The 65,451-nt window shown below is 37.5% G+C and overlaps 4 protein-coding genes across 4 annotated transcripts in view; 2 read left to right on the top strand and 2 right to left on the bottom strand.

The window, feature by feature from the left end:
• Positions 1-3,770: 3,770 nt before the first annotated feature.
• Smp_156100 (hypothetical protein) lies at positions 3,771-11,037 on the bottom strand (the record flags this gene model as incomplete). Its single annotated transcript, XM_018790696.1, has 4 exons — positions 3,771-4,038; positions 6,351-6,523; positions 8,803-9,065; positions 10,638-11,037. 4 exons carry the CDS (start codon positions 11,035-11,037, stop codon positions 3,771-3,773), a joined length of 1,104 nt encoding a protein of 367 aa, XP_018646091.1.
• Positions 11,038-23,132: 12,095 nt separating this feature from the next.
• Positions 23,133-31,374, top strand: Smp_169470 (rab-18, putative). The gene is made up of 7 exons (XM_018790695.1): positions 23,133-23,225; positions 26,407-26,485; positions 26,541-26,658; positions 26,709-26,784; positions 26,827-26,942; positions 26,985-27,110; positions 30,915-31,374. Exons 2-7 carry the CDS (start codon positions 26,418-26,420, stop codon positions 31,023-31,025), a joined length of 615 nt encoding a protein of 204 aa, XP_018646090.1. The 5' UTR covers positions 23,133-23,225; positions 26,407-26,417; the 3' UTR covers positions 31,026-31,374.
• Positions 31,375-37,894: 6,520 nt separating this feature from the next.
• Positions 37,895-45,721, bottom strand: Smp_169460 (rab, putative; the record flags this gene model as incomplete). The annotated part of the gene is made up of 6 exons (XM_018790694.1): positions 37,895-37,993; positions 44,530-44,655; positions 44,691-44,806; positions 45,287-45,362; positions 45,450-45,544; positions 45,643-45,721. 6 exons carry the CDS (start codon positions 45,719-45,721, stop codon positions 37,895-37,897), a joined length of 591 nt encoding a protein of 196 aa, XP_018646089.1.
• Positions 45,722-61,158: 15,437 nt separating this feature from the next.
• Positions 61,159-65,451, top strand: part of Smp_087010 (DNA polymerase delta catalytic subunit,putative) — a gene marked incomplete at both ends in the record, with an annotated part of 38,173 nt that continues 33,880 nt past the window's right edge. The window contains 2 exons of the mRNA XM_018790693.1: positions 61,159-61,310; positions 62,553-62,772. Of these exons, the coding sequence (XP_018646088.1) occupies positions 61,159-61,310; positions 62,553-62,772 (372 nt within the window). The remainder of the gene's footprint in view (positions 61,311-62,552; positions 62,773-65,451) is intronic.

Here is a 65,451-nt window from a genome sequence, read left to right as displayed (position 1 = left end):
CCAGTGCTTCCAGGTTTTCCCTGGTGGTCTATCATCGGTTGACTCACGCTTTCAACTATGAAAATGTAATTTAGTTCAAATCATCACACCGAATCCACACAAACAGATAAAACGAACAAGATGAATAGTAAAAAGGTCAAAATAAAGTAGTAACATCAGTGACAATGGAAAAGATTAAATATTGCAGAAAATAGTTCAGTATGAAGGAATACTGAAACCTATTATCTATGGGAAGACAAAAAATAAGTCCATCTATGCCAGTGTGATCGATTCTGAGCCATATCATTTAACATCACCAATCCACTAGTCACAATTATGAACTGGACTCCAACTAAGTAGTCTGCATTTACCAAGATGATTTGGTTTAACAATGAATTGATAGACTGATGCTTTGTCTTCAATTTGTCACCTACAGGTTCCTGCAAACTTAAACGTTTATACTCTAGCCAGCACCAAATATCGAAGTAGGTAGTGGTTTATGCATATGTAGTGTACTATTCACATAAATATTTTAGAAAGTTTCGTAATATAACTGCACATGCATACCACTGTCATCATCATCGAAGTGGTAAAACAGGAGTAGAAAATAAGAAAAAGTAGATTAATTTCAACACTTACAATTCTTTGAATACAATCAGAATGTTATATAGTTGAGATCATGAGTCAATTGAAGCTAGACCACCATAGAAAACCTGGAAGCACTGGACAGCCGTTTTGTGGTGTAGCTTCAATTGACTCATGATCTCAACTATATAAAATTATTAAAAATCTCCACAAAACCCCCTTCTGATAACAATTAGAATGGTCGACATTTATACCATTAGCGATGTAACGTTAAAATATTGACAGAAAAAAATAGTGAGAAAACGTGGGATTGATTAACAGATAGTAAGCTTGAACTAATAAGCCTTGATGAACTAAAGAACAATGATATACGGAAGGGAACAATACACATATCACATAGTAAGATGATGATATGGAAGTGTAAGGGAGTCATCTTAAATAAGTGTATAATTACTTAATCAGGAATACCATTTATGCCCTTGTCCTGGTCAGTTCAATCATCTTTATAAAGGAACAAGTATTATTTGTAGGTATTCAGTAGTCTATATCTTCTCTGTTTGCATAAAATGGTTTCTTTCAAATGAACCTTTAGGAGAATGTATGCTGAGTAGATAAATCAGACCGTAGAATTATAACACAAAAGTAATCACCTTTTTTTCACACTTTCAATAGTACGGAAGTATGGAATTTACAACAATGTTCGGTGTGAAATAGATACTACCATTGGTGCTGGATAATAGTCTGATAATGTCGTGAATTCGTGTAGGTGGATAATATGAACCGGTAGGTGTTAATTTAGTGGCTAACAGATAACCTAGTAGCTGCGAGGACTGAAGCTAACATCTTCCACCCTTTGAGAGGACCATGGGATGAACACTGCTGATCAATCACAAACTTAGAATAAGACAGCAGTTCATTAAGGATGAAAAATATATTTGTAAAATCCCAGTGACTGAATTTCAAGTAAATCCAAATTTAAACGAAAGTTCTTATAAGGACAGTTATCCGTTTACTCATCCTATTTCTCAATCGTTATCACATCAAAACCAGTTCTTGATGTAAATCATCTTTAAAACAAGAGACAAATCTCGTGCAAGATGAAAGAACAAGTCACCAAAACAACTGATAACGATGTCAACCAGTACCTATCTATCGAATAACCATACGAAACTCGGGAGTCAAGAAACGATAACCTCCAAAAAGGAAAATCTCGCGAAAATCATTCTTACCTGACTAAAGATAAAGAATGCAACAGTAAGTCCAGCGCATATTATTGTATAAGTTAAAAGTACCATAAAACGATATATAATACCACTATAATATCGACGTTGTTCCATTGGAAGATTGTTTAACAAACGACGTTTGCCCAATATTTGTATAAATGCTTTAACAACTAATATAGTTAAATAGATCATATAAGCAAATGCACACAAAGCACCGATGACAATACTTGTTAAGCCCATTTTTGCAGCAATTGGATGAGACCATATACTGGCAAACGATAAAATAAGATGGAAACACATCAACGGAGTTAATCATAATATCTTGACAGATAATGACAAGGGTGTGTATAAATTTTCAGTCAAATAAATTAAACAGTTACAGATACATTGTAAGCAAAGATGGATAGTGGCTAGCAGCGGAATCCAGGACGCGCGTTTCGTCCTGACTGACGAGTCCCAAATGGGACGAAACGCGCGTCCTGGATTCCACTGTTAGCCACTATCCATCTTTGTTTACAATGCTTGTGAATTTGGGCTGTATCGAGGCAATACGCACAGTACGCACATATGCCAATTAGAGACTGACCAGTTGCAGTTCTAACACATCGATAGGAAGATTCAAACAAACAATACTAAATGAATTTAATTACAGATACATCTTTAGACTACACACTTTCTACATGATTTCATAATTGATGAATAATTCGTTGTATGCAATAATGGTATTTTCTTTTCATTTTAAAGAGGCACTGGTTTAAAAAAACTCTCATCTTTCAAGTTCATCTTCTGCAACGCACATAAATTCCTAAATCAATTTACTGTCGCTTGTGTGCCGCAGTATACTACTTATTAATAATCAGTAGTTTGAACAATGTTCGGCAACTTTTGTAGTCTATGTGTTGTACCGAATAACATCTTTTTTACAACTATCAATAATATTTTGATAATTTCGGTTTATTCTAATACGTGTAACACGATTTTGTCTTTATATCTGTGCAATTTTCTTGTGTGGATGCGTTACTTATATTCTAAACGTAAGTCTAAGTTGAGTAGAATTTACACATATAGTCTAATTTATTTATGTCAATTCCTGACACTATCGCTTACCATAGTCGTTTGAAAATGTTAGGTGGTTGAAGGTAATCTGCAGGAGATCCGTCACGGACCGGATAACTCAGTGGTAACGTCTTATATTGTAAAGCTGGGTGATGCGAGTTTGAATTGAATAAGAGACACGCGTCCCCTCAATATGACGGGTATATCCCGCTGACGAGTGTCCATTAGCACAGAAACTAGATTAGTCAGCGTTGCCTCCTGATTACCTCTAAAAACATAACATCTCAACATATGACTAACAGAACCACAACGCACAAAAACAACTTTATCTTTAAACGTCAAACAATACTTTTATTTTCACATCACTCTAGCCGACCTGCTTGACATGGTAGAACAATTATTTAAACCAATATAAGTCAATTAAGTCACCAAAGTAAGCAATCCCGAACACCGCATTAAGATGGCAGATACGACAGAACTTTGACTACAATTTTACCAAATTAGTTTGTTATTTGTTGATCCCTACCTTTTAATGTTTGATCTTTATCATACATTGACACTGTGGACATCTTTAATAAACATTGAAATAGCTACGGAATACTTGTAATTGAAATCGCAAAACGATCTAAGTTAGACAACCACTGGAAACCTGAAAGCAATGGACAACTGTCGTCAGAGACGCGCATCCACGACTCCACCAGAAGACACTGGACCCGGGATCCATAGTTTCGCTAGCGAACAGTTAAACAACTTGGCCGTAATCCAGTGGTATGCACGTCTAACTTTAATTGATTTGAGGTATTACACTCTAGATCATGGACTGAGTGAAGTAGTCCAGTGCTCTCAATTTTTTAGTCGTTTTCTAGCTTAGATTAGTACATAGTCTCGATAACATTAGATTATCTGCACAACCCCTCATATTAACAATTACCTGTAAAATGGATTACGTATTTGTACTCCACGTTCAGCTAATTCAAAAATAAATAAAGCAGCACAACAACTGGCCACAAGTAAAATTCTTGGCCAATACAATCCATTTAAACCATAACAATTATTATTAGACTTTGATCGATTCCCTGATGATGATTCTTGCATCATGTGCTCACCAGTGAAAACAAGCCAAAAGCAAACAAGTGTAGCATAAAATAAACCTTGACGTATATCACTTAAGACAAGCCAAAATGAAAAGTTATATCTGAATAGGAAAAAGAAAAAGATTGCATTTGAACATTTAAACAAAATTGTAAGGTTTGTGTTAACAGTAAGACACAATTATTACAGTCTCATAAATATAAGATACTAATACTCAACATTAATAGATTCACAATGCCAGCTGTTTGGTGTAGAAACAGGAGTTTCAACAAAATCTAAAAGTAAACATACCATAACATGGTTATTCATTGAACGATTATCGGTCCGAACATATAGGTAGGTGAATAGACTATCCGGTTAGAGTTCACAACTCAATTGTGACTAATAGTTGAAGATTTTTACGAATTTCAGAGTCTATCAAAACTTCGCAATATTTTAACTAATGAAAAAATCATAATGATAATGTTAGCGGGACATAGATTGGATTAAAGCATGTTCCGTGCAGGATTATGTTGGGGCACGTTGATTGGTTATTTTTTAACCAATCAGCGCTAGTGAATACTTGGAGAAGACTCCAGAATCTTCTCGTATGAAAACCATAAGTATACTAACGTTTTTTCAATTGTGATTCCTATTTCCATCTACCCTTGTCATCTGGAATATAATTTCGTCCCTGTTTAGCCGTGTTCTGACTTGAGGACTTGTCGAGTGAAGTAGTGTCCACGAATACTAAGTAATAGGAGTAGCTGGGTCGTAATAAGAGGAACTATAACAGACAGATCGATACATCTTTAATCTTTAACGTTATTAGGTGAAATAATTTTCTGGTATTCATAAGTTAGTTTATAGAAACGTGAAATGTAGTTTGCGTTCAACTGACAAATAAATAACTCGTCAATATATACAGAGAGGATTATAATCACGCCATTTGTTCCCTTCAAGATACTGTAGTCCATGTGCATAAGTGGTTTGGAATCAGGGTTTTCCAACTCTCCTAGGTGGATCCTCTATATCCATCAACCCGGTTAAGGCTTCGGACATTCGCTTTTTGTCTTCTCAATTTCGTAAACAACACCCCCGCCACGAGAAGGCAATGAGTAGGACTTCCCTAGCAGAGGCTATAAACGCGTGTCCGTGTGAGAACATTTCGAGAGGGAGAGGGGACTCTCCCACTCTCGGCCGTACCAGAGCATTTAGGGGCAGTGTAATTACCAATTGTTAAAGTGTAATTTTAACAATTGGTATTTCCGAATCAATCAGTCTGTGAAAGTGAGGAGTTAGTTGATGGTAGTATTGCAATTAAAATTGTTTGGTTTCAAGAATGATAAATATTCAATCAACAAATTTCTGTTTGCTTACAATACGTAAACAATTCGGCATAATAGAGGTCTGAGAATACAACACACGGGTTGGGCATGCGGATTTAAAATTTGCTTTGTAATTACGAATGACCTACGCGGGTAAGATGGAATACTTTGATTTAAAGTCAATTGTATGTGAGCCGATTCTGATCTCTGACTACCCATAAGACCATATTTCCATAACGTCCCTTCGTTAAATCAGGTATATGCCTTTAGATACTCTGGGAAAAATTACCTACTTCATTTAGAAAACTCAGGTATTATTATAAACCACGCACGAATAATTGGAATTAACGACAGAAATAATGAACGACTTAATAAACTGATGCGATTTTCCAGTAAACATGATCTACGTGACAGACCAAAAATACCCAAACATTCAATATTAGGAATAATGCACATAATACATTCTTTTGTCGAAACTCATGAGTACATTTCCTTATTTTATTTAAACACAAATGTTGGTACAAGGAGGCACAAAATATATATGCACCACAATTCATCATTCCATTTGCATGAAGACTAGAATAATGTCCGGACGCCCAAACCGAAGCAGGTGGTTTTCTTAGGGAGCCACTCCCCGAGCCTTTGACCTACAGGTCTAATCCACAGTTCCATAGTAGTCAGTGACCAACAATTGGTTCAGGATACTGGAGTCCATGTGCACCATTGGTTTGGAATCAGAGTTTTCCACCTCTCCTAGGTGGATCCTCTATATCCATCAACCCGGTTGAGGCTCCGGACATTCGCCTTTTTGTTTTCTCAATTTCGTAAACAACACCCCAACTGTGAGAAGACAGTGAGTAGGACTTCCCTGACATAGGCCGTATACGCGTGTCCATGTGAGAGCATTTCGAGAGGGAGAGCTGACTCTCCCCACCCTCAGCCATGCCATGGCATTTGAAACCATCATGTACAGACGGCGATGTATTTTAGTTCAGATTTGAAGACACAAATCAAATTGCATTTTTCATTATCAATCCCCATTCCAAGTTTGTGATAACCAATTATATATATATACTAGTAAATCTAAGAAACAAATAAATAGACTTACATAAGCGATAACCATTCAACTGGACAGTTCAATATAGATAAACAAATTCCCAAGATGAATATAGTTTTTTCTAGTATGTTTGGTGGACGTTCTAACTCTTTGACACGATGACCAAAAAATATCAAAGCCAGTAATACAATTGGGAATGAAAATGTTTTCAATGAAAACCATACCTATAATTGAAAATATACAAGAAAAAATTTTCATATAGCTACAAACTACACTGAGTTTGTTAACCACATATCAGATGAGGGTAGATTGGGACAGAAAATTTATTACCGTACAGATTAACGGTCATCTAATGCACCCATACACAATATCAGATAGCAAAATTATTTTACAGGTTTTAGGGAACATCTGGGGAACCACTCGTTAAGGAAATTATTAGGACTGAAATCATCTTCCCTTCTTAAGGCGATTTTAATGTTAAATGCTCTTACGCGAGGCTGCGTTCACTGGTTCGAAGCATTAGACAAATGTTCATTTGAATTTCCTGATACCAGACTAGCTCGATTCCCTCCAACCATCCAACCAATTGTTCAGGTCAAGTATGTAATTAAGTTAGACACTCCGTTAACTCCAAAGATTATTTTCCTGGACCACTTAAACAATTTTTCAGTTCCTAAAGCTGAGCTGGATTCCTACTGAGCCTCGAGATACAACATTACTGTTTCCGTAAACTGGTCACGATTTAAATAAGAGTCAATCGTATAAACTAAATAACTGACAACAAATTTGAGTTATATCCTGTACCTTTGAAAAACAAAGTAATGGACAATTAGGTGTATCGGTATATCCCTACTCAACTGACCTTATGTATACTGAACTAAGATTTAATGAAAATAAACTTATTATCTGATGATTATAAAGGTATATTTTAAGTTCCAAAGATTGGAGATATTGGATTGAATGGCTCAGATGCACTCACTCTTTGTCTTCCCTTATATCCCGAAATTGTCTCATGCTTTCTGCTTCTCTTTCTATTACTAAACGTTTGTATCACTATTGATACATTTACTACGTTTAATAAACTGGGACCCGAACTATTAAGTTCATCTTGGTGTTATAATGTAATGTGAAAACTTGAACCGACGCACATGTGTTCCAGGTACTACGTTGGATATGACTAACTGACACTATTAGTTGTTCATTAAAAGACTTAAATCTTTTTTATTTGTGATAATTATCTTTTTATCAAACTATTCGTTCAAATATTGACAAATATTTGTATAAATTTAATCTTTACAATGTTTGAAGTGAAACAAACAAACCACGCAGTGTAAAATTACTGTTGGAGAAAGATATGTAAGAAAAACAATCTGGAAATGCTTTGGATGTTTCTTGCATTATTTTACTCTAAAACCTATCTATTCTCTAGTCATGGGAGGCTAGAAATTTGATCTCTTCCTTATCAGGATTACTACTTTCATATTTTGAACAAACAATTCTAAGTTCACATGCTATAATTTTAAATGAAGTATTTAGATTATTAATTTCAATACGCAACCATAAAACCTGAGAATTTATTGGAAAGTATTCTTCGTTTATACATCAGTTTTCACTGCAATGTAACAAAATTTTATGAGTTCGAACTTTTATCTGAATATACATCAGGTTAATAGGTTTAACTACAGGACACAAGTATCAAGTTTAGGATCCGCAAACATAGCATTTTGAAAACAGCATTAATAATGTGCTGACTATACATCACAAAAGAATCATAAGATGACGAATGATACGAAGGAGTAGAGAAACTTATAGGTAGAGTAACAAGAATTAAAAGATAGTGTTCAGGAAAACACTCCGATTTTCTAGGTTTCAATAAACTCAGCAACCTTGAGAGTGTTCGAACAATTGCCGTGAATAACGCCTACTATGTAGAAGATAAATCATTAGTTAAAGCAAAATAGGGGTGGGTTTTCAAGTTGTGTTTAAACTATATGTACAGTATGTGAATAGGGAATTTGGGTGATATGGTCTAGAATCGTTTATAATGGGGAAGGTGGATTCCCTACCCTCCTCCTGACCTTACGTTTCAGTATTCCTCCATTTATACCTTTCCATGGTCATTTTAAACCACATTCTAAGTATAATTTCTATCACACTACAAGCATCTCTTTTGTTATTTATCTCGTCGTGCTAATGAGGTATGACGAACTGGGTCAACACACATTTGTGCCGGGCTCTATATTGATGATGACATAAATACAAAGTCAGATTATCATATAGTAGCCATATCTTTAAATTTTGTGCTAATCTAGCCAAAGTTAACTGTCTGTTAAGGATTTAAAAAAAGCCAAATCAGATTCACGAAGTTTAATCAGCTCACTTTAAGATGAGACCAAAAGCGAAGATGTCAGTCCATCAGTCGTACGCAATGTAAAGACGTGAGATTATAAACGGTCAAAGTGGCAAACAATAGCCACAAGAAAATAACTAACAATTTATTCACCTTAGTAAATCCTCCATTTTGATGAATTTCAACCATCCACACATCCTGAATACTTCCGACACCAACATTGATTTTTCGCTTCTCATCAACAGGAATTCTCAGGTTTAACAAATATTCTTCATGATGACAACTAGCTAAGGTGAACAGAGGTAAAACTTCACAATCGTAGTAAAATCCTTCATCAAGTGCATGAGCATGTCCTTGATGTCGTTTGGCTTCACGGTCAAGAGTACATTTAAGCGGTCGAACTTCAACTGAACGAGCTAATTCGTGCCAAACATGTTTAGGATCATCATGATTACGATAACCCAGTCGTAAATCAAATGTTATCTCAGTATTTTCCAACTAAAACACATTAAAAAGCGTGAAAAAAAACAAGTATTTAGAATTATAGGATGGATAATAGTAACTGATATGTGAACTGAGTGAATTTGCCATTTTGAAGACATTTTGCTAGCCACCTAAAAGGAACCCACTAAAATAGGAAAACAACAACCCTGTTGTAAACGGAAGAACTAATACTAGAAGCAAGATACACAAACTTGCATTGTCAAAAAGTCAACTCTACAGTTTGTACTATACTTCGATAGATGCATTTCTTAGTGATCTTTTTCTTTTATAGTAAACAAAGCTCATAGAATGAAGTCAGATAATTTCCATCACATTGAACACGTGTTCTTCGAATCCTACTGTTTAGTTATGAAGCATTCACTACCCTTTTAGACGATGTCGTTACCTAAGATACGAATATTTTTTCCCTAAATCAGGATTTCTATGATCAAAACCGTACAAGTCAGGAAGATAAATGAACTTACCATGAGAGTTAAACTCTAAAGAGACAGCCAATGTACACAAAAATCCTGATCCTTATTTCACAGATACAATTATTAGTAAGCCCAGATACGGCCGAGGGTGGGGAGAGTCAGCTCTCCTTCTCGAAATGCTTACATGACCACGTACATATAGCCACTGACAGAGAAGTCCTACTCACTGTCTCCTCACGGTTGGGGTGTTGTTTACGAAATTGAGAGGACAAAAAGCGAATGTCCGGAGCCTTAACCGGGTTGATGGATATAGAGGATCCACCTAGGAGAGGTGGAAAACTCTGATTCCAAACCAATGGTGCACATGAGCTCCAGGATCCTGAAAGAAAAAATGGCGTATAAACCTATTGTTGGTCACCGACTACCATGGGACTGCATTTCCTAACGTTGTTTCACTGACTTGCGCATTAGACCTGTAGGTCAAAGGCTCGGGTAGTGGTTCCCTAAGAAAACCACCTGCTTCGGTTTGGGCGCTCGGACATTATTCTAGTTTTCATGCAAATCGAATTACGAATTGTGGTGCATATATATTTTGTGCTTCCTTGCAACAATATTGGCATTTAAATATATAAATAGTACGGGATAAATTGAGCTCCGTTAGTATTTGGAGGTGGTCAAGTTGAAACACCATGGATTATGGTACAAGTGATCTGAGTTATGTGCATAGTTTTGTACAACGTATACAAAACAACACAGACCAAGTACCAAATATGATTTACTAAAATTTACAACGGGATGTCGATGTTCCACAACTAATTTGCTGGTTACAAATTTTTCGATATACTACCGACTGAAGAAACAGGTGAATAAAAGATATGTTCTTCAAGAATATATAACCGTTTCAACTCCAGACAACGCTACGTCATGTACATCAACTACATACCGGACAGCTACCGCACGGCTTATATTAATGATATGAAAATGAAACCAGTCCATACTTGATCACATATTCTTAACTACTAGTATTACTTTTGCTGGAAATTTCATGTTTAAATAATTGCGAATTTTAACCTACTTCCTTGGAATATTTTTGCTTGATATCTAACATCAACACACCAATAACTTGTTGGAACCATCTGGTCATATGCAGATCCATCCCGTCTCTTGGGTGTGGAAACTGAGCAATGAACACAATCGAGTTTGCATCAACGTCAGACGGAACAACTTCCTCAATATCACCGTCTGGTAAGATTTCTTGGCAGCTCTCATTAGAAATAGGTCTGGCGAAATGCCACTTCAATACATCACCGGAACGATCAATACACTTGGACATTAATATCTGGTCTGTTGTGTTAGGAGCTGGGGCTATAAGTCCACCAATAAGGAAAAAACAAATTTGAACAGCTAGCATAAGACATCCGAAAGAAGCAAGCTTCCGAACGTTTAAAGTCTCCAGAACAACACCCGCCATCTCTGGTTTGAACAGAGCTCAGAAGTCTGACCTTGTGATTACCTCAATTCTCAATTTCAGTTTGGAAAGGACAGGAGGCTAGTTGATCTGTGTTAGTCTAGGCAGTGGTGGTCACTCATTTCACTCAACATTCTCTTGAAAGCGCCAACAGATGGAACTTCACATGTGTGTTGAGGTAGTGATTTTCACTCGTTGATGATTCGGTTGGAAAGTTGATAGTCAACTGACGAGTGATTTGTCCTGGGCTTGTGAACATTTTTGGAGTGTCCTCGTAAATGATATGGTTTGGAACACAAGAAAGGTGGGGGCGTATCATGTGCAATTGTGTCACCAAATAATTTAAAGACTGATCTATTCGCCTCTGGTTCTTCGATATGATAATGGAAATAAGTTTAGTTTAGCTGGTCGAGCATCATACGGGAGCTTCGCCATTCCGAGAATCAGCCTAGTTACTGTTCTTCGAACCTTCTCCAAAAGCTCAATGTCTCTTCTTAGGCAGTAGCTAGCCGCTTGTATGCAGTACTCAAGTTTAGGGTGCACAAATACTGTATACAAAGTCAAAAACGTTTTAGCGTCGACATGACTAAAAGCTCTACGTATTGACCATAGGGTTCTAAAACCTTTGGCGATTATTGCACGGCAGTGTACAGTAGCTTTGAAGTTTTGGCTATCGATGAAGTCTAAGTTATTGTGTCTGAATAACAGGTAGATCAGTGTTGTTCATCGCGTATGTATCTATACCTTGATGACTAATATGCATCACAATGCACTCGGAAGTATTTGTCGGCAACTGTCAAGTTGAGGACCATTCAGATATTTTTTCCAGGTGATGTTGAAGCTCTGAGCTATCGCCTTTACTTTTACCGCTCTCTATACCTTGACATCGTCAGCACATAACAAAACCGATGACGACAGGAGACGAGGGAATTCACTTACACACAAAAGGAACAATACTAGCCCCCAAATTAAACCCTGAGACACTCCGCTAAGCACAGTTTCCCAGTTAGGTAACTCAGAGTTCTCCATACTCTTTGTTGGCGTCAAACTAGGAAGTCTTTTATACACATTATTAAATTGCCTCCAACCCTGACATTTAACTTATATAACAGACGGTTGTGAGGATCTTTGTCGAAAGCTTTGCTGAAGTTAATGTAGAATACGTCTGTAGTGACCGGCCAGTCTCGATAAGAACACGATTGGAATAACAGAAACAATTATTATTATTGTAACCAATTGTACCAGAGATTGTTTTACTATATTTGTTAAACTGTATCAGTTTCACTTCTTGCTTCGCTCTCCGCCTTGTTTGGTTCGAGCTTGCTCACGCACTGCTTATTCGCTTGTACTTTTTGGCACGTCTCGGTATTATTTCGATACCACGAGATCGCCAATAAATATACTTGATCTGGACTAGTAAAGCCTTCTGATTTACGGGCTATCAAGGGAACCAAGTCATTTCTGGGCGCGTAATCGAATTGTAGTGGTGATCATGGTCCGTCCTCGACTCGACATCCACTACAACTGGTGAGCCGTATTTGGAACACGCAATACAGCTAGTAACCCAATCCATCGAGCACAAGTCAAACTTGGCCAATTCTCCAAACCAGATCAATCCGGTGAGTCTATTTATCTATCCACATCTGTTGCATATATTCGTATTGATATTTTTCAATATATAATATTTTGGCAACTTAATATGGTAGATAACGAAAAAAATAACATAAATATGATAGACTCCGAGATACAGGTTATCAGTTTTCGACCGGTTCCTTTCATCCCTCATGATCCAGAAGTCTGGTTCGCGGCACTGGAATCTCAATTTGAGATCCGCCGCATAACCAATCAAAGGCAGAAGTACGCCTACGCTTTGGAATCATTGCCCGGGGATCACCTAACCGCTGTCCGTGAGGTTGTCCTCAATCCGAACGTTCCAAACGTTTATGACCGTCTTAAAGATGCCATCCTTCGACATTTCCTCCCATCAAGAGAGGAACGATTGAGGACACTATTAGCACGTCACCCTATGGGTGATGCTAAGCCGAGCCACCACCTCACGCGCCTGCAATCCCTTGCAGGAAACATGACAGCTGACTCTGAGATAGTCAAAGAGTTGTGGCTCGAAGCCTTACCAGTCAGTATCCAGCCAACCCTTACGGCTCTGCTCGAGGACACCCCGCTCAACAAGGTGGCCCTCATAGCAGATAAGATTCTAGCACGAGTTAACACCAAAGACGACTATTTGGTTGCTAGTACTTCCCGTTCTAACGTTGATCTCGATGCTAGACGACCTCCGGCTCATGGGGATAGGGACAGATGTATCCATACTCGTCTCAGTTTCCGAGACCGCGCAAATGTGCCAGCCCCCTACGCCCCCCGACCCAGGTCACAATCTCGTAAGGCCGTAACGACTCGCCCCAAGCGGGCATCTTCCAAGCCACGCCAGAAGGCGGTTTCGGAAGCGAGTCCAGGTTGGTGCTGGTTTCACCGTGCTTTCGGAGCCGGTGCCCGTCATTGTCGAGCTCCCTGCTCATACAAGGCGGGAAACTCCTCAGCCGGCGAGTAAATGCGGCCGTACTCGCCGGCACTTCACCTCAAGTTGGCCGTTTATTTTACGTGCACGATTATCTCACCAACGCTAGGTACCTTGTGGATACGGCTGCCTAAGTTTCTGTCGTACCTATCGGTAACAGTAAGTCTCAAGCCACTATGCTTCGACTACGCGCTGCGAATGGCTCAGTCATTCCCACCTATGGTACACGACAACTTACGGTCAACCCGAGCAACCGACGACAGTATCTGTGGACGTTCATCATTGCCGATGTTCCCACAGCTATACTCGGTATCGATTTCCTACAGCACTATGAATTGCTAGTCGATTCACGTAGGCTGCAGCTAATTGATACTTCGTCGAACAGCAACTTTATGGGCTTAAAGCCCACACAAACGCGTACCGAATCACAGGTGTATTTCATTCGCGTGACGATTTATTCCACGCTTTATTTCAGAAATTCCCCAAATTAACTAAGCCTCTCGAGGAAACTCCATCGGTGACCAATCGTGTGGTACACCACATAGTCACCCGCGGACCACCAGTCAGGGCAAGACCTCGCCGACTGGCACCGGACAAATTAGCTTTCGCTAAACGTGAGTTTGACAATTTACTAGCTACTGGTATTATTCGTCCTTCTCACAGTCCTTGGGCCTCACCTCTCCACATGGTTCGAAAAAAGGATGGGGTTAGTTGGAGACCATGCGGAGACTACCGAGCGTTAAACACAGCTAAACGTTTCGATAGCTATCCCATCCCCCACATACATGACATCACGGCATCACTCAAGGGCACGACAATTTTTTCCAAGATCGATCTGGTACGAGCATATCACCAGATCCCAGTCGCTCTTGAGGATATAAAGAAAACTGCTATCACGACTCCTTTCGGTTTATTTGAGTTCCTACGAATGCCATTTGGATTACGGAATGCTGCTCAAACTTTCCAAAGGTTTATCGATAGCATTGTACGAGACCTAGATTTTGTTCACGTCTATATTGATGACCTGCTAATCGCATCATCAAACGTAGATGAACATTATCAACACCTGACGCTACTATTCCAGCGCCTTTCGGATAATGGAATAATAGTCAACCCCGACAAGTGTGAACTCGGGAAGAAGGAAATAAAATTCTTAGGTCATGTTATTAAGCATGAGGGTATTCTACCTTGTGAGGATAAAGTACGTACTATAATGGAGTACACTGTACCGTCCACACTCAAGGAACTGAAGGCGTTTTTCGGTTTGGTCAACTTCTACCGACGCTTCATTTCGCACGCGGCAGAACAGTTACGACCGTTAACCGATTTGCTTCGCGGTAATCCACGCAAACTGGAATGGAACGACGCCGCACGTACTGCATTTTCAGATATCAAAACGGCCCTAGCTCAAGCCACACTTCTCGTGCATCCTGACCCATCAGCCACGCTTAGTATAGCGGTTGATGCATCGGATTTCGCCATAGGAGCCGTTATGCAACAGAATATCTCCGGTAGTTGGCAGCCCCTCGAATTTTTCTCACGACGCCTCACTCCCACGGAGACGAGATATAGCGCTTTTGGTCGCGAACTGCTAGCAGCCTACTGCGCCATCAAACATTTCCGGCACGCTGTAGAAGGTCGTAAGTTCATCTTATTCACCGACCATAAGCCCTTAACGTATGCTCTGCATACCAAGTCTGACCGCTACTCACCACGAGAGTGCAGACATTTGGACTATATCTCCCAGTTCACGACAGACCTTCGTCACGTCAAAGGCGAGTCGAACTGTGTTGCTGATGCTTTATCACGTATCCAACTGAATGCAGTTACTTTGCCAGTGCTCGATCTACCTGCTATGGCCGCCGCCCAAGCAAACGATACTTCATGCACGGAAGCACAACAGTCTACGTCCCTTCAATGCCGGGAAGTACCCCTAGCTACTAGCTCTGGTACTATCCTATGCGATACTTCCACGGGCCTCCCTCGACCCATCGTACCCTCCGCTTATCGCCGTCTCGTCTTTGATGCCCTTCATGGTCTATCTCATCCTGGTATCGCAGCCACCCTACGCCTCATAGCTGCACGATACGTCTGGCCGTCAATGAATAAAGATGTCCGTATGTGGGTAAAACAATGTTTACAATGTCAACGATCAAAAGTGCACAGGCACGTAGCTGCCCCTATTGGCACTTTCGCTACGCCTGATGCTCGCTTCGATCACGTTCACATAGACATTGTAGGACCATTACCACCATCGCACGGGTATGATCACATACTCACATGCATTGATCGTTTCACAAGATGGCCCGAAGCTATTCCCATCACGTCTATTACGGCGGAGACAGTCGCTCACCGCTTCGTAGAACGATGGATAGCTATGTACGGTTGTCCCTCGACTGTCACGACTGACCGAGGACAACAATTTGAGTCCGCATTATTCTCCTCACTAACACGGCTGCTTGGTACGGAACGCATACGCACTACCGCCTACCATCCAGCATCAAACGGTTTAGTTGAACGGTTTCATCGCCAACTTAAAAGTGCTCTTCGAGCACACGAAAACAACAATTGGTACGAAACCCTTCCGCTCGTCCTCCTGGGAATCAGAACGAGTCTAAAGGCAGATATTCAATGTTCCGCCGCTGAACTTGTTTACGGCACGACATTGCGTCTGCCTGGGGAATTTTTCACACCACGGAGCAGCACTAAGTTCGGCGAATCAGACTACGTCCAACGACTGTCTGCATTCATGCGAACACTGACTCCGGTGTCAACTCGTATACAACATCGACAGGTCGCTCTCCCTCGAGAGTTATCTACCTGTTCACATGTTTTCATACGAGTAGATTCGGTACGCGAACCTCTACAACAGCCTTACGAAGGACCTTTTCACGTGATTTCCCGTCACGAAAAGACCTTCAAGGTTGATCGACGTGGCCGCATCGATACAGTCAGCATTGATCGTCTCAAGCCAGCACACGTCGATGACAGTGCTATACCTGATAAGCCGAGACCCAATGTTAGACCCATCAGAGCTTCTAGCGGGATCTCTACATCTACTCCGGATCCCACGCTAGATGCACCTGAGACCTCATTCTCACGTCCCAGTCAACAGCACGTGTCATCTGCCCCGTCTACGGACGAGACTTCCGTCTCACGTCCAGACCTGCAGACCACACCGCTCTTGACTGCGGATGAGATTGCAGGCTCACGAGGTTCGAACGAGACTACCGTCTCACGTTCTGGTCGCCGAGTACGCTTACCCGTACGCTTTCTCGACTAACCTCATAACCAACTACGGATACAGTATAGGAATCTACCCCTATACTACACGAAAGCTACACTTTTCTCTTTTTCTTTCATTTTTTTGTTTACCCCGAGCCTACGCCTCTGACCATCGCTGTTCTGGTATCGTCGACTTTAGTCAATCTTGGCGAAAGCTGGCCTGATCACCCACGCTATAGTCAACGCACTCAGTCGATCTCTCTGACTCCAAATACGTATGATATACATTTGGTCCCGAACATGGTTATCCTGGTCACATCTGGTTCCTTGGCTCAATCTGGTTTCGTCCTACGTCTGCAGCGTTTCTGGTCCGGACCTCTACGAACGCAACCTTCAGATTCTGGATACAAACCACCCTGGTGTAGCATGCTAATCCAAGCAATCAATACAGTACGTTCCTTCTGGTACCGTTCTACGTCAAAGACTTTTGGTGGCAACTCGAGGATCAACGATCACTCCCTGTTCTGCCAACGCCTTCGTCCTACAATGGCACGTTTCGCGATCAGTCCCACGAACGAAACCGCTACGTATCGAAAGAGTAAACCCTTTCTAGCGGGGGGCTCCTGTAGTGACCGGCCAGTCTCGATAAGAACACGATTGGAATAACAGAAACAATTATTATTATTGTAACCAATTGTACCAGAGATTGTTTTACTATATTTGTTTAACTGTATCAGTTTCACTTCTTGTTTCGCTCTCCGCCTTGTTTGGTTCGAGCTTGCTCACGCACTGCTTATTCGCTTGTACTTTTTGGCACGTCTCGGTATTATTTCGATACCACGAGATCGCCAATAAATATACTTGATCTGGACTAGTAAAGCCTTCTGATTTACGGGCTATCAAGGGAACCAAGTCATTTCTGGGCGCGTAATCGAATTGTAGTGGTGATCATGGTCCGTCCTCGACTCGACATCTACTACACGTCTATAGGTAATTTTCGGTTTTTAAGAGCTTATCGACTTTCATGAGCCACTAATAAGTAAGTGAAACGGGAATGACGATTTCTAAAACTATGGTGCTTTTTAGAAGGGATCCGGTTTTCATCGCGATACGAAAACAACTTCTTCCGCATAATCTTTCCTGAAATTTCAACAACCACTCTAGTTAGGCTTAGGGGTCGTTAGTGTAGGATTTATTTTGTCCTACAGATATACTATTAAAACTGTAAACGCGATACTGGCGATCCCAGAGTCTATGTGAAAGCTATAGTCAGAACAAGGACAACTTGGCTCTAAACTTTATCTGTTTCTAAACATAAAAACAATTAGATTAGTACAATAATTAAAGAATTACAGTCATTAAGTAAAACGCACAAACATACCGACCAGTATTGCGTGTCTTATTAAAATGAATAAATTTTATGAGTCACACTATTATAATAGGATAATAATGTCTTTCAATTGGTAAGTCACATGCAACAGGGATAGTTTACAGACACATCAGACCAGATTGACGTGGTGGGAGCTTAAGCAACGATTTGATTGGTTAGTTATGGACATAACTAACTGTTAGTACTCAGGTTAACCTTTCGTAGCTGTTTTTAAGACAGGACTTACTATGACGTTCTCCTTGTCTTTTGGTAATCTAGCTTGGGTTACAGATATATTAAAGCATATAATTTAGGGGTTCACAGTGAAGTTAGCTAGTTCCTTTAGTAATACGACACAGTTCATCAGGCCCCTTGGATTTGCCTATATCAAACTTATTTAGGAGACCAAAGACATCGAGTTCTTTAGTGGTCAAATTGTCCAGTGTGTAGGGATTTGTATGAACTGACGAGAAAGTTGTCTCTACGTTATATACATTGCTAAAGTGGTTTGAGAATAATTGAGCTTTACCATAGTCGCCCTCCAACAATGGTGAAGCATTACTGCCTGCTCATAGTTCTGGAATATTTCCTCTTCTTTTAGTCCTTTGGTTTGTGTACGAGCATAAGCGTTTAGAGTACTCTATTGACTCTTGGACTAATGTTTCTTCGTGCAATCTTCTACACTTATGGAAGGTCGAGGTACAAATTGTTTGAGCTTCCCTACATCGAGATTTTGTCTCCCTTGTACCCAGTAATCTAAATCTTTCCCACATTCTTCTCAGTGCGAATCTCCCTCAGGTGGAAGCTGGTTCGTTTTCTGTCAAAGTGCTATGTAGGTGTATATATAAAGGAAAATTGAACTTTCGGAACCATCCGGTCAAAAGTTATAGCTTATATTTCTACTACATCATTAAATAACTGACCCATCATTCTCGTGTTCCTCGAATTTTAAACCTCTGTTTAACACAAAATTAACTGCTACTAGAGCCAACAACTGGCTAACTATTAACGTGCTAAATGTAACATAACAGCAGAGAGTGACACTTGATGGCTCAATAAAAAGTCTGTTCATTTTCATAGACACATCACAGGGTAGATTATTGCTGTTAGTCTCTGGCTAACAGATATGCATATGCGTCTTGAGTGGGCAGTTGTTAACGAATGCCTATACCTTTTTGATGGTGGTTTTGTTGATCCTACAAGTTTCAGCACATTACGACAGAATTGTCCTGACGTTTGCATTGGACATCATGACTTGATGTAGGCTGACAGCTGTGTTTGTGTTCTATATGTTCTTCAGCTATACGAATGCTTCCCACGCCCTACCAATTCTTGCCTTTAAATCTGTATCATATCCTCCTTATGTATCAATTATGCCACCTAGGCACGTGAAAGTTTCCTCCTCTTCCGGGGTTTCCCGATCAAGTGTGGCTGTGTTGGGGGGGCCCTGTGTCGGATTTATGGGTCTTGCTCTTTCTTTAGTGTGTGTTGAAACCGTCCGCTCCAGAAGTTGCTGATAAAATTGGATATGATCTCTTGCATTTGTTGGTGTGTAAGGAAAGGAAGAGCCGAGTCATCTAAAAAGTCTAAGTCGTCTAGTTTCATCAAAGATGTCCATGGAATTCGCGCTTTCCCACAGATGTGGTGGCCTTCGTAATTCAGTCAATCACTAGAAGAACGAGGAGGAGTGAGGGTGGGCAACCTTGTCTGACACTGGTACTACTTTGGAATACATTCATGTGCTACTATCTTTGCAGTCCAGTCGCTTGCTTGAGTTTTGTAAAACAGTGACAAATTACCCTGGGATTCCATAGTTTCTAGAGGGGTTCTGCGAGGTTCCCGTGTCCAAGCGATCGAACACTTTGTCACAACCAAGGAGGTTGGTGTAAAATGACAGGTTTTATTCGACTGATTATTTGACAACGATCTGATGTGTCGCTATTTGGTCAGACCATGATTGGTTCTTACAAAAAGCAGACTGTTGGCCCCGAAGTTTGGTGTCTGCGAAACTTTTCATTTGATTTAACAATTTTGAAAACTTTTCTTGATACTGGTAGTAGTGTGATGCCTTTGTACTGATCACACTTGCTAAGATCTTTCATTGTTACCTTGATGAGGTATCCTTCTCTTCAGTATCTTGGTACTTGTTCTTTCTTCTGAATCTTTTTGAAGGGAAAGTTTGATGTCTTTGCGATTACCTTTATGTATGACTTTGGTGTACGGTATGTCCTCTGATCCTGCTGCAGCTTCTCTACCCTCGCTGCGTTCCTCCACGGTGTAAAAATCTCGCAATCCCTTTTGGATTCGCTAGGACTAATCCAGTAGATTGGCTGTACTACTTCCTTGGAATCAGATAGGTATTCTTTAGGTTGGATCCAAAGATCAAGTTGTCAATGAAACATTTCTCTCTCTCCAAGGCGAGGCGAACATGTAGAGCACGGCGATTTTCCGACATCGTAAAGTGCACGAAACAAGAGGTGTGGCAATATACATCAACGGCAACTTCAAATCCGTGATATTACATAGTACTGAATTAACCAAGGTGATAGAATCGTCCTGGGGTTGCATCAATGTACACGGCACCAAGTACTTGATTGTAAGAGTATAGTGGCCCCTTGTAGGTATAAACGCCCACAAATCTAAGGTAATCTACGTGTTATTATAACTACCACGCCTGGGGTTCGATCGAATACTACTACCTGGTGATCTCAAAACTTCCACCATTATCCTTAGAAAGTAGGACACAACCCTCACATGGTGGTTTCAAGAGCGACTTTTCACACCCATTGGAAGCTTGGGGCTGACTGAACATGTGTATGAAGCCACCAAGAGGGACAAGTGCGGAAAACTCTCAACATCAAACTGTTTCTTAACGAATGATCTCCTTCTAGCCAATGTCCACATGCAAGCACCAGTAATGAATAGTGATCACGAGACTGTGATATTTAACGCAGTAACAAAAAAGATGCGTCTGAAGAACGAGAGCCCTATCTCATTTTGTTGAACTAAGGCAGGTTGCACAACATTGAGGGGGCATCTTCAAAAAGTCCAATGACTACGAGAGTGATGGATTCTAACAGTGAATGACGGTCGAGAGATACTGAAATATATTATTCATAAGGACACTCTGCACAACGTACCTCTATCAAAAAAAATTGCCTGCGAAGAGAAGATCCGTGGTTGAGCGAGGCATGGGACGCTTGTTACAGGCGGAAAGGAGAGATTGTCACGAATGGATACATCTTTCAAAATATTCTGACCGTGGCTCCTACCTAGCATAAGAAAATAGACGAAACGCCAAAGCTAGTAACGATGCAAGTTATTTCTAGACAAGGCTAGCAGTCAAAGTACAATTAGGACACACTATCTCTAAAGGTCTATAGAATAGAGGACTGGGTCAGTAATGGTGCATTTATCCCTGCAACTAGAGTAGTAAACATAATCTCGAATTGTGAACGTACGGTTTCCTCGTAGCATCCAACAGCCGGAGGATCTGCTTGGACACGAAGATCCCGGTTCATTTAATATTCTTCGATGATTACAAAACTGCTAAACCCTAATGCACTCGCTCTTTATATAGGTTTCCCACATCCACTTCTGTTTTGGCTCCTAAACTACTCTGAGAACAGGATGTTTCGTACAAACGTAAGTATGGCTCAGGCAAGCTGCAGGGTCCTAACATATGAAATTTCACAAGAAGCAATCTTAGGTCGACTCTGGTCCCCAATCTTTATTAATGAACTGTTAGAGAAGATCAACACGGCACCGCTAATCTTCGTAAAGGACGAGATCTGGAAGTCTACAAAAGCGAAAGGACCAACCTGAGCTTCAAATGGTATTTGGAACAGTTAAGGAGAGGCGAAAGACGATGGGTTGAAACTTCAATTGTCAGAATATCATGTCGTGTGCATTCAGTTCTATGGAACACAACCACGTAAAATACTTTATGAAAATCCACACGATATCCCCCTCGGAGAGCTATTTCATGCTAAGAACCGCAGAGAGCTTGAGCACCAACTCAAATCATATTGGGGTTACAATCATAGGAAATGCAACTATTCAGCCTATCTGAGAACAACGTGGCACAATCACCCTATAACCATCTCTAATTTTACTAGGATGCACGCATGGCCTCTTTTCACAGTTGAGGATGTTCTTCGTCCACTCTCTTCGAAAGAGATGAGAATATCTTAGACGAATCGACAAACGCATGCTCATTCATGGATAACCGTCTACCTCTTGAAATGGTTGTGCCCATTGCATGTCACGTAACCTACCTACTGATATCACCATTGTGTATCATCAACTTATTCTGATGATCGTCTCCACCTTCGTTCATCAGTGCTCTAGTAGTGGTAAGTAAATCCCAAAAATAAATAATTCTGCGGGTAGACAGCATTGATGCTGACTGCACTAGTTTTACTGGTCACAAATCCGCACCACATCACGAGAGGGTACGCCGTGCTACATATCTCTTGCCAGCCTAGACCAAACGCTTCTCGGTATATCGATAGCTTTGCAGATATATCTTCCAGACGCTTCATCTCTGACTCCTGTTTTGACACATTCCAATTCTTAAGGTTTTACTGGTTAAGGCGTTGTCAAACTCAAAATGTTTGTGATATATTTATTCTCAAACTGCCTACACCGATTATTTAACTTATCTATCTATTTAGTCCTTGAGATAATCCTTCTCTCTCAGCATTCGAATTTCGTATTTATTTTCTCCTGTTGCAACCAGCTTACCCTCTGCCTCGTAATGTGATAGCTACTGGTATACACAGAACTTACTATTCTGAGAAAAAGTATTATAATTGCATGGTATACAAATCCATAAAAGACTACCAAACTGACTAGCATTAGTGCAGTCTAATAGCTAAAGACCTAAAACCGTACAGAAATAACAAGAAGCAAGCTCAAAGAAATTAATCCGTCTATACAAGCTGGCGCTGAAGATACAGGTTGGTGAATATTAGAGACCAGGCATTTCAAGGTTATTCCTAGGCCCCGTTTTTTGAATCGCCTTCCAGGCAGTTATTATCAAATAATGCTTGATAGAGCTTGGTAAAAGTTTTGTTTCTAATGACCTTTTTTCGCTTTTTATTATTTCAACCGTTTATTATCGCCAAAGAGTTTTAGAAGACTTGACAAAATTGCAGTCACTTAGGACCAAATGTTTGCTTCTTATTTTCTGCGCTCATTAAAAAATACTGTGTTTCTTGTTATGAACAGAATAAAGATTGTTATAGCTGGCTGTAAAAATAATAGTAATCTATAAATATACCCACCATCCAGCCACATAAAAATATGACGTGGTGCCTTATAAGGCTTTATAAGCTATAGCCAGCTCTGCGATTGGCCAGTTCTTACATCAGTAGACTGTGGGTCAGTAACATTCATATTTGAAACCCTGTGCAAAAGTATTTAGTAAATCAAAAGTTTGACTGAAGCTCAGTTGTGTTATACATGGATGCACACTCTCTTTCTCATGGGGCATACAGTGCCCACAAGCTGACTAAAAATTATGTATTTGGAACTTACCCCTTGATATCATGTGAGAACATACTTTGAAATTTCAGGCATTGGCTGCCTGGATCAATATGCTTTTGGTTTCCAAAATCCATGTCTGAATGCTCACCAACTTCCAGTAAGTTGATTGAACAGATCTGTATGCTAAATAGTATAGTGGACACTAAACCTGATAATCACACCTTGATTTCGTGGTTCCGTAACATACAAAACCAATAAACAAGAACTTTCGTCTAAATTGGAGCGAATAGTTTCACCGTATTTGGGCGCCGAGTTGATGTAAGACATTAAATAGGAATAATATATTTGTAGAATCTCAGCGAATGAATTTGAGATTTTACAAATATATTATTTATATATAATGTCATACAAAACCAATGTCTAAAAATCACTTCTGTTTTAAATAAACTTCGACCATACCTATTTTATATAAAAGTGTTTAAGTTTTACTGCATTAAAACGACCAATTTTTGTTGACGATTTATTTCTTCTTTAGATATACGTTCGTTCTGTGCTTTCTGCGTCACTAATCCAGACGTATAAGTAATTACCATAATACCCTTAATTGCCCTGGTACGGCCGAGGGTGGGGAGAGTCAGCTCTCCTTCTCGAAATGCTCTCACATGGACACGTGTATACGGCCTATGCCAGGGAAGTCCTACTCACTGTCTCCTCACGGTTGGGGTGTTGTTTACGAAATTGAGAGGACAAAAAGCGAATGTCCGGAGCCTTAACCGGGTTGATGGATATAGAGGATCCACCTGGGAGAGGTGGAAAACTCTGATTCCAAACCAATGGTGCACATGAGCTCCAGGATCCTGAAAGAAAAAAATGGCGTATAAACCTATTGTTGGTCACCGACTACCATGGGACTGCATTTCCTAACGTTGTTTCACTGACTTGCGCATTAGACCTGTAGGTCAAAGGCTCGGGTAGTGGTTCCCTAAGAAAACCACCTGCTTCGGTTTGGGCGCTCGGACATTATTCTAGTTTTCATGCAAATCGAATTACGAATTGTGGTGCATATATATTTTGTGCCTCCTTGTACCAATGTTTATGTGTTTTAATAGATGATAATAATACCATCTAAATTCACGCGATCAGTAGATAAAATCATGCAATTTTGATTCCGTATAACAAGTAACAAGAAGGTTGGAATGAAGTTATCATAAAATCTTTTAAATAAATTTAGGGTATTCTTTTGAAAAAAGCATTACTCTAAGATCAAAACTAGTGAGAATCAAAGACTGAATACACAAGGAGAAACAACAAAATTGTGTTCATGAAATCAAATGTAGTGACTATAATGCTAAATATGTAGTGAAACAACGAGAGAACTGAATGTAAGGGTGAAGGAACACAAACTCTGCTCAAAGCACATTCCTAAATCTAAATCCTCAGATGATGTAAGGAAACTCGAAAACAAATTAGCGATGGCATGACACTCAATAGAATCGGGTCACACAATTGATTTTAACGGCACAAGATTCCTTCAAAAAGTTTTTAATCCTTACAAAGAAAGACTAACAGCTGTAGCCCTAAACATATAGGCTAATCCAAATAGTATTAATAGGGGAGATGGAATACAATTAGCTGTCCCATGGCAACTAATAATTAATAAATGGACCTGAACTCCTTATTCCATTTTATCTATCTCTTATTATCTGAACAATAACAATTACATTCAACGATTCTAATCAGTTGTCTTATCTGAATATGTTAAAAAATTAACTAGAATAATAAAAATGATACAAACATTCATTCCTTTATTTTGTTTATCTTCATTTTATGCATGCTGTGAGATATTTGGTTCATATTATGTGTAAAAAATTGTATTTTTCTTAAAAATCCACTAATCAGAGACAAATAACGAATGAGATTTCTTCTCACACCACTTACGTATACACACAATCTATTATCTTAACACTTCATTTCACACCACATATCTCTTACACACTAGAGCAAATACCTACTTTAAGCATTGTTGACATTGATTAGATGACCTATTTAGTATACAATTAATCAGAGAGAAACGTACCCATTTTTATATTTGATAGTTTTGATGCTTGATTATAATTGCTTGAAAAAGGATGGACTAGATTACCAGGCGAAACGTTGGATTTACTTCAAATTCATTCGCTGAGATTTTACAAATACATTCTTCCCCATTAATGTCTCACACCAACTCGGCGCCCGAATACTGTGAAACTATTCGATCAAATTTAGACGAAAGTTCTTATAAATTCAGGGATAAGTTGTTAATGTTTTTCAGCTATGCTAAGTACCAAAGTTACCTGTGAACTGTTGCGTCAGTAGTTATTAGGACACTAGAGGGTAAAGTTATTCAATCGGTTTATGAATAAACTAATCTACCTCGGTGCATTTATAAGTGGTAAGATCTTCACACTAACACAAGAGCCTAGTTTCACTTCTTCAACTTGTCATTCTCAATAGAACCCGGATGTCTGCCAGCATATCAAAATAAAAACTACACTGCATAAAATTCAGCTGTGTGTTACTTTGCAAAAACAAAACTTTCATGTGTAAAGGGAACACATAAGCTGTAATTATTTGGGTTTTTTGATCACTGGAATGAACTAATGTTCTTTGAAAGTTAATGAAAGTCCTTTGTAGCCAACGTGTTACATTTTACATAGACGAATTCTATTATGGTTAACATTCCAAATACTATCATTTAATATTACCACTCCTTTAGATATTTAAAATATGGCCGGTGAAGAATCGATAAAAATTAAATTAATCCTGTTGGGAGATTCAGGTGTTGGGAAGACAAGGTATGTTCTTCCATATATGGCATTTAGCTTCTGATGACTACTTTCTTTTACATAGTTTAATTCGTCGATTTGTTGATGACCGATTCATACACAATGAAGCGGCGACAATCGGTTTTGATTTCAAACCATATCAAATGGTTGTAGATGGAAGAACAATTCAGTTTAATATATGGGTAAACGTCATGCCATAAACATTGTAGAATATTTATTTTCATGTTATTAGGACACAGCTGGTGTTGAACGATACAGCAGTTACTTGACTCCTTCTCTTTACCGCCACGCTCATGGTGCTCTTTTTGGTAAAAGCAAGCCTATAGGTTTATTCTCCTTGTCATTTTTAGTATACGATGTTACTTCCGTACAAAGTCTTTCCGGAGTGAAATACTGGGTAGAACAAACTAGACAATTTTGTGGTAGTCGACTTTTAAAAATGCTTGTTGGTAATAAAATTGACTTGGTTAGTTTGTTGAAATTCACTTTAGAGATATTCTATTCATAGGATAATCGCATGGTTTCAAAAAAAGAAGGTTCCGATTTCGCACGAAGTATAGGGTCAATTTTTGTTGAAACCAGTGCAAAAACAAGTGAAAATGTTCGTGATGCTTTTGTAGAACTTGTTCGTAAAGTAAGTTTTATTTTTATGCTCACTAGTATGTATATAGATAATGATTAATTGAAGCGAGTGAGATTGGTCAGTTTATTTAACAATTATTGTATTAAATTTTCGGTTGGTTTGTGACTTATCTCATCAGAATGTCAAGTGGTTAAGACTAACTATTTGTTGTAAAATTAATATCTTTATGCTTTGAGACATTTGTGCAGTCAAACACCTATACCTGTAAATATTCCGAATATGCTTATAATCACTGTTTAAATTGTTCAGTGAAGACAAATTCGTCTCTGATTATAAGGAAGCTGGAAAGTATACTCATTCAGTCTCTTTCTTTCTGGGAATAAACACCTTTATCATTAACTAGTATGGATGTTTTCAGTGACGGTAAATCACAGTTACAACAACTAACGTCTATTGTACTATAGGGTAATGTGACTAAAAAGGTGGATTTTTGTTTCTTTTTCTATTTAAGAACTTGAAGAAATGTATCACAATTGACTAAACTCTTTAAAAAGATTCGTTAATAAATATTTGAGCAAGTTGTAATCACTGAAATCAAATGTGGCATAAGTCTATCAAGTTGTTGAATTCCTACCCTATCCACGTATTGTAATATATATGTTTTGACTAGAGTCCATAAGACAGCTGTAATCAACAGTTATAGACTAGTTAGTTTATCTCAGATTCATCTTTTGTTTATCTTAGTAATAGCAATACGGAGGATCCACCTAAGGGAGTTGAAAAACCCTGATTCCAAACCAATGGTGCACATGGGCTCCAGGATCCTAAAGGAATAAATGGTGTATGAACCCATTGTTGGTCACCGACTACCATGGGACTGTATCTCCTAAGGTTGCTCCACTGCCTTGTGAATCAGACCTTCAGGTTGAGGGCTCGGGGAGTGGCCCCCTAATTAAACCACCTGTTTCGGCCTGGGCACCCGAGTAGCATCACAGCCCACACACAAATCAGGTGACTTGTTTGGCACATATGTATTTGGTACCCCTTCATACCAATATTTGTGTTTAAATAAATATATAAAATAGCAATACTCATTTCCTTACATATCCCTGTTTCACTTGATTCTGTCTCACTGGATTCATTATGAATAAATTTTGATTGTTAAGATGAAAAATGGAATATTGATCGATCGGTAATTCAAAATAATTCATCATAGTCAACTGACATGTGTACACGAAGTTAAATCCTTATTGACCCATTCTCATTTGAAGTGTTATATAAGGTAATACAATGGGCTAATAGAGTAGGTTTTTTATAATAGAAATGATAACCTCGTTATTAGAAGTTACATTACATAAATTATTATAGGTCATTCACATCAATAAAACTGACACCTGACTGGCAAGCTCAATTCTTACCTGACAGATCACTTTCTCACTAATTTACTTTCATTGTTGTGGGTTTCCAACGTTTTTGGTGTAAAGTATGACGTGTTTGTTTCTGTCTGTTATTGAGAATTTATTGAGCTACTTAGGCAGGCAACCTAAGTAACCCTGAAATACCCTGGTACGGCCGAGAGTGGGGAGGATCCGCTCTCCCTCCCGAAATGCTCTCACGTGGCCACGCGTATATAGTCTCTGCCAGGGAAGTCCTACTCACTGCCTTCTCATAGTGGCAGGGGTGTTGTTTACGAAATTGAGAGGACGAAAACCGAATGTCCGGCGCTTTAACCGGGTCGGTGGACACGGAAAGTCCGCCTAGGGGAGTTGGAAAACCCTGATTTGAAACCAATGGTGCACATGGGCTCCAGTATCTCGAGGGAATAAATGGCGTATGAATCAATCGTTGGTCACCGGCTACCATGGGACTGCATCTCCTCACGATGCTCCACTGCCTTGTGGATTAGACCTTTAGGTCGAAGGCTCCGGGTGTGGCCCCTAAGAAACTACCTGCTTCAGTTTGGGCACCTGGGCAGTATCGCAGCCCTCACACAAATCAAATAAGATTTGTGTGGCGCATATATATCTGGTGCCCCTTTGTGCCAATATTTATGTGTTTAAATAAATAAATAAATAGGTAGGCAACCCATAGATGAGTTTTTGCCGTGGTTTATGTAAGTACCATTTACATCATATGATTATTTATTGCTGTAAAAGAATGCAAAACCATGTATGATTGGAGCTCACTGAAAAACCTATGGATGTAAAAGACCTATTCTCATATTTGCGAGGTTAATGGGCAGAATACTCACAAACTAACTAGCAGATAGACGTCGGTACTCCAACTGGACTTGTAATTTAAAATAAGCCACAACAGAACAATAACGGATTAATTTCAGAGGCGTTTAACAATAGTGGTTCAGTACTGTCAGGTTGAATACTATGTCTAGGAGCTCAAATCGCTTCCATCTAGTTGGTTTAGATATCTAGTCATTTTGGTTTATATGAAATGACGGGAACCTTATAATAATTACAGAGATCTGTTTATTAATACTTCATGAAGTATCAACTTTCAAAATCATCCACTAAATTAATATAGGTCGGTGAAAGCAAGCTCAATAAAAAAAATCCTTTTTCAGACCTGGGCTCGGATATGCAGAATATATACTCACCCTTCAACAGATTTTTAGACATGCTTATTGATGTCTGACTACAATAATCTTTCTTGATTTGACAAGTGCATCCGACTATGTTTTTTCACAGGTTTGATGCCAGTGTTTGTTATCAAAAAGTGTATCAGAAAGCACATTAGTCTCTTGAAAATTCAAATAGACTTTCACTGTCTTGGATTACACAGACGACGTAGTTCATTAGATGAAAACTTAAAAATAATCCTTAGCATTTAAAACACGTTTAGCAGTAAAGCGAAAGTTGTTAGAACCCTTAGTCTGACTCGGAAAAGAAAGTGGAATGGTCCAGTGTGTTGATCGCTCCACTTACCTTAAAAGTTTCATTAGCGTTTGTGGGCTGTCGGCAACTAGAATAAGAAGTACTCTCTTCACTTTTAACAACTTGAGACACTTGTAGCAAAACATCTATGAAATATGGCCTATTAGATTAGAAGAGATGTCTCCGTGTATACTTGAACCACTAAATGACCACTCATAAAGTTAAACAAAACATTTCAGATAAACCTGGTTTCACACATGTCTGGGCGTGCAATACAGTCTGGCATAGTAGTATATCAAAACTCAAGTTGACCAAATTAAAAACATGATATCAGGCCATGATTTTGTTGCTTTCTGGTCTATGATGTATTCACAGCTATAAGCTTGCTGATTATGATTTATGGTTTGAAACGTTGGGTAACACAATCACACATGAGCATTCATCTTCTATTTTCATGTACATCTTGAGCTTGATGTGTTGTGTCATAGCTTTTTTTCTTCTATAGATAATTACAGTCTTGAAATGTTTATATCCTTATTAGAGATACACCCCGATTTCAATTGATTGCTAGACATTTCTTCATTAACCTCAGTCATCACAAATATTATTATATAGTTGAAATCATGAGTCAATTGAAGCTAGACCACCATGAAAAACCTGGAAGCACTGGACGGCTATTTCGTCCCATTATGGGACTCTTCAGCAATACGCATCCACGATCCCGCTTCATGAGATTCGAACCCAGGACCTGTCAGTCTCGTGCGCGAGTACTTAACCGATAGACCACTGAGCCTGCCGGCATCCAACGGTGTTAATGTCTAACCTCAATATCATTACTTCACTTGTGTATGATATATGACTAAACAGTTTCTGAAAGTTATGAAATAAATGTGCATTTAAAATAAATTTTTGTTTGTTTTTTAATTTCTATACATTTATATCACATCCGAATAACCAAAAATCCTAGATACTTCAAGATCCTGAATTCCTGTCATCAACAACAACAACATCACAACCACCTCAAGGAGTATCCCTTAAATCCACTCAACCCAGCGGATCACTAACATGTCCTTGTTAACATTCAAGGGAAATTCACATGAACGCTATGAAATACACTCAGATAATCTGGGATCAAATACAGTCAACAATCAACAAATCAATCATGCTTTAAAATGCACAGAAATCAACCGTAAATGTTTTTTTTTCTAAAAAAAAACCTGTGATTTTACTTATTCGTACATTTATTCTTCCACTATTTTGTGTATACACATGCTTAATCATAACCTAAATGTATTGCGCAAATGTTTATTCGTATGAGAACTCCGTGTTATGATGTAAGATTACTGAGTTATATCTCCCTTTCTTGTAATTAAATTGATCATATATTTTTGTCAGTATCTTGAAAATTATACCATGCTTTTCTATCTATCTACTACACCCTTTTCAATATTATCATCCTGTGGTACTCATCCATGAAGTTATTGGTTGTTGGTCTGAGCCATGTTGGTTAGGTAGGTGTAGATTATCTGGTTAAGGTTCGAAGGATTATCGTAACAATAGTTACAGATTAGTATTGTTTGTGTGTGTGTGTGAACATCAACTCTGAGATGCAGGTACATCCAGCTGACGAGTCCCAAATAGGACAAAACGCGCGTCAAACTGGATTCCACTGCTAGCCACTATCCATCTCTGCTTAATAGTTACAGATGTTAAATGACGTGGTTCAGAATCGGTATTCATAGCGAAAATTCACCCACTCGTTATCTTCCCGTAGATCCTGAGTTTCAGAGATATGTCACACTTCTTATTTTGTCGGGATATCTTGTTATATTTGGCGATTATGCGATTCTGATGCTTATACGTATGTTTCTTTTATATGAACCCAACCTGTTACTCGAACAAGAATACAAAGAATGAGTACCAAACTATGTCGGCTAACGTTATTCAAAGTGTACAGAAGCTCACCAAATAATCAGACCCTATCACCTCTCCATGTTGACATATTGATCATCCTCTTGAGGTTCATCTGTAAGAGTTGCACTGGGAGTACATTAAATTCTTTAATTTCAAACTATTTTTTCTATGTATCACTGTTTACTGTCACAGATATTACTATCACTTCTACTTTAGCATTTGTCCTCATTATCTCATCTGCGATGTAGTGTGGCAACTTAAACCGGTGGACATATGTCTAAGGCTGTCTACTTTGCTTATAATTGACTCATTCATGTCGTTGGCTTTCATATAAATATAGTCGTAGAATAGTCCATGTATTCTACTCAGGCTTTAATGTTTACCATGTAAGAGTTTAGCTCTGCTGAAGTGAGTCAGGAAAATCTGCTTTTCGATTGATGTTTCTGTCCAACAATCATTAAGGCTTTTTCATAACCTACCGGATGACTTTATTATCAATTCAGACAACATTAAAATAGATGGTGATTTGCCATATGTAACAAATAACAAATTATAAGTAGATTGACTAAAGTTGGACATACCATTGGATACCGGCTTAGTGGTCTAAATGTCAAGCGTTCGCGCGCGAGAAAAAAGGTCTTAGGCTCAATTCTCGGTTACGAGGTCGTTGATACTCACTATTGATGATTCCAAACCTGAGACGAAACGACCATCCAGTACTTCCAGGTTTCCGATAACAGTTTAACTTAGATTTGTTCAGGGTTTCAATCAAATTGCGAACACTAAAATTATTGCGTCTTCATTATTCACTTTTTCTCAGTTTGGGATTTCTACAAATTACAGTTGATTTAGAAGCTATTTGCAGTTAGATCTGCTTTTCATAACTGTGTGCTTTGTATCCTCATTATGTGGAGATCTAGTTGGAGTCATTCATAGTTTGGGTTGCCTATGACAGAAGTTCTCTGAGTAACTCAAACTTAATCATACAGATTTGAAGGGCAAAAATGAATGGGTGACGCTTGTCAATCAATTAGCTTACATAATCTATCATCTGATTTGCAATAAACCCCCAGTATTTTGTATTTTTACATACGATTAAGCTCATGGTTTCGCAAATTTAATGGACAGAAACTGTCTACACATACTATAAAAGTACGGAAATGTAGAGTATCACACAAAGATACGACCGTTGTTATATCTGCCAAATTTATTGGTAAAGGGTACGAAGGGTTTCAGTGCCGATAAATATGTCCAGGCTAGTAGGAATTCTCGCCGTCCATACTTCCAAACTGTCGAAATCCCCCTCTCTCGCTATATATATATATTCATGGTCGGGGTATATTTTTATATGTTTACACACCTCATCGAATGACAATTACAAGTTGTCAGCTAAAATAAGAAATCACAATACTATCAGGTATTCTGATGAACAAAGAATGAAAATATCATATATGAGGGTAATTTCAAAGTCATACAGTTTATCTTACAAATCTTGGAACTTATCATTCAAATGAATCATGAGGGAAACAATGTCCTAAGTGACGTTTCATTTTCAGAGCAGGTTATTCGTTCTGGATAACGACATCAACAGGGACTATTTCAAGTGGAGGTTGGATTATTAAAATAACTTTTCTGGCCCTTAATCATTCTGTCCAAATCACTTTGTTTGAGAATGGTTGTCTTCTTAGTCTCTCACCTGGACATTTACTTATCCTTTTTGCATTCTTATTGACTATTCTGTCATGTTGACATCCTGGTGTGTGATTGATTGGTTTTGTCCGTGTAGATTGATAAACTGGACCTTTACTGATGTGTCTGTCGATTGCAGATTGACCTAGTTGCAATGTTCCCAAGAGTTGGGTGTCGTGTTTTACTGCTATCATAACTCACTAAAGAGATTTCAATCAATTTTCTCTAGATTCTTGTTACGTGAGTCATTCTCTTCTCAGATTATAGAGAAAACAATCTAGATCCTTCTATTGAGAACTGTGTTCACCAACACATTCTGTCATCTATCCATTTTATAATCTATGTAGAAATACCGTTCGCTAACCGATCGTATTCATAACGAATACGATCGGTTGGTGCACGTGGGCTCCAGTATCCTGATGGAACGAATGACTCGTATTCATAACGAAGTTTAAGCTACATACTGAAAACTACTTGTAAGTAGTAGAAAAATGAAAAGCTAATACGACAAGAACTTGGCTTACAAGTTGTGTTTAAGTAAATGAATTCTAACTAACTTATGTTAAAGACAGTATCTTAATTAAATAAAATGAACTTTACATATAGTTTCCCCTTCATACCATGGTAATCCTAGTAAGGCGTTGCCCAATAGACTTTTTATTGTCAATATTTAGGGATTTAATTATTCTTTGTAGGCTTTTGTTTTGCCAAGCACTTCATAATTTGAATCCCAGTTCCAATGACTTTCTGAATTCCGCACAAAAACCCTGGTAGACTTTATCTTCATCATCTTTAGCTCTTCCCTATATTGTTGTTTCACCTGATGCATAGATGAGATGATTCTTTATCTTCGTAGTTAATATTATGAACTAATCTCGGTGAAATAGCCATTAGAACCAGGAAGCTTTCGGCAGCTGTTTTGTCTTGGTATGAAACTCCCCAGAATTGCGCACCACGACTGTACCACCAAGGACCGGATTCAGGATCTTCTTTTGTGCATGCAGACGTTTTTCCTCTAGATGACTTATCCTAAAACCAAGGATTTGCATGATAACTTCAATCACTTCACGATATCGCGCTACTATGTTTTTATGTTCTGATCAGGGTAGCTGTATCATATTTGATACGGTAGGAATTCACTGATCAAAGTCTCATTAGAACTCCAACACATGGTTCTTAATAACTAATAGGTTTGCGAAGATTGGATTTTATAGTTAACATAATTGATTGACCTTAGTAAAATAGCCACTGAAAATTAGTATACACTTTAATTCAATTTGCAGTGGTTTTAGGATTGATCTGTTGCTGATATTTCTGATCAAACTTTAATCAGTCTCAGTTGGTATATGTTCACTCTATGTAGATTGTCTCAAAACAGACAATATAAAAAGTTTATGTATAATAGATGGAAAGTTGCTAGCAGTGTAATTCCGGACACACTTATTTTGTCCCATCTAAAACTGGTACACATCAATTCTGAGTACGTACATCCAGCTTACTTACGCCTGTTATCCCTCATGGAGGGACAAAGGATACTTATCAGGATTCTTCATATAAATCTGTCTTTAAAAATGCTTTCCAGTTGCTATTCATTCTTTTGATGTCTGCTTGCTATTCCCGACGCAGATTGTTCCTTGGTCCTTCATACACAAATTTGTAGTGTAGTCCGTCGTATGAATTCCGTACGATGTTGAAAATCTTTGGTACACCATACTGTCGCAGGAGGTACTCCTAACGGACAAATTGCGAAGATATCTATTTTGTAAAATCATCAACATTGATCTGTCCCGTTCTTCATCTATACTATCCTCATAACAAACATTAAATTGTGTAACTAAGACATTTAACCACAGAATAGTGGAGTATAAAAGATTTGCGAATAAATGTTTCGCTTCAACTCTGGATTGAGCGTTTGTTCTCCATAGTAGGAATTTTAGTGTGAACTTGAAACCGATCAAATTCAATCATGAAAGCAGTGAAATAAATATTGCCATTCTCAATGGATGATGTTCGTCTTATTTAGTGAATTGACTCACTTCAGAGATGAGATCCTAACTCACCAATTCTAACCACTTTTGATCGATTATTGATGTGAAACGTCTCTGTTCTATGGTAACATTAAGAGAGAGAGGTTGATACTACTGAGGATTCCAACACAGAAAGCAGATTCATTGAAATAACACTTGGAAAACACTGTCATTCAAATGAACAACAATTACAAATCTCCTATACTTAAACTCTAATGTGGGGATGAGTCAATGAGGATTAGGTGAGCTACTTCCTCCTTTTGCCACACAATTCAAAACTGAATAAATTTCTCTTACATTATGTGAAAAGGACAATGCACATACACTTGTTTACTTTGTATAGACGTTCTGAGCTATTGTAAACAAGAAATCCCTCATTCTTTAATTATCGAAAATGAATAGATGTATACGTCCAGTAAATAATGTTTTGTTTTGTCTCTTTTCAATTAACATCAGCTGAAAGAGAGCTAACAACAACCATGAAGTAATAAGTAGTTGTATGGTCATCATCTAGGAATCTATACCAGTTCACTTTCATTTATCATTCAAATTATATAAAATCTCAGATTGAATCATTTCCATGGTGGTCTAGCTTCAATTGACTCATGATTTCAACTCCTCAAAACCCCTTCTGATTATAATCATATGTTCACTAGTGACTGACTTCTAGAGATATTTCCTGGAGTTCTAGTGAGAAGTAGTGACCAGTGGAGTTCAACCACGTCTGTTGGGAGATAACAACTCACTGAAGACAATTGGTGAACGGTTGCTGAACTTCGTGGATTAGTTGAAGTTAGACAATAACACCATCGGATTCTGGCTCATTGGTCTATTGGTTAAGTGCTCTAGCGCGAAACTGGTAGGTCCTGGGTTGGAATCTCGCTAGGCGGGATCGTGGATGAGCACTGCTGAGGTTCAACAATAGGACGAAACGGCTGTCCAGTGCTTCTAGGTTTTCCATGGTGGTCTAGCTTCAATCGACTCATGATTTCAACTATGAATCACTTTTGTTTATCATAAAAATAAGAGTGGATTTCTCTAAATTCTAACAGGTAGATGTAACATATATTCTATATTAATACTACCAATTAAGAATTCTAGGTTTGTTCACCAATTTATCCAACTATCAAGCATTATCAATCCGTTATATATAGTGTCTCATTCACTTCATAATATTATTTCTTGTAAGCAAAGATGAATATTGGTTAGCAATGGAATCAACGATGCACGTTAAGTCTTGTTTACGACTCGTCAGATGAATGTACATGCATTCAACAGTTGATGTTCACCTCCGGACCCGAACTCACCACATTTCACTTCAAACACCACGTTATACCACTTAACTACTGACTGCCCCCAAATGCCCTGGTACGTCCGAGAGTGAGGAGAGTCTGCTCTTCCTCTCCAAATGCTCTCATATGGCCACGCGAATATATAGCCTCTGTCAGGGAAGTCCTACTCACTGCCTTCTCACAGTGGTGGGGGTGTTGTTCACAAAAGTGAGAGGACGAAAACCGAATGTCCGGCGCTTTAACCGGGTTGGTGGATGTGGAGGATCCACCTAGGGGAGTTGGAAAACCCTGATTTCAAACCAATGGTGCACATGAGCTCCAGTATCCTGAAGGAACGAATGGCGTATGAACCAACTGTTGGTCACCGACTACCATGGGACTGCACATCTTCACGATGCTCCACCGCCTTGTGGATCAGACCTTTATGTCAAAGGCTCCGGTTGCGGTCCCCTAAGAAAACCACCTGCTTCAGTCTGGGCACCTGAGCAGTATCACAGCCCTCACACAAATCGAAAGAGATTTGTGAGGCGCATATTTATCTGTTGCTTCCTTGTACCAATATTTATGTGTTCAAATAAATAAATAAACAACTACTGACTCCTGATAGCCACTTGCTTGTGCAATGGAGTGAAGTTTGAATCCACTTAATATTGTTTGTTTGTAACTTCCCATTATTGATCAGTATCTTATTGATATATGTTTATACTGTGCGGATTGCTTCGATATTGTCTCAAGTCACAAGCATTATAAGCAAAGATGGATAGTGGCTAGCGCGTTTCATCCTATTTGGGACTCGTCAGCTAGACGTACCTGCATCTGAGAGTTGATGTTCACTCTGGAACTCGAACCCTTCTAATCAAACATATAATCAAAGCAATACAAAGTGAATTATTATTATTATTATTATTACCATATACATATATAATGTGTTAAATGTTCAATAGTTTCAATATCATTCATAGTTTATAGATTAACATGGTATAACATTTACATTAAGAGTATGTATCATTGTTTCAATAATCAATTTAACGATGACAACATTGTACTTGTTTTTTAGATTTTTCACGTAAAACAACGTTATTCTCTTTAATCGTATTTAACTGTTGAGCATTTTTTTCGATAATCTAAAAGAAAAGAAAAGAATGATTGATTAAATGAGATTTACAAGTCAATGAAATGAAAAGAAATGAGGGTGAAGCAAATTGTCAGAATAAAGATGAATTACAATGAAAAGCATGAGTTAATTGAAGGTAGACCATCATGGAATACCTGGAAGCACTGGACAACTGTTTTGTCCTATTGTGGAACTCCTGAGTAGTGCGCATCGACGATCCCGCCTTGCGAGAATCGAACTCAGGACATATCTTTCTCGCGCGCGAGCGCCTAACGACTAGACCACTGAACCGGCCGGCATCCAAAGGTGTTAATGTCTAACTTTAACCAATCCACGATAGGTCCTGGGTTCGAATCTCGCGGAGTGGGATCGTGGATGCGCACTGCTGAGGAGTCTCACAATAGGATGAAACGGCCGTCAAGTGCTTCCAGGTTTTCCATGGTGGTCCATCTTCAATTAACTCATGATTTTAACTATATAAAATTACTAAAATCTCCGCAAAACCCCCTTCTGAAAATCACAATGAATTGAGAATATTCATGTAGTGAATGAGAACACAAGTGGAGACAAACGAATGTATTTGAACACCAAAATTACCGAATATCTTAGTAAAATCTGTGAAGCATACAGTAAATACTTCATTTGCAAAATGTCAATCAATGGTATCAGACTTTTTTGTTCCATCATTTCCACATCAATCATTCTCTGTTATGGATGTCTTCTCTTCGATATTGTTAATCTTCTTCCACCGGGTATTCTATTTTCGGTTGATGATACATACTACTTATATCTATCGACATTAGTAGCACAGACCACACTCATAGTACTGAATATTGAATTATTTATATAACACTAAACTTAAAACACTCTTGTTACTAGCATATTTTAACCCTGTTATTAACTATACTAACTAGAACAGTTGTTTCATCCTATTTAGACCTCATCGTCTGGATTTGAAGACATCCTAATATTGATATTCATAATAAGACTTGAACCAAGTAACAATCACTTCAGTTACTGGACCCATGTGGCTACTAAATTGTCAATTGTTTATGATATTTTTGAAGAATCTGTTAAGAAGGGGTATATATATACCAACTGAGACTGATCAGATAAGGTTTTCAATGCCAACAACACAATAACATAAACATTCAGCAATAACTTTGTGCCAGTTATACACGTCAGTAATGAATTGAAATCTATAATTTGGTGGTTAACCTGTTGGAGTTTAAAGAGCTAAGTATAGTGTGTTCAAGTCTTATAGTGAAAATCAACACTTGAATGTAAGTAACATTTGATTAGTTAAAATTAGTTTTTATTCACTATAACAAACATCATTTGAATAATACTGATTATAATATTTGTAATCTTGAATCAATCCGTATTAATTCAAAAGATTCTCAGAATGTCCTCTCGATGTTATCCATATTCACAGATTTAGTTAGAAGTGAAAATCTAAGATATAAACTTCATATTCTGAGATGGTGGAGAAGATTTGTAGTTCAGGTGAATGATTTTGATAGAGTTTTGTTCTCTGAGCTGGATGGTTTGGTCGTGGAGCTTTCATCGTCCTTTTGAACGACATCATCAGCACAGACTTCGAGTTGAAGTGAAGTGTTCGAATTTCTCCACATGTAGTTCACAACTTGTTCTGTACACCTCGATGTTGATTGGTTCTTGTTGACCTGAAATCTGTCATTGTTTACTTCTTTGTTTTGGTTGTATCTCCCATTGGTTTGATTTGTGATCCTATGTTTCTGCATAACTTTCCTGATTGGTTGATAAATTGATTTGATTTCAATGTGCTTGTTTATTGCTGATTGACTTGAGTGCCAAGCTTCCTAACCTTAACCATCAAATGTTAATCATAATTTGAACTCCTCACACAAGTTTATAACCCTCATTTGGTCCTGGTTGTTAGGTGGACCCTCTCAAGGTTATTCTAGTGTCGCTCAAAGATCGTCCATAAATCATAGTCTCACCGACATTACTTAAGAAATGTATGTTTTCCTGATCAGTCTATTCATTATTTCAAGTTAAATTAGGTTTTAAATGTGAATGAAGATTAGTTAACTGATAATAATCAATATATTTAGTCCCGGTTATTGAATGGGTAGTTAATATCTTCCATAAAACTTTGGAGATATACTTCGTTATTATCAGTACTCTTCAATAACAAACGTAGGTCATAATTATGAGAAGTATTAAATTATAACATCTGAACTATTGGTTACAAACTCAGTAAGCTGAAATTGACACGTTTGCCTGGAAGGTAAGTGATCCCATATTCAGTCTTTGATAAAGTCTTTAGTGTGATTTGATGAAGAGTTCACACTAGGACTATGTATCTATCCATTACCTTTTAATATCCAATCTTTATTTCGTTGAAATGAAGCTGTATTGTAAGTGTTTAACTCCATTTTAGTCGTAACTTACGTGTCAATGGTATACTGATATTATGTCTATTAAATAGTTGTCATATGATGTTATTATATATTGATTGAAATGAATTGAAATGTGTCTATTAGACAATAATGATCTCTACTATGTAGGCTAAACATTTACATGTGACATTCAAATCAATGTAATATTTAAAAAAATGGAAACAATCAAGTTTCATTTTTGTTTCTTCATAAATAAACGGTAACATTATAAACAAAGATGGATAGTGGCTAGTAGTTGAATCCAGGACGCGCGTTTCATACTATTCGGAACTCGTCAGCTGGATGTACCTGCATCTCAGAGTTAATGTTCACTCTGGGACTCGAACTCAGTACCTTTCGCTTCAAACGCCATCGCGTTATTCACTTAGTCCCAGAGTAAACATCAACTCTCGGATGCAGGTATATCCAACTGAAGAGTCCCAAATAGGACGAAACGCGCGTCAAACTGGATTCCACTGCTAGCCAACTATCCATTCTTTGCTTATAATGCTTGTGAATTAAGACAGTATCGAGGCAATATGCACAGTATGCACATATGGCCAATAAGAGACTGATCAATTGCAATCTTGAACATCAATGGGAAGATTCAAACAAGTAATACTAAGTGAATACAAACGGTAACAGTTGTTAACAATTTGATTGCATAACATATGATTGTATAACTTTGTTAAACGACTTGTTTTTGGACTGAATCCTTCAAAGTTAAATATCAAGACATATAAAGTCAATGAATAATTATCATAGATAATGTGAAGGAACTGACATAAAATACAAACTATTAAGGTATTTCAAATGAATTGGTTGAAGTTATATGTTAATAACTTTGGCTGCTAGCCCAATGGATTGGAGCTTAAGCTTTTGCGCCCGGGGTCTGAGGTCCTGGGTTCGGACCCCGCGTGTGCGATCGTGGATGCACACTGATGAGGAATTCTATCCTAGGACGAAATGACCGCCTGATAATTACAGGTTTTCATTGGTGGTCTAACACTGATCTATTCATGATCTCAACCAAATTGGCAATTGAGTAAAATATCACATCTGATAAATAATTTCAAAACTATTTCACTGAATATCAAAGAGATTTTAATAATCTCAGTCAGTTTATCATTCAGTCAGCATAAAGCCCAGAGTAGTGGAAGTAGTGACAATATCAGTGATAGTAGAAAACGTTAGGCATAAGAAATAAAGTTCGAGAAGAAAGAATGAATTTGCCAAATAAAGAAGCATATAGTAGATTTAAAATTCAAGAACTAAATGAAAAAAATGGATCCATGTGTAAAATTGTAATGAATTTTGGGCTATGTCTACCAGTATCTTCACCCATTGGCTATGGTAGTTACACTAAACCTAATCAGGTAGTCTGCAACTACAAATATGCTACAGCTCCATAGTTAGTGACTTCATGGGCTGACACTACTTTTGGTTTGCTCCCACAAGCTTTCTTCCAACTTACTATTATACCGGCAAACACCGCCCATCGAAGATTATAATGTCTGAACATATGTATTAAATGCCCCAATCACAAGAAGCGATGAAGGCTTCACAGCTTCATCAACTGGTTTGGCATACATAATGAATACCCTTTGTTTAACATTAGCATCGTACTCTCAGTGATCCCAACATATTCAAACAACGATTAGAAATCATTCTTGATCAAATACTAGTAGCTTATCAAAATTCCCTTTTTTTCTAGGTCACATTCCACGGTCATAAAGTAGGACAAAGCGAACTGGTACGCAGTAAACTCGTCCTTTAGTTGACAAACGAAGTTCTCTCTTAGATTACAAGTGACGAATTTTACAAAAGTCAGCTGAGCCTCCTGAATCTGTGCCGAGATCTCGTCAGACTCTAGTTCATTAAAACCGATGAGGCTTTCAAGATAAATAAAGTCGTAGAGGCATTCAACTGCTTCGCTTCATACCCTAAAATGGATGGGCTGACGCAGATCAGTTCCGAAACAGGAGTTTACACTTAGGTGGAGAAAATCTTACCCTACATATTGTTTCTTAAGGCCATAAGAAAACTATTTTTCAGTGTGTTCACCAAACAGCTGCTATATTATTTACGTGTTCTAAGTCAACAAGTTAATCTTCTGTTTGAATGTTGAGTATTAGAAAATCAGGCAAAGAGAGCGTTTATGTTTACGACAAAGTTAAATAAAGATGGATAACTTGGATAACCTTAAAGGACACTTATTGAAGTTAACCGTTTTTCATAAGATCTGACCTTGCCGCTAGTGTTCGTGTGGAGGGCCTGTACACAGTTAGTGTACTTTTATAGTACACCGTCCAGTGATAAACACTTCTATAAAACCTATCGATCAAAAATTGATTTGATTGCAAACTTTTGTAAATTTCTGTTGTTGATATTAATGAGTATAGCTGTGTTCTCGTTCACTACACTTGCTGAAGGATAATTTCTCTTCAGTTGAAACTCTAAGTAAAGGCCATTTCACTTATAAGATAGTTTGAATATATGAACAAAAGTGTTAGTTGCTGTGTTTGAAGAGATTATAAGTTCATCTAATCTGAGAACTGAATGAAGACTGTGACACGATGACCAATAAGCTAGCTACTCTGATGCGTTCCAACCCCGCTAACTAGAGCGAGAAGTCCAAGTTCAGAAGTAGGAAATATATTCCACAAGAAGCCAGAAGCACGAACAACATCAACAAGCACAAATTAGGCGTATATATGCAGCATAAGAATGTCCCTGGGGAGCGTTACAGAATAACATACTAAAAGATACAACGGACCAATAGCGTTTAAGACCCTCCTAAGTGAGAAATACGACATGAAGGTGAAAATGAGCACTTTTGGAGCGAAAACAAGAGATTTAAATTTTTAAAATAGAATTACAAATATAGGTCATTTTCCAAGTGAGTTCTGGGGATCTTACATCCCCAACATTATTATTATTATCTTACAACATAAATTGTTTAGCCTTTGTTTCGACTTTATATCTTATTATTTTTAAAGAGCAACCAGAAGTGTGATGGTGAAGATTTGTAGCTCAGGTGGGTGATTTTGATGGAGTTTTGTTCTCTGAGCTGGATGGTTTGGTCGTGGAGCTTTCATCGTCCTTCTGAACAACATCATATTTACAAACTTCTGGTAGAAATGAAGTGTTTAAATTTCTCCACATGTGATTCACAGCTTGTCCTGTGCATCTCAAACACTTCACTTCTACCCGAAGTTTGTGCTGATGATGTTGTTGGGAAGAATGATGAAGGCTCCACGACCAAACTATCCAGCTCAGAGAACAAAATTCCATCACAACCAGAAGTGTGTTTAACAACAATTCGAGTCAAGATTTTTAACTAAGAATTTATCAGTCTTATCGTAGGATCTATAAATCCCATGTTTGATCGAATATGAACTCTTGAGTGATCAATCAGAATCAACCATAAAGGCTTACTGACTAGGAATTTTTTCGGCGTGTATCCACATAAATAGAGCCAAAATTGCTAGTTAGTGAGAATTTACTTGAATGAACTCTTTTTCATTGCGTAGATCATGGAACAACAAACCTATCAAACCACAGTTCATTGACTACTCAATCCCTAGTAGCGCTGAAAGCTATCTTTTTTGTCTGAAGAATTATCATATGAAGTATCGGAGGTGTCGAAATCATAGACATTCCCTAGTCTCTAGAATTGATAAAGCCTTTAGTCCTCCTAATGTCGTTCTCAATATCTTTAGGAACTGTCATGTGGAGGCTTTCTGAGCTCTCTTTACTACAGATCTAAATTAGTTTAGACAAGTCCTTCTATAAAGAAAAAAATTTGAACTGTAATGACGTCCCAGGTCAGAATTGACGTCATCTTAAATGGCACAATCCGCTCAAAAAAATAAACTTTCCTATAATTGTGTTTGAATGCTCTCGTTATAAAAATCATTATTGACATGATAAGCAAAGATAGATGATAGCTAGCATTGGAATTCAGGACGCGCGTTTCATCCCACTTCAGATTCGTCAGCTAGATGTACCTGAATCCCAGAGTTGATATCCACTCAGTTGATCAGTCTCTTATTGATATTACTTAAGAGATAATGCTAATTGATTATTAAGATTACTAAGAATAGAAATATGTATAACTTACCAAACTTGCTAGTGTGATAAATGCCTGTCTTACATTCATACCAGTTTTCGCACTAGTTTCTAAATATGCACAATTAATACTTTTAGCATATTCTTCAGCTTTTTGTACATTTACAGCACGTGCTGGCTATAATAAGAATAATTGTATTTTAATTAACCTACTAAATCATTTTTATTGCCAATTATAACTTTAACTAATCTACTACCAGAATGTTGTGCAATCATTTTAATCCACACATTTAATTCTTCAAAACTTTTTTGACAACCAACATCATAAACTGAAAAAGAAAAACATGTAAACAAAAACAGATGAAGGTAGATTATAATGTTGTCAAAATTAGAAACAAAAGATAGATAGTAGTTAGCAGTGGAATCCAAGACACGCACGTTTCATCCCACGTGGGACTTGTCAGCTGGATGTACCTACACCTTAGAGTTGATGTTCACTCTGAAACTCGAACCCAGTACCGTTCCCTCCCAACACCATTGCATTATCCACTCAGCTAATGATTTCTGATAGCCAGCTGACGAGTCTCAAATGGGATGAAACGCGCATCCTAGATTCCATTGATATCCATTATCCATCTTTGTTTAAAATGCTTGTAAATGAAGACTATATCGAGGCAATGCGCACAGTATGCACATATACCAATAAGATACTGACCAGTTGCAGGCTTAAACATCAATGCGAAGTTTCAACCAAACAATACCAAATGAATTTACAGAAGAAAAATTTTTGTTGTTACCTTTCTGCTTACCTACTAAGGCACCTTCTGCATGACGAAAATATGATGGACACATATGATTTCTAAATCTTTCTGTACCAGCTGTATCCTAATGGAAAAGAAACAACAACATCAACAAAAGAAAAGAATTATTGATGTAAAATGATCAATCTGTAACTTGAATCAAAGTACTTACCCATATATAAAGTTTAACTAATTCATTATTCAATCTCATTTCATATAATTTTAAATCGGTACCAACTGTTGAAATAGGTTCATTCTCATCAGATCCTTGAATGAATGATTTTAATAAACTAAATTAATAATAATAATAAGTAGTATTTTATAAGTAGTATAAACTAACCTTGATTTGCCAACATTTGAATTACCAACCAAAATAATTTTAATACGTTTACTTATATTATTACATTCATTAGTACCTTCTAAATCAACAATGTTTGAATCCATTCTTTGCTAAATATAAAGAAAATAATGAATGATGAATAATTTTAGAATGTAAGGGCGAGGATCGCTAAAGCAAAAGCAGCATATTTACAACTGAAAAACATCTGGAACTCAAAACAATTGTCAAACAACACCAAGATAGGAATTTTAAATACGAATGTCAAGACAGTTCTACTGTATGGGGAGGAGGCGTGGAGAACTACGAAAGTCATCATCCAGAAGATACAAGTGTTTATTAACAGTTGTGTACGCAAAATACTTAGGATCTGTTTGTCAGACACTATCAGAAACAAGTTACTGTGGGAGACAACAAACCAGATTCTAGCGGAGGAAGAAATCAGGAAGAAGCGCTGGAAGTGGATTGGGCACAGTTTGAGGAAATCAATCAACTGCATCACAAGACAAGCTTTCACATGGAATTCTGAAGGTCAAAGGAGAAGAGGAAGACCAAAGAACGCATTACGCCGAGAAATAGAGATAGACATGAGAAGAATGAACAAGAACTGGATAGAACTAGAAAAGAAGGCCGAGTACAGAGTGGGTTGGAGTATGCTGATCGGCGGCCTATGCTCCATTGGGAGTAACAGGCGTAAGTAATATAAAGTAAGTAACTTTAGAATGTAAAAATCCATCAAAATTCTATTTATAGAAGCAGATATGAAAAGGATGAATGGTAACTGGAAAGAACTGGGAAGGATTGCCCAGGATAGGGTTGAATGGAGAATGATGGTGTGTGGTCTATGCTCCTCCACGAGGGGGAACAGGCTTAAGTAAGTTGGTAAGTAAGTAAAATTCTATTTTATTTACATTATTAAAAAGCTTTACAGTAACATTTCATTCATACTTTTACCTTTTGAATATGTTCATGGTTATATGGACTTAATTTAATGAATAATAAGGTGAAACAAGATTTCTGAGATTCGAATAGTAGCCACAATTTAACTATTGTACATAATTAATGTGAAAGTAGTCAAGTTAGAGACAATCTGAATGAGATGCACAGATCCATTCAAATTCATTGAAAAAAAGGTTGACAAACAACTTCATAAGATGGATGATTACCTACTTATTTACGCCTGTTACCTCTCGTTGAGGAGTAAAGGTCGTCCACTAGCACACTCCATCAAACCGTGTCCTGGGAAATCCTTTGCAGTTCTTTCTACATGCTATTCATACTTTTCATGTCTGATTGGTGCAACGATAATATGAGAACAAGTCAGACGTGATTCTATAGTCAATTTCACCAATGTCAACTAACAACAAGTGGATCACAACTGAGCCAACCAAACCTGTTCAAACATAGAATTTGTAGTCAGTCTATTAGTTTCTCAAGACTAATTACCACTCTTACACGGACAACACTGCAGCAATTCCACTCAATAAACTCATTCCATATTCATCTTGAACGCTGTTCTGTCAATCCTTCTCATAATCACGAGTCATACTAGAAACAATTCCAGATTATATGTTCAATCGTCCCACTGAATAGGTTGAAAGGTTGTTGTAATGAACTTGTGAGGCAAAAACAATATGAAGAATCCAAGTAGAGAAACCGCTACCATGTTTAACGCTATCACATCATTAACTCACCTACTATTCAGTGTATCATTAGCAATGTGATTTGTTAGATAACTCACTGTATGACAAAATGAACAGAATCAAAACTCACTGATTAATATGTTGTGTACAATCTACATAGAATGACTTCGACATTCGACGTGTAACAATGTCACTGTCACTCTGATGAAGACGGAAATTAATTGTTGCCAATAGTTTTGAACGTTTATACAAAGTAAACAAGTGTATTTCCATTGTCCTTTTCATATAATCTGAGATAAATTCATTCGGTTTCAAATTATGTGACAAAAGTAGGAAGTAGTTCACCTAATCCTGACTGACTCATCCCCACATTAGAGTTTAAGTATAGGAGATTTGTAATTGTTGTTCATTTGAATGACAGTGTTTTCCAGTAGTATCAATCTCTCTCTCTTAATGTTACCATAGAACAGAGACGTTTCACATCAATAATCGATCAAAAGTGGTTAGAATTGGTGAGTTAGGATCTCATCTCTGAAGTGAGTCAATTCACTAAATAAGACGAACATCATCCATTGAGAATGGCAATATTTATTTCACTGCTTTCATGATTGAATTTGATCGGTTTCAAGTTCACACTAAAATTCCTACTATGGGACACAAACTCTCAATCCAGAGTTGAAGCGAAACATTTATTCGCAAATCTTTTATAATTTACTATTCTGTGGTTAAATATGAGTTACACAATTTAATGTTTGTTATGAGGATAGTATAGATGAAGAACTGGACAGATCAAAGTTGATGACTTTAGAAAATAGATATCTTCGTAATTTCGTCTGTTGGTTAGTCATCACCATTAATAATCAACTATGGTAGAGAACAACAAAGAATCATGGATTTCAGGAGGTAAGTAGGAAGAGACGATGAAGGTGGATAGGTCAGGCTTTACAGAAATCATCAAACTGCATCATATAGTACGTCTTAATTTTGAATTGCTAAAGTAAGAGGAAAGGAAGTAGATTAAGTAACAGCTTGTGTTGAGAATCGGAAACAGTCATTAAAAGAATGGATAGTAATTGGCAAGAACTTGGAAGGAGAGCTCTAGATAGTTTTGTTTGATAATCGCTCGTCAGCGGCCTATGTTCCACGATGGCTAACGTGAGTAACTAACTGAGTGAATGACTTCATAATGAATTACATTACTGAACTGGAAACTAAGACATGAACATCCTCAGTTGTAACAGAAACTCTGTACTTAAGACTCGATTTCAAATGTGATATAGTCAGTGAAATTTCAACACATTGTATAAACAGATCCATTAAGACGACTTTTAATATCGCTAAATCACACACGTCTTCAACGTAACCATTTTGTGACTCAGCAATCTAAGAATAAGATACCAATGATGCACTCATCTATGTATGTTTATGTATTTAAGCGTTCATGCGAAGCCAATTAGAGTAGCCTTAATCAAAGTTTCTTATCCTTATCTACTCGCGAACTTGTAATAGCATAGTTAGGAAAAGTGAATACTAAATCTATTAACCATGCCATTCTTCTCAGCTTAATTGGTCATAAACAAAAGATGTACTATTTTATAGGGGTTAACTAGAACGATGCATCTCTCCAGTGTCATATTGTTTTTGATAGTTTTTCAACGGTTTATGGTAACCTATGATGATTAAATCTAACGTAGGTAGATGATAGACTATATACAGATTGGAAAATAAGAAGTAATAGGGGTTAGGTAATTTGAATTTTCACCTTAAATCAAGATCATTTTAGGAACAAAGTTTATTCATTCAAGTTTGAACTAAGCGAAGATTACAGGTGGTGATGTTTAAGTTGAAATAAATATATAGACTATAGATTGAGTATGATACAGTAAGATGAAGACTGAAGAAATGGTTATTCCCAGAACTATTTTAGGGATTAAATTCACTTGGTATTGTTTGTTCGCATCTTGCCATTGATGATAAGTCTCTTATTGGTATATGTGCATACTGTGCGGATCGCTTCGATATAGCCTTAATTCACAAGCAATATAAGCAAAGATGGATAGCGGCTAGCAGTGGGATCCAGCTACTGAGTAGCTGAGTGGATAACGCGTTGGCGTTTGAAGAGAACCCTGGTTGATTCGAGTGTCAGAGTGAACATCAACTCTGAGATGCAGGTACATCCAGCTGACGAGTCCCAAATAGGACGGAACGCGCGTCCTGGATTCCACTGCTAGCCACTATCCATCTTTGTTTATAATATTTTAGGGATTATTATAATATATATATTCCTATTGTATAATCTACCGAGTGACTGGATTACAGCGTCTATATATTACATTAATCATCAGCTTCCTTTCAACCTACTACCTATTATTATACTACTTATTACTCCTACTTTACTACTAAACAACCATTCATAGCTTGCTTTATTCACAGCCACTTTTGGCTCGTTTACGTATAATTGTGAGTTTTCATTCCGTGATGTGATGAAGTTCAGTTTATCTGTATATTAACACACATACATGTTCGAAACATTATCATAACAGAAGCTGGCTGCTGAATTTTGAGACTCAAGAAAGAGCAGAGACGGAAGCTTGAGAAAACCTGCTCAATAGGGGCTTAGCTCCTTTGGCTGTAAACTAACGGTGCTGACCGGACGCATAATTGATCAGGTTTGAAATACTAAGCTATAAGAGAAATACCAGACACGGAATGGACAAATTAGAATTAGAATTCTGATAGGTGACTTTAGAATGTGATGCCGGATAGCATCTCAACACAAGGTAGATAGTCTATTAGATTAGAGAAAACAACGACCAGGATCGTAAGAAAAGATGGATAGTGACTAGCAGTGGAATCCAGGACGCGCGTTTCGTCCTATTTGGGACTCGTCAGCTGGATGTACCTGCAACCAGGATTTAAAGTGATCCTAACGTGGGACAATTGTTTGAAACTTTATCGGTAATATACTCACATAAGTTTAATGCGGTAGGCAAAAACTCTTAAGTCTTCTAGTTAGGGCTGATTAGAACCCTAAAACGAATTTCAATTCACACCGTACCTTGTGTTTATGGTGAATCAAGAACAACTTTGCTGAGACAGTCGAAAATTTCACTGAACAAATTTTGCAAATGCATTCATTATTTATTGAAATTAGTTAGGGTACTATCAGAAACTAGAGAACATTCAACAGTTGTTTTGTCCTGATATACGAATCTTAAGCAGTATTTATATTAGACCTCTGAAAGGCTTTTTGACAGTCCTCATTCCAAACCAGCTTTCAGCTGAAGAGGAAATTAGGAAAAGACGTCGGAAGTGGATCGGACATACATTAAGGAAGTCACCAAACTGCATCGCGAGGCAATCCCTAACTTGGAATAAGGAAGGGAAGCGGAATAGAGGAAGGCCAAAGAACACATTACGCCGGGAAATAGAAGCAGATATGAAAAGAATGAATAACAACTGGAAAGGATTGCCCAGGATAGAGTTGGATGGAGAATGCTGGTGAGCGGCCTATTCTCCTCCACGAGGGGTAACACACGTAAGTAAGTATGTATGTATAACATGGAGTGCCAGTGAAAACAACTGCTTCATTCTTTACATGGTTGAAATCCAGTATTCACTACATCTCAAAGAAGCTTCTAGATCTCATCACAAATCATGTCACTAGTAAGTACACAATTATACTAAGGCAAGACGACTGGGTATTTACCTGTTTTTCAGTGACATACCAGTTGAGATCAATCTATGGTGATCGGTCTATATATCACAGGTGAATAAAAGGTTATACTCTTTTGGTCTCTGTGGAAGACCAAATAATCATGTGTTTGATAAGTGTACCCTTTCAATCCTATCGGTTTTAACACTCACTTACATGACTAGTTGTGAACTTCTATCTACGAATATTTCTACATTACTTAGATCGATCGCGTTTGTGTATGTGGGTTGCTGTTCAATTCACAACACTGATTTACTAGACTGTATTTATTCAGGATAAACATTTATTCCACGTTATTCCGATACGTTCAGATCCATTCTGTTTGCTCAAATAATAATTTTACAAATGTGTGGTTTATGTGGGTGCTCTTGGTAATCTGTCCTTAACTATGAATAAAAATTCCACAATTAAATCATTTACAAACTGAACTAGCCACTATACAAAGCATTTCATTATCAGAAGAGGGTTTTGTGAAAATTTTAGTAATTTAATGATTGAATTCATGAGTCAATTGAAGTTAGACCACCATAGAAAATCCGAATGCATTACATGGTCGTTTCATCCTATTATGGGACTCCTCAGCAGTGCTCATCCACGAACCCGCTCATGAGATTTCGAACCCAGGACCTTTCGGTTTCACGCGTAAACGGTTAACTTCTAAACCACTGAGCTGACATCCACGAAATTGAGCCACTATTCTGATTATAATCATCATATGTTCACTAGTGACTAACTTCAAAAGGTGTTTCCTGGAGTTCTAGTGAGAAAACGCGACCAGTGCAGTCCAACCGGGTCTATTATGAGATAGTTACTCACTGAAGACAATAATGGATGGTGTCGCAATTTCGTGGATTAGTTGAAGTTATACATTAAAACCATTGGATACCGATTCAGTGTTATAGAGATTCCCGCGGGAACACTTAACTTCTAAACCACAGAGCTAACATCTAACAATCATCTAACTTGAATGAACTCATGATATCAATCATTCAATTTAAAATAGTACATTTATATAAACAATGAAAGTTACTCACTTTCTTCAATCAAAATATAATAATCTTAATCTTTTAAAGAATTCATAAACATATATAGATTACTTATATATATGAAATAGAAGTGGATACCCTGTAACTAATCATTTCAATCGTTATATCTATCTATCTATCTATCTATATGTGTATAGCAACAGTGTTAATTGGATATACATGTGACTTATAACCATGAATAATCAATCATAAACAATATCTATAATTCATTACTATTATTATTATTATTATTAGTAGTAGTAGTAGTATACTCATTATTGTCTATCATTTCATAGAATCTAAATAATCTTAAAGAGAATTGAGAAGAGAAAAAAATAAGTGGTTCCTTTTGTTGTTGTCGTTGTTGTTGTTACTGTCGTTGTCTTTTTGATTGATTCATGCTGAGTTCTCCTTTTTTTCTTTTCTTTTTCTTTCCTTTTTTTTCTTTTTTTGTTTTCAATTTCAGTTTCTAGGTGTAAGATAATGTTTTCCAGTTACCATTATGTATGTGTGTGGGTGTGTTTGTTGTTGTTGTTGTTGTTAGGTTTAAAATACATTGAATGATCAATAATGAATTGTTTATTTGATTATTTTTCTTATCTATTGAATATTGAATGCTTTTGATGAGACTTTATGTTACATGGTTGAAAACTCTAGTTACTGACTTTGTATTGACTTTGTACTGACTTTGATTTAGGGATTATAAGCAAGATATAAATGATACTGTAGTGTGGTCTACTTATATCCATATAAGTAGTATATGGTGATGGTCAGATATAGAATGTATTTTGGCAGAAGACCGATAAGGAACGAACTGAAATGAAGCGCAATTGGTAGGAAAATGCGTAAACAAAGATGAACTGATATTTTCAGAAGGAACAGTTAAGATTGAGACAGTTGATTGTTATTTTGCAAATTAACTGTTCACAGTATGGTTATCACAATTTAGTGAGATAGTCTGTAATTTGTGCTTCAAGACATTCGATTGTCCCCAACTAGTGTTTTGTTCACTATAATACTATTGATTAAACTGATGTTTATAATCAGTGATGGGTGTTGTAGACACTATAGTAATTTAGTAGTTGAATTCATGAGTCATTTAAACCTAGGGCACTTTTGGATGCTAGCCTAGTGTTCTAGAGGTTAAGTGTTCGCACGCGAGACCAAAGATCCTGCACTTGAATCCCGTGTGAAGGATCGTGGATGATGTTATAACTTATGACCAAATGGATGCCCTATTAATGTATAACATGATAATAACTTCAATTAGAGAGCAGTGAATTATCGATTGGAACAGTGAAACACGAAAAGCGTACGAGAAGTCTAGAGTACTTGTCGATCCTGCTTTCTGTCTAGCCCAGCCAATTAAGTTCAGAACAGCCTCTGAGGTATGAATCGTTTATTTCAAGCATACTGAGTTTATATACCAATCAAACTGACCACATCGTACCATAAAATAGAAAATAACATTTGTACACGATTCAACTAAATGTGGCTGTGAATAAGGGAGATAGTAAATGATAGACAGGGCATGATTCAAGAACGGTAAAATGTATGAAAATAGTTCATAAGTCAAAATAAAGTTTATAATAGGAGGGACATGAATATGAATAGTTTAGTTGTTTAGGAATTATACGATAAAAAATATATGCATAGTATCGGTCATAAATGAATCCCAAAGTTATCATTCATTATCCTTATAAATACACAACACATGAGCACTGTTGAGGAGTTCATACTAGGATGAAATGTTCATCCAGTGCTTTTAGGTTTTCCATGGTGGTCTAGCTTTAATTGACTCATGAATTCAACTATTAAATTAAGAAAGCGATGTGGTTTGTAGCATCCAGTGTTTTGTTTAGAGTTTGTCATCACCTGAGTTATTCATAATTACAAATAGCGTTTTTCAACTTCATAGTTGAAAGCATGAGTTAATTGAAGCTAGACCATTAGGCTGTGGATAAGTACTGCTGAGGAATCCCATAATAGGACGAAACAACCGTCCAGTGCTTCCAGGTTTTCCCTGGTGGTCTAGCTTCAATTGACTCACGCTTTCAACTATGAAAATATTAAATCTCCACAAAAACCCCTTCTGTTTTTCAACTTGTTTAAACTAGCGTTAAATATTGTTAGTTAGATTAGTGACCGAATTATTATTAAGATCAATGCAGTTGCTATTGAATACATTTTCGAGGCATAAAAATAATCTTTTTTAGCATAAAACATTATGTATATACTACTGTATATACATAAATAGAAGGCGGATAATTTTATGCCAAAATATGTTAATCTCACTTTAATGAATGTGATAACCATAAGTGCAGAAACAATAGTAATGGAATGGACTTATATCTTGTGTAAACATTCTATAAATAACTAGAAGTCTTAGCAATCGCCAACTAAGTATTTATCGGAAGGGGTTTTTTTGGAGATTTTAGTAATTTTATATGGTTGAAATCATGAGTCAGTTGAAGCTAGACCGCCATCATGGAAAACCTGGAAGCACTGGACAGCTGTTTCGGCCTATTGTGGGACTCCTCAGCAGTGCGCATCCACGAACCCGCCTTGTGAGATTCGAATCCAGGACCTACCAGTCTGTTGACATTATTAGTTTTGACTCATCTTGATTTTCAAAATAAAGAAGACTTTTCCTCGATCCATTTTTCATGTTTCATGTATTCACATGTTTAGTATATCATATACTAAAGTATCTTACACTCGGTGACCGTCCAGTGCTTTCAAATTTTCAATCATGGTCTAGCTTAGATCGATTCATGAATTCAACTCTGAAAGACATCTATTTTTCTTCCTGTCATTTGTTCCTCACCGTCGATCTACAACAATATATTGATTTTTTATAAATGAATACGCATCAATTACTAATGTAGATATGTCAGAGTATGCTCTAAAGTGTGCCATCAGTAAGTAGTTCAACAGATGTACAACTAGAAAAACATTCACATGATCAATTAGTTACCACAACTAAATATGTAAAGATATGAAAATGAATTATAAAATGTTGGAGTTAATTCCAAATATTTCATTTGATTATGGCTTTTAAGTAGCTTTCATGAAAATAATGCAATGAATGAACACTCAAGTGGAGAAGACCAACTGTGATGAGACTATAGTTTATAGAAAAGATTTGAGCGACACTAAAGTGACCTTGAGAGTGTCCACCTCATAACTGGGAACATAAGAGGGTTATAAATCAGTATGAGTAGTGAGAATTATGATTTACTGTTGATGATTGCGGTTAAGAATTAGATTCAGGGTTTGTATTACGAAACGACACCAGCTATAGTGCCAAAACTCTATTTGGCCGAATAAACGAATGAATTCCGCGCCAAAACGTGAGACCTGTTATCTTATACCTGAATGGTCCGCACATAAATTGTAGTCTATCTGACCAACTCGTTATTCAGTATAATATTACGAAATGTCTTGATAAAATATCAAAACCATGCATTTAATACCTCATTTCCTCTTCTGTCACACACGCAACAACAAATGCAGCAGAAGATGACCAGTGTAGCAGCAGCCTCAGCAGTAGTACGTCTCAAAACACACAAAGGGAAAAGCAGCATGCACCAGTCGAATCACACTTGACTGTGAGGCTTTGGAGGATGTGAAAACCTTTACATATCTCGGCATCATCATTGATGAACACTGTGGATCTGATGCAGATGTGAAGGCGTGGATCGACAAAGCAAGAGCAGCATACTTACAACAGAAGAACATCTGGAACTCAAAACAATTGTCAACCAACACCAAGATAAGAATTTTCAATACAAATGTCAACACAGTTCTACTGTATGGGGCGGGAACCTGGAGAACTACGAAAGCCATCATCCAGATGATACAGGTGTTTATTAACAGCTGTCTACGCAAGATACTTCGGATCCGTTGGCCAAACACTATCAGCAACCTGGTACTATGGGAGACAACAAACCAGATTCCAGCGGAGGAAGAAATCAGGAAGAAGCTCTGGAAGTGGATTGGGCACAGTTTGAGGAAATCACCCAATTGCATCACAAGACAAGCTCTCACATGGAATCCTGAAGGTCAAAGGAGAAGAGGAAGACCAAAGAACGCATTACGCTGAGAAATAGAGATAGACATGAGAAGAATGAACAAGAACTGGATAGAACTAGAAAGGAAAGACTAGGACAGAATGGGTTGGAGAATGCTGGTCGGAGGCCTATGCCCCTTTGGGGGTAACAGGTGTAAGTAATTAAGTTACACGTCTTCCATCAGATGTCTCTTAGAAAATTCATCATTCCCTCACTCTTGTTTTTATTACATTATGTTCTGTTTGCATTCCTTACTCTTCGATCCGATCTCCTTAAACTTCTGTTACCAGGCATTTCACTTCTGATTGGTGTCACATATTACTTATGTCGACAGATATAAATAGCATATACAACAATAATAATTAGTAATCAATAAATCGTATGGAACAAATTTCAGTCTCGTTATATTGTACGATTACCTATTATCATCAGTGAGTATGTTCCCTGCAACCCTATACAGTCAATCATAACTGATCTCTCTCTATATTTTTAAGTGCATTAAATGAAATAGCTAATTTCTAGTCTGGTTTACATGTAATCAAATCAATATAAATAAAGCTATATTTAACTTGATAAAATTTGAAAAGAATGTCTTTAAAAAAAATTGATCCAGACTTCTCAATATCTAGTTGATATACATTGTGAATATAGAATGATAACAGACATTCATTACCTTAATGTATGTTTCTATGCTCAATTTTAATATTTTAAAAGAAAGTTACCCTATAGATACTGGTTCGGTTACTATAAAGCAAACAAGAATACATAACTATGCTATCAATGTATAAAAAAACATTTTGTCAGTTAAAAGTGATCTTGATGAGTAGATTGTGAATGTGTAATAGTTTATAAACAATATATCAAAATCTGTAGGGGCTTTTTGTGGAGATTTCAGTAATTTTATAGTTGAAATCATGAGTCAGTTGAAGCTAGACCGCCATCATGGAAAAACTGGAAGCACTACATGGCCTTTTCGTCCTATTGTGGGACTCTTCAGCAGTGCGCACTCACGATCCCGCCTCGCGAGACTCGAACCCAGGATCTATCAGTTTAGTTCTAGTGAGAAGCAGTGACCAGTGGAGTTCAACTAGGTCTGCTGTGAGATATCAACTCACTGAAGGTAATTGGTGAACGGTTGCTCAACTTCGTGGATTGGTTGAAGTTAGACATTAACACCATCGGATGCCGGCTCCGTGGTCTAGTGGTTAAGCGCTCGCGCGCGAGACTGATAGGTCCTGAGTTCAAATCTCGCAAGGCGGGATCGTGGATGCGCACTGCTGAGGATTCCCACAATAGGACGAAACGGCTGTGCGGTGCTTTCAGGTTTTCGATGGTGGTCTGGCTTCAATTGACTCATGATTCCCACTATAAAATATATCGAAATCTATTTGAAAGTTACATTTGAATTGAAATAAAAAGAAAGGAATATTGTTGTTAGATCATTCTTTAAGTAATTTAATGGTTCGAGATCTGAATCTATTTAGATTGGATAAATGATTTTTGTCGAAATATATATCCGGGATACTCACGTATATGTATATATATAATCATCGACTTAGTTTTCTGTGTTCGGTTCGTCGTCGGTGGGCTCATCACTTTTCGTGGCCTGATATCTGAATCTAATTTGATCGTTTGAGATTGCCATTAGAATATACATATCGGCAATCTTCATATATGATCATTGGCTTGACTGGCTATGGTAAATAACAGAATAAAATAAGTCGTCAAATACGATAATGAATATCGAATACGTATGTTTCATACAGTCGTTGATCTAGACAAACGAGAGGAGGAATGAGGCGAAGAGAAATGACACGCGGTGGAGAAGGCATGTAAGCCATCTCAAAAGATAAGGTAAGGCTTAATTTACTCTGAAAAATAATTTCCCGATTGTCTATCAAGTAAACCAATAACTCTTATCCCAATAATAATCATGTTCCTGTTAGTAATTGACATTGAAGTTCTAATATGAAGCTAAAATCTGTAAACGTAGACTATGTAAGAAATGAAATACAAACTATGGATGGCAATGGATGATGTAAGTAGAATATCGTTAATTGGCTAGAGTTAGAAATGTAGGGCAATTAATAATCTAAAGTGAAATGCTTGTCTTTAGAATTGACCGTTATGGGTTTAAACCCCTGGATGATTCATGAGTAGTTTCTGAGTTGTTGACGTAAATCATATAGTTAAAGTCAATTCAAACATGAGAATCTTCAACCTGAACCATTTGATTATTATAATTATATTGTTTCGTCAGTTGATTCTTTACGAACTTCACAAAGAATAATATGGTTTATTTGCAGTTACTCGTCTTCATTTCTGATATCCAAATCGTTCGGATTTATTGTGCAGGTAAACTGACCAGTAATTGAAGTTCCATCATATCAGAATTCGGCATTCATCAGTTGTATTGAGCTCCATATGATCTAGTAATGATAATCAACTTAATTTCAGTTTTGATTTTCCTTTTTCAGTAATTTCGTCCAAATCTTGTCTTATGTCTTATGATATCTAACTTACTGTGCTTGTACGCGGTGTTTTAAGAGTCTAGTAACTGCAGTGTTTTTTTGCATTTACTGACGTTTTCCATCCATTTAATGTGCAAATATTGCATATACGTTATGTAATATTCATACTTTCATTTCCAGCTTCTGGTGTTATCAGTGACAGTCTGCTATGAACATGGCATTGTAGATCAGTTAAACATACAAATTGGAAGACGCAAACATTGTAGGAGTTATGAATTGAAACGACATCTTTGATGAAAGATATACTCGACGCTATCTACAGTTCTAACTAGAACCTCTGCAAATATGGATCGTAATAATTTTGAGTAGTTACCAATTAACAGATTACTGTGAAAAGTGGGAGAATAACGGGAATGGTTGACATTTGATATTTGTGGAAGAATTTCAAGGATGATCAATTTTAGCTCCTTTCACAACTTTTATTGGGAAAGAAACTTTTAGTTTGCATATCCTAATAAAACTATTGTGCTTTGTTTCAGCAAACTAAAATAAAACTAACGTATGTTTTTCATGTTTCATTCTTGATAACACCTAAAAAACAGTCCTGTAAATGAGTTAGTTTCCTGTGTCAGACTATAAGAGATTTGATATTGCGGTCTTAGACATGAGCATCTAAGTGACATTTTGGTGAACTATATGGTACTCAACTTTGCGAATGCCCGATTGCTGGTATAAATGATCCTAAGCTAGAAATACACCTTGTACGAATTTCATCTTGCACAATCATATAGCTTCATATTTTTGCTTCACATATGCGGATGTCAATGATGTTTCCTGGTAAACCATTATGACACGAAATTATGTCTTCTTATTCAATGTGCAGAGATCTACAGGCCAAAATAAATACCGAATTTTCTCGAACAGAATCTGTTTTGGTTTATTCAGTCAAATGAGTGATTAAAAACTACTCCGAACGTGTCTTCGCTAATCGAATCCCGTTTTCTAGGCTGCAAAGTGGATCCAATCTAATCGTGACAGTTTTGCCGTGCACAGAGCTATAAATGTGGAAAAGTAAGATACATGAAAGTTTGTAAAAATTCTACTCACTTATCACCAGAACATTATATAATTCAGGGGACATAACAGGTAATATGATGTAGCAGTACTTTGTAGAGGGCGTCCAGAAAACTGTTGACGGCTGCAATAAGATATATTTGTTGGCGATCTCGTGGTATCGAAACAATACTAAAAAGTGCCAAAGAGTACAGGCAAAACGGCGGAGTGAAAGGACAACGGAAGGAAAAGTGTGTTTGGTATAGTTAATCAAACAATTAAAGTAAAACAATCACTGGTACAAGTGTTTATAATAATAAATTTTTCCATTATATCAATCGCATTCTCGTCATAAAATGAGGCCACTACAACTTCCTGCCTAATCCAGAAGTTGACTACTAAGATAGACAAGCAATATTCATTCATTGCTGATACCGGCCACACGGAGCTAAGTGTTTTTAATATAAATATAAATAAAAATATAAAAATATAAATGTTATTCCGGAGCCTCTAAGTTGTGCAACCACTTGTATTATTGACCGTCAGTTACCAACTATTGGTGTAGTTAGTATTCATGAAGCCTGATATGAGGTCTTCAGAGTAACTTGGACTTCTTTGTGGCATGAATATTTTTTTAGGCCCATAGCAACAAAGAAAGATCGGTGAACCATCATCAAAAGTCATCTATGAGTCCGATTATCTGCTCACCTAGAAGATTTACACTGGTAGTTGAATTTTTGATGAAAGACGGTCAATATCAATAGATGCCTGTTTGGTCAAGTCATTAGGACTGCATGAATCGGCCCTGCAGCCGTAGTCACTGTAAATTCTCTCTTTTTTATATTCAATTCTTTTTCTATCGCTATATTTCATGTGTTCTCTAGAAGTTAACACTGGCGATTACATGGACTAACACAATAGAACTAATCACCATTGGCAGTGATGTGACTTCGATGTATTATCACATGAACAGAGTAGTTAAATTAGGAAAATCATACAATAATGGATTCGATTTGCTTCTATAGAGACACGGATAAGTGAACTTAAACCGATTTTATACCAAAGTTCTGCAAATCCGCTCACGTGCTATGTCCAACCTAATTCTATCGATTGCCTAGGATATACTGTGGGTGCTCAGAGTTTTAAACGTGACGTGACTCGCCTGTTCTTATTGATTCTGGTACCTAAGAATACCTCAGCACCCAGAAAATGGGTTATTGATCTTTGATTTTACTCCAGATGACAGGTATGTTTACATTTTGATTTGGATGAAAAGAGTTTGCCTAGGAATAACGACACAAGGACACCACGAAAATTCTGAAATTCTTAGACCATGTAGATTTCATCGGATTGCTTTCGCCAGCGTAATGTTTAACCCATACTATAGGTGCATCTCCACTGGGCATAAGTTCTAATGCAGAATAGGAAACCTGCAACTTTTATTTTTTGAAGATAAAGTAGAAGTGATTACTAATATTCTTAAACCCACAAAGGTGCTGAAGTAGTAACCTGATGGGTAAAATGTCTTCTCCATCATGTATCTTTTTCGTCAAACGTTTCAGTCATGCTCTGTTGTTTAAATACTCCTCTTCAAGGTTTTCCCTTCTTCGGTTTTGAAGGTGCGCAGTTGGAATTACGAAAAACCTGGGCAGCGATGTCCAACAAGCGTCCTTCGTTCGTCCCTCAGAAGGGGCCTGGCTCGTTTAAAAAACCAAGGTATTTTATTGTGCAGTTACTTCGTGTAACACTTTAGTCCGTCACTTGTATATACCTTGGCAGTTTTTTAAAATAAGATATTTCACAATTAACCTCGAGGCGTGTAGCCAAACTCATACATAATGAACCTAGCGTCATAAAAACCCAGGGGGTATGAATTACTTGATGCCATCCTTGTTGAGAATAATGTTTCCACGTCTTTTGAGAAACTCTAGTGTGACCTTGGGAAAATTCACTAGAACCATAAGAGTGTCATAAAATAATGTGAGGAATTAAGAATAAGGTCAGGAGTTAGATGCTGGGTTTAAGAATTAAAGTCAGTGTTTTCATCACGAACGACATCATCTGTGCTGTCAAAATGCTATTTAATCCAATGAATGGGTGGATTTCTCTCCGAATCCCAAAACTCGTTTACCTTTATCCGATTCGTTCCCCTGCAAGTTGTCGTCTTGCCTTTCACTTTGCCAAGCAATATAGCTTGATTTGAATGCTCATCTTGTAATATAATTGGTCCGTTTATATATCTGAGGATGACACAGGGCAATCAGCAAAATCATACTTCGAACTTCGTCTTTTCCATGCAGTTGGACTGACGTTTTGATGATATTAGACTCAATCCTAAGGCTTCTTAATAATGATTATGACTGGGTAGTGTTCCGTGAACAACACGCAGACTATCCGTTTGTCGCGTAACTGACTACCCATAGTAAAGGTGCGATACGAAATCCAGGTTTGGCTAATAAATCGATACAAAGTTACTACGGTTTACAATAGGTAAATCAGTTGGTGAGACTATAACTTATGGACGACTTTTGAGTGACGCTAGACTGACTTTGAGAGTGTCCACCTAATAGCCAGGAACAAATTAGGATTATAAGCCTGTGTGAGGAATTAGAATTATGATTGACAGTCAATGATTAAGGTTAGAAATTGGATTTCGGGTTTTCATCACGAGCTGACATCAGCTGTAATGCCAGAACTCTATTCACCCGAATGGGTGGGTGAACGTCGCACCGAAATTCGAGACCCGTTATCTTATATTTGATTGTTTTGTCCATTAATTATAGTCCCACCAATCAATCTAACCTGTCATTGTGTGACAGAAATAACAGGTTTGATGGTTCACAGGCTTGCTAAAGTTATTATTCGTCATGTTAAGATAAATGCATTATACTGACTAATATTAGTTTGATAGTTAGATTTAGTTCACATTATCTGAAATGGTCATTTCTCTCCAACCAGAGGTAACCATGATGATGCCCCAGAGCCTTCAAAGTTCGAGCAGGAACTTATGTTGTTGGATGATATCGAAACTGAAGATATAGCTTTAGTGGACGAAAGTTCTGCCTTGTCTCATCTGGACGTTCAAACAAATTCGCATTGGCCAAGGCGTAAATTAGAAAAGTTGGATCCAAATAAAGACGGTATTACTTTCCAGCAGTTCGATGTCTCACACTATAAAGTTAGTTTTATAATATATTTTATTGTACTCCAAACACACTATCGAGTGTAAGGGTCGGAATTATTGTGAATAGATTGTTCGATTTATTAGACGATTGTAATCTCTACTGTGCGTACTTATCATTAGTAAATTAATACACTTCTCATCAAATCATTATTTTACTTAAACAGAAACCAATTTTCATACTGTTTGTTTTGATTTCCATAACATTTGAGCTTGATAGATTATCGCTTTCTTGCTGTCATCGATTGGTGTTACAAATAGCTTTAATCACCTTCGATTTAGCTAATCAATAATTCTATACGACTCGTTTGCGATCTTTAGTGCTGAAGGTTTACATCTATATAGTGATTCTTCGTTGTCGTGTGGCTGTTCAAATGAAATACCTTGCTTGCGTAACTGTCATTTCAGTGATATGTAATATAACTTCGGCTTTCTTGAGTCTTATACTTGTTGATCATTTAGTGTTGTGACCTTGATTGTCTGCCCAGTACTCTGCATGTTTTATATAGAGAGAGTTCGTCTCAAGCTAGTTTTCGGGATTGATGTGCTAGGTTACGTGTCACAAAATCGAGGTTTTTAACACATGAGTTTCATTTGTGACTGAAGGGCCATGAGCGCAGAGATGAAAATTATCGTACCACTGACTGGTGATCTGATTGGTTGGCTAGAGAAAAGAAAAGACGATTTAACAATAACTCTAAATCCGGTTCTTTCGATCCCACTTAAAAAGTTGCACGAACAAATATAGTGGTGACGGGACCACAACCACAGCAGACTAGGGCATTAGAGTACAAACAATAGAATACAAGAATCACGTTTAAAGTACATTAGCTTTAGACTAGAAGAAAGTATGACGGTAGTTTATAAGTTAATTGGAAACCATGGCCACGCGTATATGGCCTCTGCCAGGGAAGTCCTACTCATTGCCTTCTCGTGGCATTACTGTTGTTTACGAAATTGAGGGAACAAAAAGCTAATATCCGGCGCTTTAACGGAGTCGGTGGACACGGAAAGTCCGCCTGGGGGAGTTGAAAAATCCTGATTCCAAGCTAATAGTGCACATGGGCTCCAGTATCCTGAGGGAACATTTATTTATTTATTTATAAACAAATATTGGTATAACGGGGTACCAGATATATATGCGCCGCACAAATCTCATTCGATTTGTATGAGGGCTGTGATACTGCCCGGGTGTCCAAACCGAAGCAGGTGGTTTTCTTAGGGGGCCACACCCGGAGCCTTTGACCTAGAGGTCTGATCCACAAGGCAATGGAACAATTTAAGGAGATGCAGTTCCATGGTAGCCGGTGACCAACGATTGATTCATACGCCATTTGCATAGTATCGGTCATAAATGAATCCCAAAGTTATCATTCATTATCCTTATAAATACACAACACATGAGCACTGTTGAGGAGTTCATACTAGGATGAAATGTTCATCCAGTGCTTTTAGGTTTTCCATGGTGGTCTAGCTTTAATTGACTCATGAATTCAACTATTAAATTAAGAAAGCGATGTGGTTTGTAGCATCCAGTGTTTTGTTTAGAGTTTGTCATCACCTGAGTTATTCATAATTACAAATAGCGTTTTTCAACTTCATAGTTGAAAGCATGAGTTAATTGAAGCTAGACCATTAGGCTGTGGATAAGTACTGCTGAGGAATCCCATAATAGGACGAAACAACCGTCCAGTGCTTCCAGGTTTTCCCTGGTGGTCTAGCTTCAATTGACTCACGCTTTCAACTATGAAAATATTAAATCTCCACAAAAACCCCTTCTGTTTTTCAACTTGTTTAAACTAGCGTTAAATATTGTTAGTTAGATTAGTGACCGAATTATTATTAAGATCAATGCAGTTGCTATTGAATACATTTTCGAGGCATAAAAATAATCTTTTTTAGCATAAAACATTATGTATATACTACTGTATATACATAAATAGAAGGCGGATAATTTTATGCTAAAATATGTTAATCTCACTTTAATGAATGTGATAACCATAAGTGCAGAAACAATAGTAATGGAATGGACTTATATCTTGTGTAAACATTCTATAAATAACTAGAAGTCTTAGCAATCGCCAACTAAGTATTTATCGGAAGGGGTTTTTTTGGAGATTTTAGTAATTTTATATGGTTGAAATCATGAGTCAGTTGAAGCTAGACCGCCATCATGGAAAACCTGGAAGCACTGGACAGCTGTTTCGGCCTATTGTGGGACTCCTCAGCAGTGCGCATCCACGAACCCGCCTTGTGAGATTCGAATCCAGGACCTACCAGTCTGTTGACATTATTAGTTTTGACTCATCTTGATTTTCAAAATAAAGAAGACTTTTCCTCGATCCATTTTTCATGTTTCATGTATTCACATGTTTAGTATATCATATACTAAAGTATCTTACACTCGGTGACCGTCCAGTGCTTTCAAATTTTCAATCATGGTCTAGCTTAGATCGATTCATGAATTCAACTCTGAAAGACATCTATTTTTCTTCCTGTCATTTGTTCCTCACCGTCGATCTACAACAATATATTGATTTTTTATAAATGAATACGCATCAATTACTAATGTAGATATGTCAGAGTATGCTCTAAAGTGTGCCATCAGTAAGTAGTTCAACAGATGTACAACTAGAAAAACATTCACATGATCAATTAGTTACCACAACTAAATAT

This window comes from Schistosoma mansoni (assembly GCF_000237925.1).
Source record: "Schistosoma mansoni, WGS project CABG00000000 data, supercontig 0041, strain Puerto Rico, whole genome shotgun sequence".
In the NCBI taxonomy this organism is placed as follows: Eukaryota; Metazoa; Platyhelminthes; class Trematoda; order Strigeidida; family Schistosomatidae; genus Schistosoma; species Schistosoma mansoni.
Note: the sequence above shows the minus strand (reverse complement) of the source record. Positions and strands in the feature narration are given on the sequence as shown.

Bases quoted from the DNA above. Each gene is read 5' to 3' on its own strand.
- Smp_169470 (XM_018790695.1), top strand. From the start codon at position 26,418: ATGGCCGGTGAAGAATCGATAAAAATTAAATTAATCCTGTTGGGAGAT. The intron at 26,943-26,984 runs GTTAGTTTGTTG...TTCTATTCATAG, and splicing joins TTGGTAATAAAATTGACTTG to GATAATCGCATGGTTTCAAA. The intron at 27,111-30,914 runs GTAAGTTTTATT...CAAAAATCCTAG, and splicing joins TTGTAGAACTTGTTCGTAAA to ATACTTCAAGATCCTGAATT.